The sequence below is a fragment of the Hordeum vulgare genome, chromosome 5H (assembly GCF_904849725.1).
Source record: "Hordeum vulgare subsp. vulgare chromosome 5H, MorexV3_pseudomolecules_assembly, whole genome shotgun sequence".
NCBI lineage: Eukaryota > Viridiplantae > Streptophyta > Magnoliopsida > Poales > Poaceae > Hordeum > Hordeum vulgare.
Genome location: NC_058522.1, coordinates 547,241,254 through 547,302,201, shown reverse-complemented (window position 1 = coordinate 547,302,201; position 60,948 = coordinate 547,241,254). Strand labels below are relative to the sequence as shown.

The 60,948-nt window shown below is 46.4% G+C and overlaps 5 protein-coding genes across 7 annotated transcripts; 3 read left to right on the top strand and 2 right to left on the bottom strand.

The window, feature by feature from the left end:
• Positions 1-22,268: 22,268 nt before the first annotated feature.
• LOC123452699 (sigma intracellular receptor 2-like) lies at positions 22,269-23,610 on the top strand. 2 transcript variants are annotated; one of them, XR_006632645.1, is made up of 3 exons: positions 22,269-22,798; positions 22,956-23,072; positions 23,230-23,320. XR_006632645.1 is itself a non-coding variant. In XM_045129407.1 (2 exons), the coding sequence occupies exons 1-2, from the start codon at positions 22,475-22,477 to the stop codon at positions 23,392-23,394; spliced, it is 489 nt and encodes a 162-aa protein (XP_044985342.1). In that variant the 5' UTR covers positions 22,314-22,474; the 3' UTR covers positions 23,395-23,610. The 2 variants fall into 2 exon arrangements, 1 of the variants encoding a protein (XP_044985342.1); XM_045129407.1 differs by lacking the exon at positions 22,956-23,072 and having other exon boundaries at positions 22,314-22,798; positions 23,230-23,610.
• Positions 23,611-24,726: 1,116 nt separating this feature from the next.
• LOC123452698 (heat stress transcription factor A-2e-like) lies at positions 24,727-28,680 on the bottom strand. 2 transcript variants are annotated; one of them, XM_045129405.1, is made up of 2 exons: positions 27,853-28,680; positions 24,727-25,942 (listed from the first exon to the last, which is right to left on the bottom strand). In XM_045129405.1, the coding sequence occupies exons 1-2, from the start codon at positions 28,663-28,665 to the stop codon at positions 25,190-25,192; spliced, it is 1,566 nt and encodes a 521-aa protein (XP_044985340.1). In that variant the 5' UTR covers positions 28,666-28,680; the 3' UTR covers positions 24,727-25,189. The 2 variants fall into 2 exon arrangements, 1 of the variants encoding a protein (XP_044985340.1); XR_006632644.1 differs by lacking the exon at positions 27,853-28,680 and adding an exon at positions 26,103-27,838 and having other exon boundaries at positions 25,756-25,942.
• Positions 28,681-41,261: 12,581 nt separating this feature from the next.
• On the top strand, positions 41,262-44,759 carry LOC123452697 (protein LIFEGUARD 2-like). Its single transcript, XM_045129404.1, has 4 exons — positions 41,262-41,636; positions 41,722-41,835; positions 43,974-44,131; positions 44,245-44,759. The coding sequence occupies exons 1-4, from the start codon at positions 41,378-41,380 to the stop codon at positions 44,449-44,451; spliced, it is 738 nt and encodes a 245-aa protein (XP_044985339.1). The 5' UTR covers positions 41,262-41,377; the 3' UTR covers positions 44,452-44,759.
• A 795-nt stretch (positions 44,760-45,554) lies between these two features.
• LOC123452694 (protein LIFEGUARD 2-like) lies at positions 45,555-46,919 on the top strand. The gene is made up of 2 exons (XM_045129402.1): positions 45,555-45,919; positions 46,031-46,919. The coding sequence occupies exons 1-2, from the start codon at positions 45,664-45,666 to the stop codon at positions 46,504-46,506; spliced, it is 732 nt and encodes a 243-aa protein (XP_044985337.1). The 5' UTR covers positions 45,555-45,663; the 3' UTR covers positions 46,507-46,919.
• Positions 46,763-50,014, bottom strand: LOC123452696 (PITH domain-containing protein At3g04780). The gene is made up of 7 exons (XM_045129403.1): positions 49,692-50,014; positions 49,361-49,484; positions 47,924-47,972; positions 47,762-47,822; positions 47,584-47,630; positions 47,420-47,497; positions 46,763-47,022 (listed from the first exon to the last, which is right to left on the bottom strand). The coding sequence occupies exons 1-7, from the start codon at positions 49,866-49,868 to the stop codon at positions 46,974-46,976; spliced, it is 585 nt and encodes a 194-aa protein (XP_044985338.1). The 5' UTR covers positions 49,869-50,014; the 3' UTR covers positions 46,763-46,973.
• Between the last annotated feature and the right edge of the window lie 10,934 nt (positions 50,015-60,948).

The window sequence follows — 60,948 nt, the reverse complement described above, 5'->3', positions numbered from 1 at the left end:
GTTTGACAAGATAATAGCATGGAACCATCAAAAATTATAGATACATTGGAGACGTATCAAGCATCCCCAAGCTTAACTCCTTCTTGTTCTCGAGTAGGGAAGTGATAAAGACTGAATTTTTGATGTGGAATGCTGCCTAGCATATTTGTCCTTTGTAAGTTCTTTCACGTGACATGAATGTTCAGATCCGTAGGATTCAAAACAATAGTTTGCTATTGACATGTAAACAATAATACTTAAAGCAAATTAGCAAGGTAATCATGAACTTTTGAAATAACAAGGCCAAAGAAAGTTACCTAGAAAATAATATAGTCTCGCTATGCTTCATCATCCCCACACAACTAATTTAAATCATGCACAACCCCGGTATTGGCCAAGTAATTGTTTTCGCACTCTTACTTTCTCAAAGCTTTTTCAACTCTCACGCAATACATGAGCGTGAGCCATGGATATAGCACTATAGGTGGAATAGAGTGTGGTGGAGGTTGTGAGACAAAAAGGAGGAGATGGTCACATTGACTAGACGTATCAGAGGGCTATGGAGATGCCCATTAATAGATATCAATGTGAAAGAGTAGGGATTACCATGCAATGGATGCACTTAGAGCTATAAGTGTGTGAAAGCTTAAAAGGAGAACTAGTGGGTGTGCATCCAACTTGCTTGCTCACGAAGACCTAGGGCAATTTTGAGGAAGCCCGTCATTGGAATATACAAGCCAGGTTATATAATGAAGATTCCCACTAGCATATGGTGGTGACAAACAAGAGACTCTCAATCATGAAGAACATGGTGCTATTATGAAGCACAAGTGTGGAAAAGATAGTAGCATTGTCCCTTCTCTTTTTTTCTCTTTTTTTTGTTTGGGCTCTTTGGCCTCTTTCCAAATCTCTCTTTTTTTGTGGGCAACTTTGGCCTCTTTTTTTTTATTTCCTCACATGGGACAATGCTCTAATAATGATGATCATCACACTTTTATTTACTCACAACTCAATACTTAGAGCAATGAAGACTCTATAGGAAATGCCTCCGGCAGAGTACCGGGATGTGCAACGATCTAGCTTGGCGCATGACGTTGAAACATCTCTCTAGTTATCTTACGATCATGCACTGGCAATATGAAAGTGACGACACATGTCATGAGACGGAATGGTGGGAGTTGCATGGCAATATATCTCGGAATGGCTATGAAAATGCCATAGTAGGTAGGTATGGTGGCAGTTTTGAGGAAGGCATATGGTGGGTTTGTGCATGGCAAAAGTTACGCGACACTAGAGAGGCTAGAAATGGTGAAATGTGAAAGTGCATCTATACCATGGACTCACATTAGTCATGAAGAACTCACATACTTATTGCGAAAGTTTTTATTAGTAATCGAAACAAAGTGCTAAACGCATACTCCTAGGGAAGGGTTGGTAGGTGTTAACCATCGCGCGATCCCGACCGCAACACAAAGGATGACAATCAATAGATCAATTATGCTCCGACTTCCTAACATAGCAGTTCACCATACGTGCATGTTACGGGAATCACTAACTTCAACACAAGTATTTCTAGATTCACAACACCCTACTAACATAACTCTTAATATTACCAAATCCATGTCTCAAAACTATTTGACAGGAATCAAACTTCTCTTTCTAATCAATGCACATGAAGATGGAAGTTTTATTGTATCCTCTTTGGGTACCTATCACCTTTGGGACTACTTTCATAGCACAATCCAACTACCAAGTTACTCAGAGAGATCACTCTCAAAAAGATATAAGTGAAGATCGTGAGTTCTTGTTTCTCCAAAATATAACACTGTCGTGCTCTAAAAGATCTAAGTGAAGCACTTAGAGCAAAATTATCTAGCTCAAAAGATATAAGTGAAGCACATGTGAGCTAAATTGCCTAACTCAAAAGATATAAGCGAAGATCAAAGAGTATTCTAGCAAATTCACGATGAGTGCATGTCTCTCTCAAAAGGAAAAGACTCCTACGATACAAGACGCTCCAAGCAAAACACATATCATGTGGTGAATAAAAATATAGCTCCAAGTAATGTTACCGATGGAGTGAAGACGAAAGAGGGGATGCCTTCCCGGGGCATCCCCAAGATTAGGCTTTTTGATGTCCTTGAATTTGGCTTGGGATGCCTTGGGCATCCCCAAGCTTGAGCTCTTTCCACTCTTTATTCCCTTGTCCATGAGAACATCACCCAAAATTTGAAAACTTCACAACACAAAACTTAAACAGAAACTCGTGATAACATTAGCATAAGAAAACAAACTACCACCTCTTGAGGTACTGTAGCAAACTTGATTTCTATTTATATTGGTGTTAGATTACTGTATTCTCACTTTTCCATGGCTAATACCCCCGATACTATCCATAGTTTCATCAAAATAAGCAACCAACACAACAAAAACAGAATTTGTCAAAAACAGACCAGTCTGTAGCAATCTGTATACTTCGTATACTTATGGTATCTCAAAAATTCTGAACAATTACGACAGTTTGGGCAATTGGTGTATCAACCAGCAGCAAAACGAATCAACTCAAAAGCTCTTTCTTAATAAAAATGAAAAATAATTTCATGAGCGAAAAGTTTATGTCTTTTTCCAGCAGGATCAAACAACCATCACCAAACTAGTCATAAAGGTTTTACTTGGCTCAAACACAAAAAGAAACACAAAAGACACAATCATAACAGAATTATGATGGTGTGGATGCAACAAAACAGGAAGCAAAAGGCAAATATAGGTTCATTGGGTTGCCTCCCAAAAGGGGCTATTGTTTAACGCCCTTAGCTAGGCATTGATAATTCAATGATGCTCACATAAAAGATAGCAATCAGACACGAAGAGAGCATCATGAAACATTGACAAACATATCTAAGTCTAACATACTTCCTATGCATAGGTATTTTATAGGAAAACAGATTGTCAAGACAACCAATAGTTACCATATGCAAGGAAGAAGAAAGAGACAATATCAATCTCAACAAAACGAGAGGTAATTTGGTAACATGAAAGTTTCTACCACAATATTTTCCTCTCTCGTAGCAATTACATGTGGGATCATATTCAAATTCAACAATATAACTATCACATAGGATATTCTTTTCATGATCCACATGCATGCAAAGTTGACGCTCTTCAAAAATAGTGGGATTATCATAAACTAAATTCATGAATTCTCCAATCCCACTTTCCATATTATTGCAAATATCATAATCATCATGAGACTTAAACAAATTTTCAAGATCATAAGAAAAATTGTCACCCCAATCACGATCATTGCAACAAGTAGTGGACATAGCAAAACTAGCATCCCCAAGCTTAGGGTTTTGCATATTTTTAGCATTATTGCCATTAATAGAATTCATAGTGAAACCATTGCAATCATGCTTTTCTCTCAAGGAGCCCTCGTGAATCACTTCATAAATTTCTTCAACACGATTTTTAGATTCACGCATCTCAAGCAAAACTCCATAGAGAAAGTCAAGTGCACTCAACTCACTAGCAATTGGATCAACATAATTGGATCTCTTAAAGAGATTAGCAAGTGGATGAGGATCCATATCAATAGATTTTCAGCAAGCGAAGATGCAAGCATATTGAAGGCACATAGCACACAAGCAAAGGAAAGGCAAACGAAAAAGGCAAATATTTTTGTAAATTTTTGTTTTTCAGAAGTGGGGGAGAGGAAAACGAGAGACAAAAAAGTAAATGCAAGAGATGAGTTTGTGACACTTACTTGGATAAGCTTCACTTAGAATAATCCCCGGTGCGAGAGATTGACACGTTGACGGGAGACTATTCTTGACTTGATCCTCCCCGGCAACGGCGCCAGAAATTCTTCTTGCTACCTCTTGAGCTTGCGTTGGTTTTTCCCTTTAAGAGGAAAGGGTGATGCACCACAATAGCAGTAAGTATTTCCCTCAGTTTGAGAACCAAGGTATCAATCCAGTAGGAGAATCAAGCCAAGTGTCCAGAGTACCTGCGCAAACACAAACGAGCTTGCACCCAACGCTATAAAGGGGTTGTCAATCCCTTCAAGATTGATTGCAAAGTGAGATCTAAAGGTGAAAATTGCAACGAAGTAAAAGTGTAAGGCTGGAAATATGATGTGAAGTAGACCCTAGGGCCATAGTGTTCACTAGAGGCTTCTCTCAAAATAGAAAATATTACGGTGGGTGAACGAATTACTGTCGAGCAATTGATAGAACCGCGCAAAGTCATGATGATATCTAAGGCAATGATCATACATATAGGCATCACGTCCGAGACAAGTAGACTGATACTGTCTGCATATACTACTATTACTCCACACATCGACCGCTATCCAGCATGCATCTAGTGTATTGAGTTCATGAAGAACAGAGTAACGCCTTAAGCAAGATGACATGATGTAGAGGGATAAATTCATGCAATAGATATAAACCCCATCTTTTTACCCTTGATGGCAACAACACAATGTGTGCCTCGCTGCCCCTTCTGTCACTGGGAGAGGTCACCGCACGGTATGAATCCAAAACCAAGCACTTCTCCCATTGCAGGAATCATAGATCAAGTTGGCCAAACAAAACCCACAACTCGAAGAGAATTACAAGGATATGAAATCATGCATATAAGATATTAGAAGAAACTCAAATAAGATTCATAGATAATCTAATCATAAATCCACAATTCATCAGATCTCGACAAACACACCACGAAAGAAGATTACATCGGATAGATCTCCATGAAGCTAATGGAGAACTTTGTATTGAAGATCCAAGAGAGAGAGAAGAAGCCATCTAGCTACTAGCTATGGACCCGAAGGTCTATGGTGAACTACTCACGCATCATCGGAGAGGCAATGGTGTTGATGAAGAAGCCCTCCGTATCCGAATCCCCCCTCTGGCAGGGCACCAGAACGTTCCCCAGATGGGATCTTGTGGAGACAGAAGCTTGCGGCGGCAGAAAAGTATTTTCATGGATCTCTCGCGTAGTTTTGGATTTTTCGAGAATTTATAGGCGGAAGAGATAGGATAGACGAGCACGGGGGAACCACAAGCCTGCTAGGTGCGGGGCCACTCTGGCCGCACCTAGGGGGCTTGTGGCCTCCCCTGGTGGCCTCTGCCTTGGTTCTCACGCCCCCTGTGTATCATCTGTTCCGAAAAAAATCTTTTCGGAGGTTTTATTCCGTTTGGACTCCATTTAATATTCTCCTCTGAAAAGGGTCAAAAACACACAAAAAACAGGAACATGCACTTGGCACTCAGCTAATTAGTTAGTCCCAAAAAAGATATAAAAGGCATACAAAACATCCAAAGTTTGACAAGATAATAGCATGGAACCATCAAAAATTATAGATACGTTGGAGACGTATCAGTCATTATACTTGTCGCGGTGGTCACTTTTGTCCACATAGTTAGAAACACCCAAAATATGATCATCAAACTTGTTCGGGGTTCCCATACGATCCATTATACGTTTTTATCTACATACACGCTGATTTGGCGGTTGATCGCATCTCCAACCGATCAAACCCCTTCAATATGCGTCTAAACCTAGGGTTTTCCTGCAATAGCCAAAGATAATCAACCCCCCACTCACCTGGTCGGACAAGCGGACTGTGTTTGTGGTCAAGGATGCCACCGCCCACGTGGCTGCCGAGGTGGCCCCGGAGGCGAGCGGGGAGAGCGAAGGGGCGACGAGGGCATCGCCCGCGCCGGTAAGGAGCCAGCGGAGTAGGTGTTGGAGAACGTTGCATGGGAAACAAAAACATTCCTATGCACACGAAGACCTATCATGGTGATGATCATCTACGAGAGGGAGATCAGATCCACATACCCTTGTAGATCGCTAAGCGGAAGCGTTAATAAACGCGGTTGATGTAGTGGTACGTCTTCACGATCCGTCCCACGAACCGTCCCACGATCCGTCCCGCGAACCGTCTCACGATCCGTTCCACGATCCGTCCCGATCAAGTGCCGAACGAACGACACCTCCGCGTTCCACACACGTACAACCCGATGACGATCTCCGCCTTCTTGATCCAGCAAGAGAGACGAGTTCCCTGGCAGCGTGACGGCGCTCTGGTGGTGGTGGTGATCTTATTCGTGCAGGGCTCCGCCCGAGCTCCGCAGAAAACCGATCTAGAGGAAGAACTACGATCTAGAGGAGAGGGCAGCACGTGGCAAAGTTGTGTCTCAAAAAGCTCTAAACCTCTAGTATATATAGGAGGAGGGAGGAGGCAACCTTGGCACCACAAGGGAATCTCCCTTGGGTCGGCCGAAGTGGAGGAGGGAGGAGTCCTCCTCCAATCCCACTTGGATTAGGACTCCTTCCTCAATTTCCCACCTCTTTTGGATTTTCCACTTTTTCCTCATGGGCTTTCCTTGGATGACTTTGTTAGCCCATTATGCCTTATTGCGCATCCAATAAACCCATGTGGACCCCTTGGGGCGTGGTTGGCCCACCCAGTGGGCCCCCGGAACCCATTCGTCACTGCCGGTACAGTGCCGGCAATGCCCAAAAACCTTCCGGAATCCAAATAGCAACTTCCTATATATCAATCTTCGTTTCCGGACCATTCCGGAACCCCACGTGACGTACGAGATCTCATCCGGGACTCTGAACAAAACTTCGGTCACCAACACATATAACTCAACTATACCGAAACGTCACCGAACCTTAAGTGTGCAGACCCTGGGGCTTCGAGAACTATGCAGACCTGACGTGAGACACTCTCCGGTCAATAACCAACAACGGGACCTAGATGTTCATATTGGCTCCTACATATTCTACGAAGATCTCTATCGGTTGAACCTTTATGTCAAGGATTCATATAATCCCGTATACTATTCCCTTTGTCCTTCGGTATGTTACTCGCCCGAGATTCGATCGTCGGTATCCCCATACCTAGTTCAATCTCGTTACCGGTAAGTCTCTTTACTCGTTACGTAATACAAGATCCCGTAACTAACTACTTAGTTATATTGCTTGCAAGGCTTGTTATGATGTTGTATTATCGAGTGGGCCCCGAGATACCTCTTCGTTACACGGAGTGGCAAATCCCAGTCTTGATCCATGCCAACCCAACAGACACCTTTGGAGATACCTGTAGAGCACCTTTATAGTCACCCAGTTACGTTGCGACGTTTGATAACCCACAAGGTATTCCTCCGATGTCCGGGAGTTGCATGATCTCATGGTCATAGGAACATATACATTGGCATGCAGAAAACAGTAGCAATAAACTAACACGATCATACGCTACGTTTATAGTTCGGGTCTTGTCCATCACATCATTCTCCTAATGATGTGATCCCGTCATCAAGTGACAACACTTGTCTATGGTTAGGAAACCTTAACCATCTTTGATCAACGAGCTAGTCAACTAGAGACTTACTAGGGACTGTGTTTTGTCTATGTATCCACACATGTATTTGTTTTTCCAATCAATACAATTATAGCATGGATAATAAACGATTATCACGAACAAAGAAATATAATAATAACTAATTTATTATTGCCTCTAGGGCATATTTCCAACAATAGGGTGCCGGTGCAGACCTCCAGCTTCACCAAGGAGGAAGTGAACGCGATTCTGATCCAGTGCGGTCGACTTAGTCGCAGCCCGTGGGCGCCGGGTAAGGCGACTGCATCGGGCGAGAGCTAAGGGGGGCACCAAAGGTACTTTGGATCTAAGAGGAGCTATGACCTCGATCGGAGCGGAGGGGTGGGGGTGTCGACGACCAGTGCGCCCGGGACAGGCTCAGCGACGCGGCCGCATCGAGGCCCTCGCCGACCGTGATAGGTTCGAGGCCCTCGTCGACCGAGACAGGTTTCTATCTCTGGCGATTTTGCAAAAAAAACTCGGTTTCCACGCGTATTGAAGGGGTCCGACCGAGTAAAAATGACTTGGCAGTCAATACACACGTGAACGGGTCAATCAACCGCCAAATACCGACTTACCGCTATCATTTTGGGGATACGCATTAGAAACTACAGCATTCACTTTAAATAGGGCACCGTCTAAATCCGTTGAGACGACACCGTATGAACTATGGTTTGGCAAGAAACCTAAGCTGTCATTTCTTAAAGTTTGGGGTTGCGATGCTTATGTGAAGAATCTTCAACCAGAGAAGCTCGAACCCAAAGCGGAGAAATGCGTATTCATAGGATACCCTAAGGAAACTATTGGGTATACATTCTATCTTAGATCCGAAGGTAAAACCTTTGTTGCCAAGAACGGATCCTTTCTAGAGAAAGAGTTTCTCTCGAAAGAAGTAAGTGGGAGGAAAGTAGAACTTGACGAGGTAATTACACCCCCTCTCGAACCGGAGAGTAGCGCAGCGCGGGAATTTGTTCCTGTGGTGCCTACGCCAACTGAAGAGGAAGTTAATGATGATGCTCATGAAGCTTCGGATCAAGTTGCTACTAAACCACGAAGGTCCACAAGGGTACGCTCCGCACTAGAGTGGTACGGCAGCCCTGTGATGGAAATCATGTTGTTATACAATGGTGAACCTTCGAACTATGAAGAAGCAATGGCGGGCCCGGATTCCAGCAAATGGCTTGAGGCTATGAAATCCGAGATAGGATCCATGTATGAGAACAAAGTATGGACTTTGGTGGACTTGCCCGATGATCGGCGAGCCATAGAAAATAAATGGATCTTCAAGAAGAAGACCGATGCAAACGGAAATGTGACCGTTAATAAGGCTCGACTTGTCGCAAAGGGTTTTCGACAAATTCAAGGAGTTGACTACGAAGAGACTTTCTCTCCCGTAGCGAAGCTGAAGTCAGTCCGAATCATGTTAGCAATTGCCGCTTTTCATGATTATGAAATTTGGCAAATGGACGTCAAAACAGCATTCCTTAACGGGAATCTTAAGGAAGAGTTGTATATGATGCAACCAGAAGGTTTTGTCGACCCTAAGGGTGCTAACAAAGTGTGCAAGCTCCAGTGCTCCATCTATGGGCTGGTGCAAGCATCTCAGAGTTGGAACATTCGCTTTAATAAGGTGATTAAAGCGTTTGGGTTCATACAGGTCTATGGAGAAGCCTGTCTGTACAAGAAAGTGAGTGGGAGCTCTGTAGCTTTCCTCATACTGTATGTGGATGACATATTATTGATGGGGAATAATATAGAGATGTTGGAGAGCATAAAGGCCTATTTGAACAAGAGTTTTTCGATGAAGGACCTTGGAGAAGCTGCATACATATTAGGCATCAAGATCTATAGAGATAGACCGAGACGCCTCATAGGTCTTTTGCAAAGTACATACCTTGACAAGATATTGAAGAAGTTCAATATGGAAAACTCAAAGAAGGGGTTCTTGCCAGTTTTGCAAGGTATGAGATTGAGTAAGACTCAGTCACCGACCACGACAGCAGATAGAGAGAAGATGAGTATTGTCCCCTACGCTTCAGCCGTAGGCTCTCTAATGTATGCCATGATGTGTACATGTGAAGCGGAGTACATAGCTGCTTCAGAAGCGGCTCATGAAGGAATTTGGATGAAGGAGCTCATCACCGACCTTGGAGTGGTTCCAAGCACGCCGGGTCCAATGACACTCTTCTGTGATAACACTGGGGCCATTGCCATAGCCAAGGAGCCCAGGTTTCACCGGAAGACCAAGCACATCAAACACCGCTACAACTCCATCCAGGACCATGTCCAGAGTGGAGTAATAGATATTTGTAAAGTACACACGGATCTGAATGTTGCAGAACCGTTGACTAAACCTCTTCCTCGAGCAGAACATGATCAACACCATAATGCTATGGGTGTTCGATACATCACAATGTAACTAGATTATTGACTCTAGTGCAAGTGGGAGACTGTTGGAAATATGCCCTAGAGGCAATAATAAAATGGTTATTATCATATTTCCTTGTTCATGATAATTGTCTATTGTTCATGCTATAATTGTATTAAAAGGAAACAGTAATACATGTGTGAATAAATAGATCACAATGTGTCCCTAGCAAGCCTCTAGTTGGCTAGCTCGTTAATCAATAGATGATCATGGTTTCCTGATCATGGGCATTAGATGTCATTGATAACGGGATCACATCATTGGGAGAATGATGTGATGGACAAGACCCAATCCTAAGCATATCATTAGATCGTATTGTTCGTATGCTAAAGCTTTTCTAATGTCAAGTGTCTTTTCCTTCGACCGTGAGATTGTGCAACTCCCGGATACCGTAGGAGTGCTTTGGGTGTATCAAATGTCACAACATAACTGGGTGACTATAAAGGTGCACTACGGGTACCTCTGAAGGTGTCTGTTGGGTTGGAACTAATCGAGATCGGGATTTGTCACTTCATGTGACGGAGAGGTATCACTGGGCCCACTTGGTAGAACATCATCATGAGCTCAATGTGATTAAGAAGTTAGTCACAGGATGACGTGCTACGGAACGAGTAAAGAGACTTACCGGTAACGAGATTGAACAAGGTATAGGTATACCGACGATCGAATCTCGGGCAAGTTTTATACCGATAGACAAAGGGAATTGTATACGGGATTGATTGAATCCTTGACATCGTGGTTCATCCGATGAGATAATTGTGTAACATGTGGGAGCCACCATGGGTATCCAGATCCCGCTGATGGTTATTGGCCGGAGAGCGTCTCGGTCATGTCTGCATGTTTCCCCAACCCGTAGGGTCTACACACTTAAGGTTCGATGACGCTAGGGTTATAGGGAAATGTTATACGAGGTTACCGAAAGTTGTTTGTAGTCCCGTATGAGATCCTGGACGTCACGAGGAGCTCCGGAATGGTCCGAAGGTAAAGATTGATATATAGGATGGATGGTTTTGGACGCTGGAAATGTTTCTGGCGTCACCGATAGCATACCGGGACCCTCGGAACCACCAGAAATGGTCCCGGGGGTCCACCGGGAGGGGCCACCAGCCCCAAGAGGTAGCATGGGCCAAAAGGTGGAGGGCAACCAGCCCAAAGTGGGCTGGTGCGCCTCCCACAAAGGGCCCCAAGGAGCAAGAGGTGGAGAGGGGGGGCACCCTAGGCGCTGGTGGGCCTAAGGCTCACCTAGGGGTGCGCCACCCCTCCCCCTGCCATGGCCGCCGCACCTCCCATCTGGGGGGGGGGGCTGCCGCACCACCTAGGGTGGGAACCCTAGGGGTGGCACCCCCTTACCCTCCTCCTATATATACCTAGAGGTTTGGGGCTGTTTTGCACACCGTTTCTTCTCTCCCTCGGCGCAGCCCTGCTCCTCTCCTTTCTCCTCCTCCCACGGTGCTTGGCGAAGCCCTGCCGGGAGACCTCGTCTCTCCATCGACACCACGCCGTCGTGCTGCCGAAGATATTCCCCAACCTCTCCCTCCTCCTTGCTGGATCAAGGTGCGGGAGACGTCACCGGGTTGCACGTGTGTTGAACGCGGAGGTGCCGTGGTTCGGCACTAGATGGGAATCACACCGTGATCTGGATCGCCGTGAGTACGACTCCATCAACCGCGTTCTAGCAACGCTTCCGCTTAGCGATCTTCGAAGGTATGAAGATGCACTCACCCCTCTCTCGTTGCTGGTCTCTCCATAGGAAGATCTGAATATGGCGTAGGAAAATTTTGAATTTATGCTACGTTACCCAACATGGAGATACCTGTAGAGCACCTTTATAGTCACCCAGTTACGTTGCGACGTTTGATAACCCACAAGGTATTCCTCCAGTGTTCGGGAGTTGCATGATCTCATGGTCATAGGAACAGATACATTGACATGCAGAAAAGTGTTGGGGAACGTCGCATGGGAAACAAAAATTTTCCTACGCGCACGAAGACCTATCATGGTGATGTCCATCTACGAGAGGGGATGAGTGATCTACGTACCCTTGTAGATCGTACAGCAGAAGCGTTAGAGAACGCGGTTGATGTAGTGGAACGTCCTCACGTCCCTCGATCCGCCCCGCGAACAATCCCGCGATCAGTCCCACGATCTAGTACCGAACGGACGGCACCTCCGCGTTCAGCACACGTACAGCTCGACGATGATCTCGGCCTTCTTGATCCAGCAAGAGAGACGGAGAGGTAGAAGAGTTCTCCGGCAGCGTGACGGCGCTCCGGAGGTTGGTGATGATCTTGTCTCAGCAGGGCTCCGCCCGAGCTCCGCAGAAACGCGATCTAGAGGAAAAACTATGGAGGTATGTGGTCGGGCAGCTGTGAGAAAGTCGTCTCAAATCAGCCCTAAAACCTCCGTATATATAGGTGGGAGGGAGGGGAGGAGGCAGCCTCAAAACCTAAAGGTTTGGCCGAAATTGGAGGTGGAGGAGTCCTACTCCAATCCTACTTGGAGTAGGATTCCACCTTCCCACTTGGAAACTCTTTCCACCTTGTGTTTTTTCCTTCTCAAACCTTATGGGCCTTAGTGGGAACTTATTCCAGCCCACTAGGGGCTGGTTTATCTCTTCCCATAGCCCATGAGACCCCTTGGGGCGTGACACCCCTCCCGATGGTCCCCGGCACCCCTCCCGGCACTCCCGGTACACTACCGATGAGCCCGAAACTTTTCCGGTAATGCACGAAAACCTTCCGGTAACCAAATGAGGTCATCCTATATATCAATCTTCGTTTCCGGACCATTCCGGAAACCCTCGTGACGTCCGTGATCTCATCCGGGACTCCGAACAACATTCGGTAACCAACCATATAACTCAAATACGCATAAAACAACGTCGAACCTTAAGTGTGCAGACCCTGCGGGTTCGAGAACTATGTAGACATGACCCGAGAGACTCCTCGGTCAATATCCAATAGCGGGACCTGGATGCCCATATTGGATCCTACACATTCTACGAAGATCTTATCGTTTGAACCTCAGTGTCAAGGATTCGTGTAATCCCGTATGTCATTCCCTTTGTCCTTCGGTATGTTACTTGCCCGAGATTCGATCGTCAGTATCCGCATACCTATTTCAATCTCGTTCACCGGCAAGTCTCTTTACTCGTTCCGTAATACAAGATCCCGCAACTTACACTAAGTTACATTGCTTGCAAGGCTTGTGTGTGATGTTGTATTACCGAGTGGGCCCCGAGATACCTCCCCGTCACACGGAGTGACAAATCCCAGTCTCGATCTATACTAACTCAACGAACACCTTCGGAGATACCTGTAGAGCATCTTTATAGTCACCCAGTTACGTTGCGACGTTTGATACACACAAAGCATTCCTCCGGTGTCCGTGAGTTATATGATCTCATGGTCATAGGAACAAATACTTGACACGCAGAAAACAGTAGCAACAAAATGACACGATCAACATGCTACGTCTATTAGTTTGGGTCTAGTCCATCACATGATTCTCCTAATGATGTGATCCCGTTATCAAGTGACAACACTTGCCTATGGCCAGGAAACCTTGACCATCTTTGATCAACGAGCTAGTCAACTAGAGGCTTACTAGGGACAGTGTTTTGTCTATGTATCCACACAAGTATTGTGTTTCCAATCAATACAATTATAGCATGGATAATAAACGATTATCATGAACTAAGAAATATAATAATAACTAATTTATTATTGCCTCTAGGGCATATTTCCAACAGTCTCCCACTTGCACTAGAGTCAATAATCTAGTTCACATCACCATGTGATTCCAACGAATCCAACACCCATATAGTTATGGGGTCTGATCACGTCTTGCTTGTGAGAGAGGTTTTAGTCGACGGTTCTGAAACTTTCAGATTCGTGCGTTCTTTACAAATCTTTATGTCATCTTGTAGATGCTGCTACTACGTGCTATTCGGAAATGCTCCAAATATCTACTCTACTATACGAATCCGTTTCACTACTCATAGTTATCCGGATTAGTGTCAAAGCTTGCATTGACGTAACCCTTTACGACAAACTCTTTAACCACCTCCATAATCGAGAAAAATTCCTTAGTCCATTTGTTACTAAGGATAAATTTTTGACCGCTGCTAGCGATTCAATCATGGATCACTCTCTGTACCTCTCAACAGACTTTGAGTCAAGGCACACATCAGGTGCGGTACACAGCATGGCATACTTTAGATTCTACGGCTAAGGCATAGAAGACGATCTTCGTCTATTCTCTTTATTCTGCCGTGGTCGGGTTTTGAGTCTTACTCAAATTCACACCTCACAACGCAACCAAGAACTCCTTCTTTGCTGGTCTATTTTGAACTCTTTCAAAAACTTGTCAAGGCATGCATCTTGTTGAAAACTTCTATTAAGCGCTTTCGATCTATCTCCATAGATCTTTGATGCTCAACCTTCAAGTAGCATAATCCAGGTACTCCTTTGAAAACTTATTTCAAACAACCTTGTATGCTCTACAGAAATTCTACATTACTTCTGATCCACAATATGTCAACCACATATACCTATCAGAAATTCTATAGTGCTCCCACTCACTTCTTTGGAAATACAAGTTTCTCATAAACCTTGTACACACCCAAAATCTTTGATCATCTCATCAAAGTGCTTATTCCAACTCCGAGATGCTTGCACCAGTCCATTGAAGGATCACTGGAGCTTGCATACTTGCTAGTATCTTTAGGATCGACAAAACCTTCTGGTTGTATCACATACAATGTTTGCTCAAGGAAACCGTCGAGGAAACAATGTTTTGACATCCTACGTGCAATATTTCATAAATAATGCATCAACAACTAACATAATTCTAACAGACTTTTAGCATCGCTACGAGTGAGAAAGTCTCATCATAGTCAACTGTTTGATCTTATCGAAAACATCTTTGCGACAAGTCGAGCTTTTCTTAATAGTGACTTATCACCATCATCGTCTGTCTTCTTTTAAAGATCCATTTTTACTCAATAGTCCTATGACCATCAAGTAGTTCTACCAAAGTCTACACTTTGTTTTCACACATGGATCCTCTCTCGGATTTCATGGCTTCCAGCCATTTGTCGGAATCTGGGCCCACCATCGCTTTCTCCATAACTCGTAGGTTCACTGTTGCTCAACAACATGACCTCCAAGACAGGATTACCGTACTACTCTGCAGCAGTACGCGACCTTGTCGACCTACGAGGTTTGTAGTAACTTGATTCGAAGCTCAATGATCATCATCATCAGCTTCCACTTCAATTGGTGTAGGCGCCACATGAACAACTTCCTGCGCCCTGCTACACACTGGTTGAAGTGATGGTTCAATAACCTCATGAAGTTCTACTACCCTCCCACTCAATTCTTTCGAGAGAAACCTTTCCTCGAGAAAGGATCCGTTTCTAGAAACAAACACTTTGCTTTCGGATCTGAGATAGGAGATGTACCCAACTGTTTTGGATATCCTATGAAGATGCATTTATCCGCTTTGGGTTCGAGCTTATCAGACTGAAACTTTTTCACATAAGTGTCGAAACCCCAAACTTTCAAGAAACGACAGTTTAGATTTCTCTAAACCTCAGTCTATACTGTGTCATCTCAACGGAAATACGCGGTGCCCTATTTAAAGTGAGTGCGGTTGTCTCTAATGCATAACCCATAAACGATAGTGGTAATTCGATAAGAGACATCATAGTATGCACCATACCAAATAGTGCGTGGCTATGACGTTCAGACACATCATCACACTATGATGTTCCAGGTGGCATGAACTGCGAAACAATTTCCACATTGTCTTAACTGCGTACCAAAACTCGTAACTCAGATATTCATTTCCATGATCATATCGTAGACAGTTTATCCTCTTGTTACGACGAACTTCACTCTGAAACGGAATTGAACTTTTCAACATTTCAGACTTGTGATTCATTAAGTAAATACTCCTGTATCTACTCAAATCGTCAGTGAAGTAAGAACATAATGATATCCACTGCGTGCCTCAGCACCCATTGGACTGCATACATCAAAATGCATCACTTCCAACAAGTTACTATCTTATTTCATCTCAATGAAAACAAGGCCTTGCTCATGTGGTATGATTTGCATGTCACTAGTGATTCGAAATCAGGTGAGTACAAAGATCCATCAGCATGGAGCCTCTTCATGCAATTTATACTAACATGACTCAAGCGGCAGTGCCACAAGTAAGTGGTACTATCATCATCAACTCGTATCTTTTGGCACCAATATCATGAACATGTGTAACACTACGATCGAGATTCAATAAACCATTGAAGGTGATTATTCAAGAAAATAGAGTAACCATTATTCTCTTTAAATGAATAATCGTATTGCAATAAACACGATCCAATCATGTTCATGCTTAACGCAAGCACCAAATAACAATTATTTAGGTTTAACACCAATCCCGATGGCAGAGGGAGCGTGCGACGTTTGATCATATCAATCTTGGAAACACTTCCAACACGTATCGTCACCTCGCCTTTAGCTAGTCTCCGTTTATGCCGTAGCTTTCATTTCGCGTCACTAATCACTTAGCAACCGAACCGGTATCCAATACCCTCGTGCTACTAGGAGTACTAGTAAAGTACACATCAACATCATGTATATCAAATACACTTCTTTCGACTTTTGCCAGCCTTCTTATCTACCAAGTATCTTGAGTTGCTCCGCCTCAGTGATTGTTCCCCTCATTACAGAAGCACTTAGTCTCGGGTTTGGGTTTAATCTTGGGTCTCTTCATTAGTGCAGCAACTGTTTTGCCGTTTCACGAAGTATCCCTTCTAGCCCTTGCCTTTCTTGAAACTTAGTGGTTTTACAAACCATCAACTATTGATGCTCTTTCTTGATTTCTACTTTCGCAGTGTCAAACATCGCGAATCGCTCAAGGATCATTGTATGTATCCTTGATATGTTATAGTTCATCACGAAGCTCTCACAGCTTGGTGGCAGTGACTTTGGAGAACTATCACTATCTCATCTGGAAGATTAACTCCCACTTGATTCAAGCGATTGTCGTACTCAGACAATCTGAGCACATGCTCAACGATTGAGCCTTTTCTCCTTTACTTTGTGGTCAAAGAATTTTGTTGGAGGTCTCGTACCTCTTAACAAGGGCACAAGCATGAAATCACAATTTCATCTCTTTAGAACATCACTTATGTTCCGTGACGTTTAAAACGTTTTCGGTGCCTTGCTTCTAAGCCATTAAGTACTTTGCACTGAACTATCGTGTAGTCATCAGAAACGTGTATGTCGGATGTTCACAGCATCCACAGACGACGCTCGAGGTGCAGCACACCGAGTGGTGCATTAAGGACATAAGCCTTCTGCGCAGCAACGAGGACAATCCTCGGTTTTACAGACTCAGTCTGCAAAGTTTGCTACTATCAATTTTCAACTAAATTTTCTCTAGGAACATAAAAAAAAGTAGAGCTATAGCGCAAGCTACATCGTAATTCGCAAAGACCATTAGACTATGTTCATGACAATTAGTTCAATTAATCATATTACTTAAGAACTCCCACTCAAAAAGTACATCTCTCTAGTCATTTGAGTGGTACATGATCCAAATCCACTATCTCAAGTCCGATCATCACGTGAGTCGAGAATAGTTTCAGTGGTAAGCATCCCTATGCTAATCATATCAACTATACGATTCATGCTCGACCTTTCGGTCTCATGTGTTCCGAGGCCATGTCTGCACATGCTAGGCTCGTCAAGCTTAACCCGAGTGTTCCGCGTGTGCAACTGTTTTGCACCCGTTGTATGTGAACGTTGAGTCTATCACACCCGATCATCACGTGGTGTCTCGAAACGAAGAACTGTCGCAACGGTGCACAGTCGGGGAGAACACAACTTCGTCTTGATATTTTAGTGAGAGATCACCTCATAATGCTACCGTCGTTCTAAGCAAAATAAGGTGCATAAAAGGATTAACATCACATGCAATTCATAAGTGACATGATATGGCCATCATCACGTGCTTCTTGATCTCCATCACCAAAGCACCGGCACGATCTTCTTGTCACCGGCGCCACACCATGATCATCCATCAACGTGTTGCCATCGTGGTTGTCGTGCTACTTATGCTATCACTACTAAAGCTACAGCCTAGCAAAATAGTAAACGCATCTGCAAGCACATATGTTAGTATAAAGACAACCCTATGGCTCCTGCCGGTTGCCGTACCATCGACGTGCAAGTCGATATTTCTATTACAACATGATCATCTCATACATCCAATATATCACATCACATCGTTGGCCACATCATATCACAATCATAGCCTGCAAAAACAAGTTAGACGTCCTCTAATTTTGTTGTTGCATGTTTTACGTGGTGACCAAGGGTATCTAGTAGGATCGCATCTTACTTACGCAAACACCACAACGGAGATATATGAGTTGCTATTTAACCTCATCCAAGGACCTCCTCGGTCAAATCCGATTCAACTAAAGTTGGAGAAATCGACACTTGCCAGTCATCTTTGAGCAAAGGGGGTTACTCGTAACGATGAAACCAGTCTCTCGTAAGCGTACGAGTAATGTCGGTCCAAGCCGCTTCAATCCAACAATACCGCGGAATCAAGAAAAGACTAAGGAGGGCAGCAAAACGCACATCACCGCCCACAAAACCTTTTGTGTTCTACTCGAGAAGACATCTACGCATGAACCTAGCTCATGATGCCGCTGTTGGGGAACGTCGCATGGGAAACAAAAATTTTCCTACGCGCACGAAGACCTATCATGGTGATGTCCATCTACGAGAGGGGATGAGTGATCTACGTACCCTTGTAGATCGTACAGCAGAAGCGTTAGAGAACGCGGTTGATGTAGTGGAACGTCCTCACGTCCCTCGATCCGCCCCGCGAACAATCCCGCGATCAGTCCCACGATCTAGTACCGAACGGACGGCACCTCCGCGTTCAGCACACGTACAGCTCGACGATGATCTCGGCCTTCTTGATCCAGCAAGAGAGACGGAGAGGTAGAAGAGTTCTCCGGCAGCGTGACGGCGCTCCGGAGGTTGGTGATGATCTTGTCTCAGCAGGGCTCCGCCCGAGCTCCGCAGAAACGCGATCTAGAGGAAAAACTATGGAGGTATGTGGTCGGGCAGCCGTGAGAAAGTCGTCTCAAATCAGCCCTAAAACCTCCGTATATATAGGTGGGAGGGAGGGGAGGAGGCAGCCTCAAAACCTAAAGGTTTGGCCGAAATTGGAGGTGGAGGAGTCCTACTCCAATCCTACTTGGAGTAGGATTCCACCTTCCCACTTGGAAACTCTTTCCACCTTGTGTTTTTTCCTTCTCAAACCTTATGGGCCTTAGTGGGAACTTATTCCAGCCCACTAGGGGCTGGTTTATCTCTTCCCATAGCCCATGAGACCCCTTGGGGCGTGACACCCCTCCCGATGGTCCCCGGCACCCCTCCCGGCACTCCCGGTACACTACCGATGAGCCCGAAACTTTTCCGGTAATGCACGAAAACCTTCCGGTAACCAAATGAGGTCATCCTATATATCAATCTTCGTTTCCGGACCATTCCGGAAACCCTCGTGACGTCCGTGATCTCATCCGGGACTCCGAACAACATTCGGTAACCAACCATATAACTCAAATACGCATAAAACAACGTCGAACCTTAAGTGTGCAGACCCTGCGGGTTCGAGAACTATGTAGACATGACCCGAGAGACTCCTCGGTCAATATCCAATAGCGGGACCTGGATGCCCATATTGGATCCTACACATTCTACGAAGATCTTATCGTTTGAACCTCAGTGTCAAGGATTCGTGTAATCCCGTATGTCATTCCCTTTGTCCTTCGGTATGTTACTTGCCCGAGATTCGATCGTCAGTATCCGCATACCTATTTCAATCTCGTTCACCGGCAAGTCTCTTTACTCGTTCCGTAATACAAGATCCCGCAACTTACACTAAGTTACATTGCTTGCAAGGCTTGTGTGTGATGTTGTATTACCGAGTGGGCCCCGAGATACCTCCCCGTCACACGGAGTGACAAATCCCAGTCTCGATCTATACTAACTCAACGAACACCTTCGGAGATACCTGTAGAGCATCTTTATAGTCACCCAGTTACGTTGCGACGTTTGATACACACAAAGCATTCCTCCGGTGTCCGTGAGTTATATGATCTCATGGTCATAGGAACAAATACTTGACACGCAGAAAACAGTAGCAACAAAATGACACGATCAACATGCTACGTCTATTAGTTTGGGTCTAGTCCATCACATGATTCTCCTAATGATGTGATCCCGTTATCAAGTGACAACACTTGCCTATGGCCAGGAAACCTTGACCATCTTTGATCAACGAGCTAGTCAACTAGAGGCTTACTAGGGACAGTGTTTTGTCTATGTATCCACACAAGTATTGTGTTTCCAATCAATACAATTATAGCATGGATAATAAACGATTATCATGAACTAAGAAATATAATAATAACTAATTTATTATTGCCTCTAGGGCATATTTCCAACAAAAAGAGTAGCAATAAACTAACACGATCATACGCTACATTTATAGTTTGGGTCTTGTCCATCACATCATTCTCCTAATGATGTGATCCTGTCATCAAGTAACAACACTTGTCTATGGTTAGAAAACCTTAACCATCTTTGATCAACAAGCTAGTCAACTAGAGACTTACTAAGGACTGTGTTTTGTCTATGTATCCACACATGTATTTGTGTTTCCAATCAATACAATTATAGCATGGATAATAAACGATTATCACGAACAAAGAAATATAATAATAACTAATTTATTATTGCCTCTAGGGCATATTTCCAACAATAGGGTGCCGATGCAGACCTCCAGCTTCACCAAGGAGGAAGTGAACGCGATTCTGATCCAATGCGGTCGACTTAGCCGCAGCTCGTGGGCGCCGGGTAAGGCGACTGCATCGGACGAGAGCTAAGTGGGGGGCACCAAAGATACTCTGGATCTAAGAGGAGCTATGACCTCGATCGGAGAGGAGGGGTGGGGGTGTCGACGACCAGTGCGCCCGGGACAGGCTCAGCGGCGCGGCCGCATCGAGGCCCTCGCCGACCGGGATAGGTTCGAGGCCCTCGCCAACCGAGACAGGTTTCTATCTCTGACGATTTTGCAAAAAAAATACTCGGTTTCCACGCGTATTGAAGGGGTCCGACCGAGTAAAAATGACTTGGCAGTCAATACACACGTGAACGGGTCAATCAACCGTCAAATCAGCGTGTATGTAGATAAAACTGTATAATGAACCGTATATGAATCTTTAAGACAAGTTTGATGACCGTATTTCGGTTATTTCTAACTATGTGAACGATAAAAAAATCAAAGAAAAACACTCTCTCACTTCCGCATATGCTCTTCTTCACCCGTAGTTAAAAATACCCTTTTCTCAAAAAAAAGTTAGAAATACCCGAAAAATGATCATCAAACTTGTTCGGGGTTCCCATACAATCCATTATACGTTTTTATCTACATACACGCTGATTTGGCGGTTGACCGCATCTCGAGCCGATCAAACCCCTTCAATACGCGTCTAAACCGAGGGTTTTTCTGCAAAATTGCCAAAGATAATCAACTCCCCACTCACCTAGTCGGACAAGCGGACGATGTTCGTGGTCAAGGCTGCCACCGCCGGCGTGGCTGCCGAGTTGGCCCTGAAGGCGAGCGAGGAGAGCAAAGGGGCGAAGAGGGCGTCGTCGGCGCCGGCAGAGGAGCCAGCGGTTGTTAGCAGGGTGCCGGTGCAGACCTTTAGCTTCACCTAGGAGGAAGTGAACGTGATTCTTATCCAGTGCGGTTGACTTAGCCGCAACTCGTCGGCGCCGGGGAAGGCGACTGCATCGGGCGAGAGCTAGGGGGCACCAAAGGTACTGTGGATCCAAGAGGAGCTATTACTTCGATCGGGAGAGGAGGGGTGGGGGCGTCGACAACTAGTGTGCCCGGGGCAGACTCAACGGCGCCACCGCGTCAAGGCCCTCGCCGACCGATACAAGTTTCTATCTCTGGTGATTTTGCAAAAAAAAGAACTCGGTTTCCACACGTATTGAAGGGGTCCGACCGAGTAAAAATGACTTGGCAATCAATACACACGTGAACAGGTCAATCAACCGTCAAATGTAGATCTTTCCGAAAAAAAATCCTCGTCAAATGTAGATAAAATTGTACTCCCTCTGTCACAGTTTATAAAGTATGCACGTGTACCTAGGTCGTCAATTTAACTTATATAAAATATATTATTTAACATAAAAATTATATCATTAGAAAATAGAACATCTAAAGTTTCTAATAATATATTTTTTGTAATATATGTTTTTCATTAAGTTGATCAAATTGACGACCTAGATACACGTGCCGAACTTATAAACTGAAACGGAGGAAGTATAATAAACCATATATGAACTTTAAGACAAATTTGATGACCGTATTTCGATTATTTCTAACTATGTGAACGATATAAAAAAAATCAAAGAAAAACACTCTCTCGCTTCCGCATATGCTCTTCTTCATGCTCGTGCTGGCGAAATAACCCTTGTACGCCAAAATACAGAAGAAGGCATCTCATCAGATCCCAGCCAAGAGCATTACATCACGCACCCACGACCAGGCACGCACGCACGGCAGGAGCGATGGGCGTCGTCTCGGCGGTGACGGACGCGGTGGTCGTCCTCTTCTCCCTCACCATCGCGGTGGCGGTCCCGCTCATCGACGCGCAGGCCGTCCTCCCGCCCGACCTCTACCCGGCGCCGCTGCGGGACCTCAAGCGCTGGTACGCCGCCGAGTTCGGCGACTACCTCATGGCCCAACCGCCGGCCTTCCTCCACGGCCTCTTCTGCCTCGAGCTCGCCTTCCTCTGGCCGCTCTCCGTCGCCACCATCTACGGCGTCCTCGCCGGCCGCCGATGGGCCGCCACCACCTCCCTCATGGCCGGCGTCACCACCCTCACCTCCATGGTAACCCCCATCTCTCGCGCCCTCCCCGCTACTATTCTCTGTCCATGATTTGTTGAGAGCATGTTGGTCATCTGTGATTAAATGTGCCGCCTCTTCATCGGATCTGTAAAATCAGAGGTCAACTCCACGGTAACTCAATCACTTCACGTCTCAACAGAGAAATCTCTAGATGTTCATCATGAGTTGGGGACAACAATGTGGATCTGCCTATTTTTTCTCTATGCTCCAATCCAATCCGATGCAACGATCTACGATTCATTTCGATCAGAAATAAGTAAGGAACCAGTTTGAACTGGGAAGATTTAATTTCCACTTACGTTGGCCGGATAGGGTTTCTTACTTCGCAATTGAATAGAGAGCATATCATGAGTCCATGACTATCCTGATCCTGATTTCGTTCCTAATAACTAGTGATTTTGCAACTGTTCCAGTCTGCAATACTTGGTGAGATGCTGGGCTCAGGAAAGGCAACGCCCAAGCTACTTCAGATGTATGTTCCATACGCCGTGTTTGCTGTCATTGCCATTCTGCGCGGTCTCTGCTCATGCTCGGCGCCTCCGTCGCCTGCATCTTCTGCTCGGAAGAAGAGGGTCTAGATTGCATTTTCATCTCTGACATTTTTCATCGATAAAACATTTTCACTAGCTGTAAGATGCTTTCTTTTGAGAATTTTGTTCAACGGCTGTACCTTTTAACCCATCATTCAACACCCAATGGAATGGAATGTCCATACTGCCAAAATTAAATTAGTTCACAATTTGAAAAAGGATTGTACTGCATCTGTTCTATGATAGACCACGTTCAAGAGAGCATCTGGTTTGCCATAATTGTTTATTTAATACTCCCTCCGTCCCAAAATAACTGTCTCAAACTTAGTACAATTTTATACTAGAACTTGTACAAAGTTGAGACACTTATTTTGAGACGGAGGGAGTATATAGCTTTATATACCTGGCGACTGGCTGTGGGATTTCAGGCGTTATTTAGTTTGGCTATATATATGAGAAGATAAACGACAGCGAGCACATATATGAATTGTCAAATTTGATCAAATTCTTTGTTGTAAAACTGAGCAAATAAATTTGAACTTACACGAGTAAATCTGTAACATCGTAGTTACCCCCTCCGTCACAGTTTAGAAGACATGCACGTATACCTAGATCGTCAATTTAATTTACATAAAATATATGATTTAACATAAAAATTATATCATTAAAAAATAGAACATCTAAAGTTTCTAATGATATATTGTTTGATATATATGCCTCTCATTAAGTTGGTCAAATTAACGATCTAGATATATGTGCCGGACTTATAAACTGAGACTGGAGGGAGTATGAACTTATACAACTAATGCAATGCATCACGGATTACAAGTCAGGAATTAATGCTGTTTACTGATGCAAGAATATTACTAGATATACTCCTACCAATTAATTCTTAGTATGGAATACAGGATGCACTACAAAACAACAAGTACGTTGCCTTAAAAGAAGAGGGTAGCAAGTACATTATACAGACACACATCCAGATACAATCACTGCACATATGCGTGCTATATACTGGACACTATATAAAGCTGTATATAACTGGGGACTGGCTGTGGAATTTCAGGCAATATTTAGTTTGGCTATATGAGAAGATAAACGACAGCGAGCACATATATGAACCCTTTACTATCATACAAATTGTTAGATTAATTAAGTTTTTTGATGTAAAACCAAGCAAATAAATTTAAATTTACGTGAGTAAATTTGTGACATTGCTGTTACTATGAACTTACACAACTAATGCACTGCATCAGGGTTTACAAGTCAGGAATTAATGCTGTTTACTGATGATGAATGCAAGGAATATTAGACACTCATATCAATTAATTCTTAGCGCAGAATACCGGATACGCTACAAAGCAACAAGTACAAGTTGCCTAAAAGAAGATGGTAGCAAGTACATTATACATGGACACAGCAGGATACTGTACATCGATATCATCCAAATACAATCACTGCACATATATGTGCTATATACTGGACACTATCATATTTATTCTCATACGGGTAATTCGCAAGCATCCCAGCTAGAATCCTCCCAAAAGCTGAACTAAACAGTAAACACGGCATTGACGAAAATAAAACGACACCAAGATAATATGGTAACCCTCCCAGAAGCTGAACTAAACAGTAAATACGGCATTGATGGAAAAAAACGACACCAAGATAATATGGTACCAATACCATCATCACTGGAGGCAGCAGCGAGCTACTCGACTGACTGATCATGGCCGACACAAGACATATATGTACACATATATAACAACAGGCTTTCTGGTGAGGATTCTCAGGGCTGCTCGGCGATGCATTACTGTCCACATTTCGTGTTCTTCGAGTCGAGCTAGTGCATCTCCTGAGCCAACAAGTTCATGTCATCTGGAACCACAAGGTTGCTGGCCTCCTCGCCGAGGCCCCCTTCATGCAGCAGGTCCTCCCAGAAATCATCATTCAGCTCTCCACTGGGCCTGCCTCTAAGTTGCTCCGAACGGCTGGAAGCGACACTCTGCTGCACCTCAGCTCCCTTTGTATCGACGGACGAGCTTTCAAGATCGGATATGACACCGTTCACAAACGAATCCACTGGCTCCTGCTGCTCAAACATTACATGTGACCCTTGCTCCAGGGTAGAGCCAGTGCCCATGCTATCGACAGCTTCAGGTCCCTGGTCGATGCGGCGCCGTCTTTTATTCGAGATGGCATCTTCGAGCTCCTTCCTCATCTCACTCTGGGAGATCAGCTGGCGTATGAACAAGGGATTCTGCATGACTCGCGCCAAGAATGACATCATCTGCTGTTGCTTCTGCTCAGTTCCTTGCAGCCTCTTTTCCATGGCTTGCAGATCTGACCTTGTGTTCTGTTGCTCCTGCCTGAGCTTCACCACTTCAGCCATCAAGAGCTGCTTGTCCCTTTTCAACTGATCTATCTCCACGTCATGTCCAAAGTTCCCCACCTCAAGGTAGGAGCCAAGAGATTGCTGATTCTGAGACCCGTGTGTAGGTTTCCGGCGCTTAATATTTCTGAGAAGGTGTCTCTGCCCTCGCAAGAATCCCTCATTTGCAAATTCCCACCTGTCAGGATCCACCTTTCTGAAGCCCTGCCAAAGGCGATAACAACCATGTCGGAAATCGGATAATTAAATAAGGTAAAAAAAAAAAGTTTATCCAACAGAAAATTAACCATTCAGAAATTTAGATAGACAACAGTGACAAAGAGAGGGTGTGGAGAAGATGAGCCTGTAAGAATATCTAATTTACCTCTTTTATGACAAGTTTCAGTTCACATGATACATTTCTCAGTTTGCTGATTTCAGTTCTTCACTTTATTTGTCAACTTTCCTCTTCATCTTCATCCTTTAATATTGTATGAACTGGAAGCTTACTCACGGCAACATGAAGTATCAATTGGAAGATTTTACTCACTTGACACATTTTTCAGTTTGCTGATTTTAGTTCTTCACTTTATTTGTCAACTTTCCTCTTCATCTTCATCCTTTAATATTGTATGAACTGGAAGCTTACTCAAGACATAATGAAGTATCAATTGGAAGACTATAATTGTCAACTTTCCTCTTCATCTTCATCCTTTAATATTACACCTACTCGGAGCTAACACCATCATGAAAGCATTCGCTTGGTGACTGCACACATGCTCTCAAAGACTTGTAAGATCAATAAAACTACTACCCAGAGATTTAACTCATAGCCCAGATCTCCCCAAAAGAAAAATCTGAAGGTTCTCCTGGAAATGCAACAATCATCCTGTAAAATCTGGTCTTCCAACATCCGCAAGTTTCTAGGATAAGAGAATAACGATAAAAGAATAACCCACAATCCCACACTATCAGCAATGCTTCTACACACAACACAGACACTAGTATAACAAACTTCCTCTTTTACTCTTTCTGATTTCTTGGCCAAAATACGATTGCTACTATAGGCAACATGGACACTGGTATAACAAACTTCCCCTTTTGCTCTTTCTGATCTTTTGACGAAATATAAGGCTTTCAATTTTGTCCATCTTCAATTCTCAGAACACAACTATTTTAGGCTTTTCGCCTTTTTTTGGTTGCGATTTTACCATGTGCTGGTAAATCTAAATTGCACTCAACTAATTCTGTAGGCTTGGGATTTGACTCAAGCACTTTCTGCTTTGCTTAATTTGAGAATTTTTGTGAACCGCTGCCTAAAAATAAAAACAGCATAGAAGCTACCAGCTGGCTTTACAAGTTGATATCAGCTGACTCTGTAGGTTTGAATTTATTTGGGTGGAGGCCTGCCAGCAAGAGATCTCAGCCTCACGCCTCGAAATCGGATGCCTGAGATCCCTTCCTGAGTCAGGCTGCTTTTTGTGGAAGCGAACTAAACAGGCCCTACTCACGACTTAAAATTTTGGTTGCCATAATTCGAGGGTTTTTACTAAGTGTTGCATAAAATGAAAACATCGCATGAGCTACCAAGTATCCACTATCATCCTATTGGTCATTCCTTCTTACGTACCTAGGTGAACATCTATGTAATATCTTGCAGGATGACTTTAGTGAAATTAAAGCAGCATCCATAAAATGGAGGTATCTATTCTAGGGAGTATATGTCTCTATGAGTACTTTGATGTTAGTGGTAGCTGGAATTTGAACTATTAGGCTACATTGGACTTCCTCTTGGCCCCAAAGTCCCCAAGGCGCAATGCCACTGTGACCTCCCAAACCACTACTGCTGTCAATCACCCCCTAACTAACTTGATCTATTCATATGCGGATGTTCCCCTGCCATACTTTCTGAACTACAGCTAACAGCCTGCGGCATTGGAGCCATCAGGAGTGTGAACATGAGGCAAAATTGGGTATACCGCAGGGTGAGAAAATACTCCAGTACTTTTAGTAATCCCAAGCCCCACTCATTCATAACCCTTCTGGTTTACTAGCAGCTGACGTCAATCAATCGATTCAGGTATGAAGGGCCAAAGCAAAGCAGCAAGGAGAAGGGGAGTGGTCTATGGACTTACATAGGTGTTGAGCTGTCGGACGAAGCTGGAGAAGTTGTTGTGCTTGAAGTACCTCGGCAGCAGCACGGTGCCGAAGAGGTGCGGGTCCCAGACGACGAAGCTGTTGTTGGTGGCGCTCCATGAGACGACGGCGTCGGTGGTGGGGTCGTCGACCATGTCGTAGGTCTTGGCAAGGAACGGCGTGGGGCCCGCGTCCGCCAGCCCGTCCATCGGCCTCGGCGCCCCTCCGCCGCCGCCGGCGGCCGCCGTCGGGGAGGGGGAGGGGGAGGGGCGGCCCTCCACCTTCACCGGGTTCATCATCCGGTGGCTCATGGCAGCGGCAGAGCCCATCGCCGAGGGCCGCGCCTTCCGGCACCAGAGACGAGACGGGGGTTCTCTTCTCGCCCGTGCAAGCCTTGATGTGGCGCGGATGGGCACGGTATGCGCGTGACCGAAGGGCGGAGGAATGGGCCCGTGACGAGGCACAGACACAAACACCTGGCGGGCGTGATCACCGCGGGGAGATCTCCGCGCGCCAGGAACGGGGATCGGATCGCGGAGGGAGACGGGGTGCGCCGCGCAGGAAGGCGGCGGCGGAGGAGGAGGACGGGGAGGGGAGGGGAGGGTGGTAGGTAGGTGGTGGGGATTGGGCAGTAGCCGTAGCAGCGGCCGCTTGGGTTGGGGATGGAGTGGAAGGTTCTGGAAGCGGTGCGCGTGCGAATATGCGACCCCGCGGAAGCGGTTGTGGGGCGGACGTGTGGGAGCGGGGATTATCCTCCCGATCAGACAAGACAGCGACGCGACGCGTGCGTCACAGAGAGAGATGGGCCGCATTAGGCCCAAGCGGAACAGGGCCCGTTTATCTCATCTCAGCCCACGGACAACTGGGCCGGGCCAGAGCCGGTCTTGGTTCAAGCCAGTGGCCACTTCAAGAATGGCACTTTTAAATATCTTAGAGATCGTGTGTGGGAGAAGATCAACGGGTGGATGAAGAAGTTACTGTCTACTGGGAAGGAAATCTCGATAAAATTTGTAGCACAAGCTATTCCAGTGTTTTTCATGTCTTGCTTTCGATTACCAAAGGGGTTATGTGAAAGCATCACTTCGGTCATTCGTCAGTTTTGGTAGGGGCTCAAAGCAAGGGAAAAGGAAACCTTGCTCGGTGGCTTGGGATATCATGACTCAGCCGAAGTACTTGGGTGGTTTGGGCTTTCAGGATCTCGAGATTTTTTAACCTGGACCTTCTTGCTAGACGAGCCTGGTGTGTTTTGACCAATGATGTCTCTTTAAGCGAAAAGATTCTGAAATCGGTATATTTTCCTAACTCCCACTTGTTAGAGGCAGAGTTGGGAGGCCATCCCTCTCAGATTTGGCGAGCAATTCTGGAGGGACGTGACATTCTTTCACAGGGAGTTATTCGAAGGATTGGGGACAGGGCGAGTACGGGCATCTGGACACATAATTGGATTCTGCGAGATAGTTTCAAACGTCCGATCACTTCTGTGGTGCCTAACCCCCCAACCTTGGTTGCACAACTCATTGAGACTACTACTGCAATGAGAACCTAATCAGGAAGCTGTTTACTCATTTTGATGCGGAGGAGATCCTCAAAATTCCACTATGTACGCAAGTTGTTTCAGATTTCTGGGCTTGGCATGAAGATAGCAAAAGATATTTCTCTATTCGATCAGCATACCAGATGATCATGCGTACAAACTTTAGTAGAGAGGGCTAGATTGATGAGCAATCGGATACGTCGGTGAATGAATCTGAGAACAACCAATGGACGTCTATTTGGCATATCAAAGTCCCTTCTAAGCTTCGGGTTTTTGTTTGGAGACTGGCAAGACAATCAATTCCATGTGGTGTGCTGCTACAACACAGGCATATGACAACATCAGATACATGTGCTCTTTGTGGTGCCCGGAACACTTGGAGACACTAGTAAGCTTGCACGTGCAATGCACGTCTCATTCGATTTCAAATTTTGAATATGCAGAGCTTTAAATTCTAATGAAAATACATCTACTTGGAATTCTCTCTGCAATGATGTTTGCACAAGAAAACAGTCACTGGTCATCCCTGAAGCTTTGCCCTGCCCCACCCCTCCTCCCTCGCGTCGCCTCCCCTGAGGCGACTCGGGGGCGAACCCTAGGTCAATGTCGCACTTCCACCCTCCCACTCCCCCCTCGCCGTCACCGGAGGTGCTCGCCAGCTCGAGCGTGCGGCATCTAGGGCGCTGGCTGCGGGGATCGAGCACCTTCGTATTCGTGGAGGGCCTCGGCGTCCGGCGCGGCAGCTCCGATGGGCGGTGCTTGGTGTGGCCTATGCAGCGGGTACTATTGGGCTACTTTCCTAGTCGTGCGTGCGTTGGGGGTGGCATTCGCTGGCGCTGCGACGGCCCCGCCTGGGTGTGCTTGTGCATCATGGAGGAGCTTCATCCCCGACCCCGATCTACTACGTTATGTTCATGATCGGGCTCCTCGTGGCTTCGGTTGTCGTCTTCGGAGCATCTACATGTAGTTACCAAAGGGAGGGATTCCAGTGAAAATCCTTGGCAAGCGCGGCAGCCATACCAAAGGCGACGTGTCCCTTCCTGGAGGCTTTGGCGTAGTTTCTCCCCCTTCCACCCTCCCTCGTGTTGGGTAACGTAGCATAAATTCAAAATTTTCCTACGCATATTCAGATCTTCCTATGGAGAGACCAGCAACGAGAGAGGGGTAAGAGAATCTTCATACCTTTGAAGATCGCTAAGCGGAAGCGTTGCTAGAACGCGGTTGATGGAGTCGTACTCGCAGCGATTCCGATCTAGTGCCGAACTACGGCACCTCCGCGTTCAACACACGTGCAGCCCGGTGACGTCTCCCGCACCTTGAACCAGCAAGGAGGAGGGAGAGGTTGGGGAAGAACTCCAGCAACACGACGGTGTGGTGTCGATGGAGAGACGAGGTCTCCCGGCAGGGCTTCGCCAAGCACCGGCAGAGAGGAAGAGAAAGAAGAGCAGGGCTGCGCCGAGGCAGAGGGAAAAATCTGATCTCCAATGGCCAAAAGTGCCCACTAAATATAGGGGAAGGGGAGAGGGGGTGCCACCCCTAGGGTTACCACCCTAGGGGGTGCGGCAGCCCTCCCAGATGGGAGGTGCGGCGGCCAGAAGGGGGAGGAGGGGGTGGCGCACCAACTGGTGGGCCTTAGGCCCACCTGGCTTAGGGTTTGCCCCCCCTTTTCTCTCCCTTGCGCAATGGGCTGAGTGGGGAGGCGCACCAGCCCACCTAGGGGCTGGTTCCCATCCCCACTTGGCCCACCTTACCTCCCGGGGTCGTTGCCCCCCTTCGGTGGTCCCCCGGGGCCACCTCCAGTGCTCCCGGTGGTCCCGGTACGTTACCGGTGATGCCCGAAACAATTCCGGTATCTGAAACCATCCGTCCTATATATCAATCTTTACCTCCGGACCATTCCGGAGCTCCTCGTGACGTCTAGGATCTCATCCGGGACTCCGAACAACTTTCGATAACCTCGTATAACAATTCCCTATAACCCTAGCGTCATCGAACCTTAAGTGTGTAGACCCTACGGGTTCGGGAGACAGGCAGACATGACCGAGACACCTCTCTGGCCAATAACCATCAGCGGGGTCTGGATACCCATGGTGGCTCCCACTTGCTCCACGATGATCTTATCGGATGAACCACGATGTCAAGGATTCAATCAATCCCGTATACGATTCCCTTTGTCTGTCGGTATAGAACTTGCCCGAGATTCGATCGTCGGTATACCTATACCTTGTTCAATATCGTTACCGGTAAGTCTCTTTACTCGTTCCGTAGCACGTCATCGTGTGACTAACTCCTTAGTCACATTGAGCTCATGATGATGTTCTACCGAGTGGGCCCAGAGATACCTCTCCGTCACACGGAGTGACAAATCCCGATCTCGATTCGTACCAACTCAACAGACACTCTCGGAGGTACCCGTAGTGCACCTTTATAGTCACCCAGTTACGTTGTGACGTTTGATACACCCAAAGCACTCCTACGATATCCGGGAGTTGCACAATCTCACGGTCGAAGGAAAAGATACTTGACATTAGAAAAGCTTTAGCATACGAACAATACGATCTAGTGCTATGCTTAGGATTGGGTCTTGTCCATCACATCATTCTCCCAAGATAGACAAGACCCAATCCTAAGCATAGCACTAGATCGTATTGTTCGTATGCTAAAGCTTTTCTAATGTCAAGTATCTTTTCCTTCGACCGTGAGATTGTGCAACTCCCGGATACCGTAGGAGTGCTTTGGGTGTATCAAACGTCACAACGTAACTGGGTGACTATAAAGGTGCACTACGGGTACCTCCGAGAGGTTTCTCTGGGCCCACTTGGTAGAACATCATCATGAGCTCAATGTGACTAAGGAGTTAGTCACACGATGACGTGCTACGGAACGAGTAAAGAGACTTACCGGTAACGAGATCGAACAAGGTATAGGTATACCGACGATCGAATCTCGGGCAAGTTCTATACCGACAGACAAAGGGAATCGTATACGGGATTGATTGAATCCTTGACGTCATGGTTCATCCGATAAGATCATCGTGGAGCAAGTGGGAGCCACCATGGGTATCCAGACCCCGCTGATGGTTATTGGCCAGAGAGGTGTCTCGGTCATGTCTGCGTGTCTCCCGAACCCGTAGGATCTACACACTTAAGGTTCGATGATGCTAGGGTTATAGGGAATTGTTATACGAGGTTACCGAAAGTTGTTCGGAGTCCCGGATGAGATCCCGGACGTCACAAGGAGCTCCGGAATGGTCCGGAGGTAAAGATTGATATATAGGACGGATGGTTTCGGATACCGGAAGTGTTTCGGGCATCACGGGTAACGTACCGGGACCACCGGAGGTGGCCCCGGGGTACCACCGAAGGGGGGCAACGACCCTAGGAGGTAAGGTGAGCCAAGTGGGGGTGGGAACCAGCCCCTAGGTGGGCTGGTGCGCCTCCCCACTCAGCCCATTGTGCAAGGGAGAGAAAAGGGGGGCAAACCCTAAGCCAGGTGGGCCTAAGGCCCACCAGTTGGTGCGCCACCCCCTCCTCCCCCTCTGGCCGCCGCACCTCCCATCTGGGGGGGCTGCCACACCCCCTAGGGTGGGAACCCTAGGGGTGGCACCCCCTCTCCCCTTCCCCTATATATAGTGGGCACTTTTGGCCATTGGAGATGAGATTTTTCCCTCTCTCTCGGCGCAGCCCTGCCCCTCTCCTCCTCTGTGCCGGTGCTTGGCGAAGCCCTGCCGGGAGACCTCGTCTCTTCATCGACACCACGCGCGTCGTGTTGCTGGAGTTCTTCCCCAACCTCTCCCTCCTCCTTTCTGGATCAAGGTGCGGGAGACGTCACCGGGCTGCACGTGTGTTGAACGCGGAGGTGCCGTAGTTCGGCACTAGATCGGAATCGCTCCGAGTACGACTCCATCAACCGCGTTCTAGCAACGCTTCCGCTTAGCGATCTTCAAAGGTATGAAGATGCTCTTACCCCTCTCTCGTTGCTGGTCTCTTCATAGGAAGATCTGAATATGCGTAGGAAATTTTTGAATTTATGCGACGTTACCCAACAGTTATCAATGACATCTAATGCCCATGATCAGGAAACCATGATCATCCATTGACTAACGAGCTAGCCAACTAGAGGCTTGCTACCAAACTTATGGCAAGGTTTATATCAGGTCTGGTACACAGCATGGCATACATTAGAGAGCCCACAGCTGAAGCGTAGGGGACAGAACTCATCTTCTCTCTATCTGCTGCCGTGGTCGGCAACTGAGTCTTACTCAATCTCATACCTTGCAAAACTGGCAAGAACCCTTTCTTTGAGTTTTCCATATTGAACTTCTTCAATATCTTGTCAAGGTATGTACTTTGCGAAAGACCTATGAGGCGTCTCGATCTATCTCTATAGATCTTGATGCCTAATATGTATGCAGCTTCTCCAAGGTCCTTCATTGAAAAACTCTTGTTCAAATAGGCCTTTATGCTCTCCAACATCTCTATATTATTCCCCATCAATAATATGTCATCCACATACAGTATGATGAAAGCTACAGAGCTCCACTCACTTTCTTGTACAGACAGGCTTCTCCGTAAACCTGTATGAACCCAAACGCTTTAATCACCTCATTAAAGCGAATGTTCCAACTCCGAGATGCTTGCACCAACCCATAGATGGAGCGCTGGAGCTTGCACACTTTGTTAGCACCCTTAGGGTCGACAAAACCTTCTCGTTGCATCATATACAACTCTTCCTTAAGGTTCCCGTTAAGGAACGTTGTTTTGACGTCCATTTGCCAAATTTCATAATCATAAAAGGCGGCAATTGCTAACATGATTCGGACTGATTTCAGCTTCGCTACAAGAGAGAAAGTCTCTTCGCAGTCAACTCCTTGAATTTGTCGAAAACCATTTGCGACAAGTCGAGCTTTGTAAACAGTTACATTACCGTTTGCATCAGTCTTCTTCTTGAAGATCCATTTATTTTCTATGGCTCGCCGGTCATCAGGCAAATCCACCAAAGTCCATACTTTGTTCTCATACATGGATCCTATCTCGGATTTCATAGCCTCAAGCCATTTGTTGGAATCCGGGCCCGCCATTGCTTCTTCATAGTTCGAAGGTTCACCGTTGTCTAACAACATGATTTCCATCACAGGGTTGCCGTACCACTCTGGTGCGGAGCGTGCCCTTGTGGACCTTCGCGGTTCAGTAGTAACTTGATCCGAAGCTTCATGATCATCATCATTAACTTCCTCTTCAGTCGATGTAGGCGCCACACGAACAACTTCCCGCGTTGCGCTACTTTCCTGTTCGAGAGGGGGTGTAATTACATCATCAAGTTCTACCTTCCTCCCACTTACTTCTTTCGAGAGAAACTCTTTCTCTAGAAAGGATCCGTTCTTGGCAACAAAGGTTTTACCTTTGGATCTAAGATAGAAGGTATACCCAATAGTTTCCTTAGGGTATCCTATGAATACGCATTTCTCCGCTTTGGGTTCGAGCTTTTCTGGTTGAAGTTTCTTCACATAAGCATCGCAGCCCCAAACTTTAAGAAACGACAACTTAGGTTTCTTTCCAAACCATAGTTCATACGGTGTCGTCTCAACGGATTTAGACGGTGCCCTATTTAAAGTGAATGCTGCAGTTTCTAATGCGTATCCCCAAAATGATAGCGGTAACTCGGTGAGAGACATCATAGATCGTACCATATCTAATAAAGTGCGATTACGACGTTCAGACACTCCGTTGCGCTGCGGTGTGCCAGGCGGCGTCAGTTGTGAAACGATTTCACACTTCCTTAGGTGTGTGCCAAACTCGTGACTCAAATATTCTCCTCCACGATCAGATCGTAGACATTTAATTTTTCTGTCACGTTGATTCTCAACCTCACTCTGAAATTCCTTGAACTTTTCAAACGTCTCAGATTTGTGCTTCATCAAGTAGATATACCCATACCTACTCAAATCATCGGTGAGAGTGAGAACATAACGATAACCACCGCGAGCTTCAACGTTCATTGGACCACACACATCAGTATGTATTATTTCCAATAAGTCGGTTGCTCTCTCCATTATTCCTGAGAATGGAGTCTTAATCATCTCGCCCATGAGGCACGGTTCACATGTGTCAAATGATTCAAAGTCAAGAGACTCTAATAGTCCATCAGTATGGAGCTTCTTCATGCGCTTAACGCCGATATGACCAAGGCGGCAGTGCCACAAGTATGTGGGACTATCATTATCAACTTTGCATCTTTTGGTACTCACACTATGAATATGTGTAACATCACGATCGAGATTCATCAAGAATAAACCATTCACCAGCGGAGCATGACCATAAAACATATCACTCATATAAATAGAACAACCATTATTCTCTGACTTAAATGAGTAGCCGTCTCGCATTAAGCAAGACCCTGATACAATGTTCATGCTTAAAGCTGGTACTAAATAACAATTATTAAGGTTTAAAACTAATCCCGACGGTAGATGTAGAGGTAGCGTGCCGACGGCGATCACATCGACCTTTGAACCATTCCCGACGCGCATCGTCACCTCGTCCTTGGCCAGTCTTCGCTTATTCCGCAGTTCCTGCTTTGAGTTGCAAATGTGAGCAACAGCACCGGTATCAAATACCCAGGAGCTACTACGAGCGCTGGTAAGGTACACATCAATTACATGTATATCACATATACCTTTAACGTTGCCGGCCTTCTTGTCCGCTAAGTATTTGGGGCAGTTCCGCTTCCAGTGACCCTTTCCCTTGCAATAGAAGCACTCAGTCTCAGGCTTGGGTCCGTTCTTTTTCTTCTTCCCGGCATCTGGCTTACCGGGCGCGGCAACAGCTTTGCCGTCTTTCTTGAAGTTCTTCTTACCCTTGCCTTTCTTGAAACTAGTGGTCTTGTTGACCATCAACACTTGATGCTCTTTCTTGATTTCTACTTCTGCAGACTTGAGCATCGAGTACAACTCGGGAATGGTCTTCTCCATCCCTTGCATGTTGTAGTTAAGCACAAAGCCTTTGTAGCTTGGTGGGAGAGACTGGAGGATTCTGTCAATTATAGCATCATTCGGAAGTTCGACTCCAAGTGAAGTCAGACGACCGTGTAACCCAGACATTTTGAGTATGTGCTCACTGACAGAACTGCTCTCCTCCATCTTACAGCTAAAGAACTTGTTGGAGACTTCATATCTCTCGACACGGGCATGAGCTTGAAAAACTAGCTTCAGCTCCTGGAACATCTCATATGCCCCGTGTTGCTCAAAACGCCTTTGGAGCCCCGTTTCTAAACTGTATAACATGCCACATCTAACCAGAGAGTAGTCATCACTCCGCGTTTGCCAGACGTTCAGAATGTCCTGGGCTACTGCGGGAGCGGGAGGGTCACCTAGCGGCGCATCAAGGACGTAAGCCTTTTTAGCTGCTTCAAGGATGAGCTTCAAGTTGCGAACCCAGTCCGCATAGTTGCTACCATCATCTTTCAGCTTGTTTTTCTCTAGGAATGCGTTGAAATTGAGGTTGACGTTGGACATCTACAATATTTATAAAGACAACTTTTAGACCAAGTTCATGACAATCAAGTTCATTTAATCAAATTAAGTATAAACTCCCACTTAAATCGACATCCCTCTAGTCATCTAAGTGATACATGATCCATGTTGACTAACCCGTGTCCGATCATCACGTGAGACGGACTAGTCACCATGGTGAGCAACTTCATGCTGATCGTATTCAACCATACGACTCATGTTCGACCTTTCGGTCTCTTGTATTCGAGGTCATGTCTGTACATGCTAAGCTCGTCGAGTCAACCTAGGTGTTTCGCGTGTGTAAATCTGGCTTACACCCGTTGTATGCGAGCGTTAGAATCTATCACACCCGATCATCACGTGGTGCTTCGAGACAACGAACCTCTGCAACGGTGCACACTTAGGGGAATACGTTCTCGAAATTTTAAGAGGGATCATCTTATTATGCTACCGTCGTTCTAAGCAATAAGATGTAAAACATGATAAACATCACAATGCAATCATATAGTGACATGATATGGCCATTATCATCTTTGCTCTTTCGATCTCCATCTTCGGGCATCGCATGATCATCATCGTCACCGACATGACACCATGATCTCCATCATCGTGTCTCCGTGAAGTCGTCACGCCAACTACTACTATCACTACTACTATAGCTAACCGTTAGCAATGAAGTAAAAGTAGTAAGCACATGGCGTCGCATCTCATACAATAAATTAAGACAACTCCTATGGCTCCTGTCGGTTGTCATACTCATCGACATGCAAGTCGTGAAACCTATTACAATAACATGATCATCTCATACATGATACATGCAACATCACAACTTTGGCCATATCACATCACATGTCAAACCCTACAAAAACAAGTTAGACGTCCTCTAATTGTTGTTGCAAGTTTTACGTGGCTGATTTGGGTTTCTAGCAAGAACGCCTTCTTACCTACGTGACAACCACAACGATGATATGCCAAAGCTATTTACCCTTCATAAGGACCCTTTTCATCAAATCCAATCCGACTAGAGTAGGAGAGACAGACACCCGCTAGCCACCTTTATGCACGGTGTGCATGTCTGTCGGTGGAACCAGTCTCACGTAAGCGTACGTGTAAAGTCGGTCCGGGCCGCTTCATCCCACAATACCGTCGGAAAAGAATAAGACTAGTAGCGGCAAGCAAATTGACAAATCATTGCCCACAACTTTTGTGTTCTACTCGTGCATAGAATCTATGCATAGAAAACCTGGCTCGGATGCCACCGTTGGGTAACGTAGCATAAATTCAAAATTTTCCTACGCATATTCAGATCTTCCTATGGAGAGACCACCAACGAGAGAGGGGTAAGAGCATCTTCATACCTTTGAAGATTGCTAAGCGGAAGCGTTGCTAGAACGCGGTTGATGGAGTCGTACTCGCAGCGATTCCGATCTAGTGCCGAACTACGGCACCTCCGCGTTCAACACACGTGCAGCCTGGTGACGTCTCCCGCACCTTGAACCAGCAAGGAGGAGGGAGAGGTTGGGGAAGAACTCCAACAGCATGACGGCGTGGTGTCGACGGAGAGACGAGGTCTCCCGGCAGGGCTTCGCCAAGCACCGACACAGAGGAGGAGAAAGAAGAGCAGGGCTGCGTCGAGGGAGAGGGAAAAATCTGATCTCCAATGGCCAAAAGTGCCCACTATAAATAGGGGAAGGGGAGAGGGGGTGCCACCCCTAGGGTTCCCACCCTAGGGGGTGCGGCAGCCCTCCCAGATGGGAGGTGCGCGCGGCCAGAAGGGGGAGGAGGGGGTGGCGCACCAACTGGTGGGCGTTAGGCCTACCTGGCTTAGGGTTTGCCCCCCTTTTCTCTCCCTTGCGCAATGGGCTGAGTGGGGAGGCGCACCAACCCACCTAGGGGCTGGTTCCCATCCCCACATGGCCCACCTTACCTCCCGAGGTCGTTGCCCCCCTTCGGTGGTCCCCCGGGGCCACCTCTGGTGGTCCCGGTGGTCCCGGTACGTTACCGGTGATGCCCGAAACACTTCCGGTATCCGAAACCATCCGTCCTATATATCAATCTTTACCTCCGGACCATTCCAGAGCTCCTCATGACGTCCGGGATCTCATCCGGGACTCCAAACAACTTTCGGTAACCTCGTATAACAATTCCCTATAACCCTAGCGTCATCGTACCTTAAGTGTGTAGACCCTACGGGTTCGGGAGACAGGCAGACATGACCGAGACACCTCTCTGGCCAATAACCATCAGCGGGGTCTGGATACCCATGGTGGCTCCCACTTGCTCCACGATGATCTTATCGGATGAACCACGACGTCAAGGATTCAATCAATCCCGTATACGATTCCCTTTGTCTGTCGGTATAGAACTTGCCCGAGATTCGATCGTCGGTATACCTATACCTTGTTCGATCTCGTTACCGGTAAGTCTCTTTACTCGTTCCGTAGCACGTCATCGTGTGACTAACTCCTTAGTCACATTGAGCTCATGATGATGTTCTACCGAGTGGGCCCAGAGATACCTCTCCGTCACACGGAGTGACAAATCCCGATCTCGATTCGTACCAACTCAACAGACACTCTCGGAGGTACCCGTAGTGCACCTTTATAGTCACCCAGTTACGTTATGACATTTGATACACCCAAAGCACTCCTACGGTATCCGGGAGTTGCACAATCTCACGGTCGAAGGAAAAGATACTTGACATTAGAAAAGCTTTAGCATACGAACAATACGATCTAGTGCTATGCTTAGGATTGGGTCTTGTCCATCACATCATTCTCCCAATGATGTGATCCCGTTATCAATGACATCTAATGCCCATGATCAGGAAACCATGATCATCTATTGACTAACGAGCTAGCCAACTAGAGGCTTGCTAGGGACACATTGTGATCTATTTATTCACACATGTATTACTGTTTCCTGTTAATACAATTATAGCATGAACAGTAGACGATTATCATGAACAAGGAAATACGATAATAACCATTTTATTATTGCCTCTAGGGCATATTTCCAACACCTCGAGCACAAGTGAAACCCTACATCCCCTTGCTTGGACGACGTCGGTACTCGATGCCGTGCTCCTTCTTGAAGGCGCCTTTTGAGGATTGCTCGTGTGGGGTGGAGTTGGTGGTGGGTCGATGTCGATGTGTGGCGGCCTGATCTTCTCAACGCCAGCCATCCTGTGTTGTCCATGTTGAACAGGGTCCCTGCCACCCATGTGGATGGACGAGGGGACCGGTGTTCCTTTTTCCAGCGCCGGCGATACACTTTCTAGTGGGAGCCTTGGGCTCTGGCGATTCCAATCCTCAACCAATGTTTGGTATTGCCCCTCTTCGGCCTCCTCCATGTATCTTCGGCTCCGATCAATGACTCGCGACCCTCACCTAGTAGGAAGCGTGTGTGTGCTAGCACCCAAACAGACATTGCAGGTGATGAGCAGCCATTCGGATGACAGTGCAAGGATTGGATATTTGCATTACATAAAGTATTGGCGGAAGATGACTTTGTACGCCTCGTGGTCACTCTTTGGGCAATCTCGGGAGCGAGCAGGAAAGCAATTCATGAGGACATTTTTCAGTCACCGGTAGCAATTCATAGCTTCATCAGTTCATATCCCGGGGAGTTGAATGCGATCAAGCATACACCTGTTCCTACTAGGGCCAACAATGCTCCACCACAAATACCACAATGGATTCCTACAACACTGGGTTTGGCGAAGTTCAATGCAGATGGGGCAGTTTCTAGGCATGGTCTTTGGTCGGTTGGGGTGATTGCGGGAGATCACGAGGGAAATTTCCTGAGAGCTTCAACGTTTGTCTTCAGATTTATATCGGATCCACCAACCTTGGAAGCTTTGGCAATCAAAGAAGCACTGGCGTTCGCGAAGGATTTATACATTCAAAACGTCCAGGTCTCTTCAGATTGCCAGGTAGTAGCGAATGATATTCTGAATCGTACCTCGGGAATCTACGGGGCGATAGTTCAAGAAATATTAGACATTTCAGTTTCTTTTAATTCTTGTAAGTTCATTTATGAATGCAGGACCTCCAACTTTAAATCTCATAATTTAACGAAGCATGCTTTTATCCTGCGAGATGGTCGTCATGTCTGGTTAGGTCATCCGAAAAATCTTTCATTCGTTTATGTAAATATAGTGACGAATTAATAAAGCTTTGCAGAATTGTCTTAAAAAAAAGTCGGTCGTTCCTGGAGTCTTAAAAAAAAAAAGAAGTCGCGTGGGTTCCCACCCCACCCGGACCACCAGCCTTCGAGGCCAAGGCACGAACCGACCGACCGACCCGACCTGACCCGGAAGTTCGGTCTTCTTCTACTACTCCCCATCCGCCCCACGATAGACCAAGCGTGCCCAACTCCATCCGCTACCTTTTCCTCCCCCTCCCTCCCCCCGTCCCCGACGACCTCCGCCCCCCACCGAAACCCTAGCCAGCGAGGGAGCCAGGCCAGGCCAGGCGCGATGTTCGGGTACCAGAAGGCGCCGGACCTCGACCTCGAGGCCGGCGGCACCTCCGCGCCGCTCTACCCGGGGATGACGGAGGACGTGGGGCTGCGCTGGGCCTTCATCCGCAAGATCTACGTCATCCTCTCCGTGCAGCTCGCCATGACGGCCGCCGTCGCGGGCTTCGTCGTCAAGGTCCCCGCCGTCTCCGAGTTCTTCGTCTCCTCCAACGCCGGCTTCGGCCTCTACATCTTCCTCCTCATCCTGCCCCTCATCGGTAATTACCTGCCCCTCACGGGTGCCTCGCTGAGTTCGAATTCGTGCGTTGGCTAACGTAATTGGTTGCTCCGTTCGCGCCGCAGTGCTCTGCCCCCTGCGCTACTACCACCAGAAGCACCCCGTCAACCTCATCCTGCTCGGCATCTTCACCGTCTCCATCAGCTTCGCCGTCGGCATGACGTGCGCCTTCACCAGCGGTAACGAACAATAACATCCTTCGGTCCCCCAATTACTTCTCTATTATTCCTGGTTTATCATCTGTGAATGAAATTGACCACATGGTTTTACCTGATTGAGCATATTAATTCGCGGTGAAGCAGTATTTGTGTGCATTAATTGTCACGGATGGAACCCTTTGCTCTCTTTCATCGCTCACTAAAATCATTGTTCCTTCAGTAAAACCATTGCTGTTATGCGTCTGCTACTTGATTTTTGTAATTTGGCCTAGTGACCATTCGGATCAGTTGTGCCAGGAGGTTATGCAAAAATAGTACTGAAAGGAATCCACTATTGGCATTGGGATTATGATTGAGCACTAATATCACGCAATGGTTTCGTTCGTTCCTTGTATTAGCCTCTGATTCATTGCTCATGTCCTCGAATGATTGCTAGATATGTCTGTGGATGGAGTTTGCATTTGGTGTTGTTTGAGTATCTGCAACAGTTATGCATGATAGTAGATTAGCAGTGAACGCAAACCACTTCTAACATTGAGAATATGTCTTTTTGTTTTCCACACAAGCATTAGCTCATGCTGATGGTGTTTTCATAAGTATAGAACACCTTATTTATATAAATTTTGGATTCCTACTTAGGATGCAAAGCAGAAGTATTGTCTTAGCATGTACCTCTTTGGTACTGCAGGCAACAATTGAATGCAGTGATTCGTTCATCCATCCGTTGAGTGCATGATCCTATTGTTTGTACTGGCAGCAAGTTTGAATTTTCTCTGGGTCCATGGCTTTTACATATATAGGTTTCCGATGTATTACTATGCCAATCTTGTTTGTACTATACTTCAGGTCGGTCAGCAATGTTTTCAAAATGATGTTCTAGTTGTTCCTTCCCATTATATTCTGATAATTCCAAATGTTAGTATGAGTCGATACTTCTTGAATTTTCTTCTTGTTCCCTCATAAGGTTCTCTTGTTTGTTTAGAAGTGGAACCCCTTGCCTTTTTTCTTCCAGTTCATACGTTTATCCCTGTTGCAGTTTTAAGGGCGACTTTGTTAACATTTTCAAAGAGCTAGATAGTTCTCCTGTGTGTTTTCTGCCTTCGTATTTCTTAATGTTCACGTAAAAAAATCCAACCATCGATATTTACTTTCATTATGCAACCACTTCAGATCTATATTATCACATGTACTCTAAATTTCCAGGGAATGGCAACACCTTGTTGAATGTTCTCTCTGGGGGTTCTAACATGCTCCAAATGATGTGTTCCAGAGCCACACAATGCATCAATTCTTATTAGCAAATGCCATTCTTGTTCCTCCCCTTTTGTTGCGATAATTCCATGTCTTATGTGACTTTGTGCTACCCACTAGGGGGGCAAGGTTTTGATGTCAGAAAACCTATAATGCACTTGTTGAAACTTTAAAGGTTGCCTTGTTTGTTTAGTAATCGAACCCTTGTCCTTTTTCTTCCCCTACATTTAACCCTGTTGCAGTTTTAGTTTTTTGAACCAAAGACGCGATTCCATTGACGTTTTGAAGACCTAGAATGTCATCCATTTTGTGTTTTTTGCCTTAATATTTCTTAATGTGCATGTTATAAAGTTCCTACCGTCGATATCGATATCGATATCAACCTTTGATAATGCAACCACTTTAGGTCTATATATCGGGTGTACTCTAAATTTCTGAATGGCACCACCTTATTGAGCGTTTTCTCCAGGGGTCTAGAATTGCTCTGGATGGTGTGTCTCAGAGCTGCACAATACATCAATTCTTATTTAGCTCAGGAATACTATGTTAACTCTCTGGATTTGAGTGTTTCTGTTGAACATTTCCACTAAGCACTTGAGGTAGCACTGCATGTTTGGATGTTGTAAGTTACCTCTTTTGGATTTGATGCTGAGACATCACTGATTTTTGTTCAGGCCGAGGGCTTTGGCATTACTCCTTACTTGTGATCTTTTGTTTTGCTTTTGATTGTTGGGATATCTGAATTACATCGGTGAAAGTTTGAATGCTATCAAACATGATGCATGTTCTTCTGTCTTCACTTCATCTATGTCATCAGTTGTCATACACTCCATAGGAGTTGTGCACATCAACTCAATATAGGGCGAGGCCACTACTGTGTCTTGATTATACTATTGTTGTGTGCACAGGAAAAATCATCTTGGAAGCTGCAATTCTGACAGCAGTGGTGGTGATCAGCTTGACTGCCTACACTTTCTGGGCTGCAAAGAGAGGCCATGACTTCAACTTCCTTGGCCCCTTCCTGTTTGGAGCTCTTATGGTGCTGATGATGTTCTCACTTATCCAGGTTGGGCAGCTGCACCTTATGTCCCTTCTATATTTCTTCAGATGGATATTGCAAAACTACTTTCGATCATGTTGGTTTGTGCATGATATACTAAATAACACTTGTGCTGGCAGATCTTTTTCCCACTGGGCAAGATCTCCGTCATGATCTATGGGGCCGTGGCGTCGATCATCTTCTGTGGCTACATCATCTTCGACACGGACAACATCATCAAGCGCTACACGTATGATGAGTACATCTGGGCTGCCGTGTCCCTCTACCTCGACATTATCAACCTGTTCCTGAATCTGATGCAGATTCTGCGTGCGGCTGATAGCTGAGCGCACCTGAGCCTCGTCCGCTTGATTTAAGTCCTCTAGCTTGTGCATATCAGAAAATTCATGGATGCCTGCAGATACCTGTAGGCATGTACACTCGTTATCAGCAAATTCTGCCGTCCGTAGACTCTACCTGTGTCTTGTTAACTAGTTTCCTGGGGCATGCAATGTGTGACCATTTGTCTGCATGATGAAAATAGGCTCACTGGTGCGTTGTGACTGGAAGACGCTTAAATTTAATTCCTTGCTACGAAGTGTTACATTTTAGGAGGCTTTGGTAATTGGGACGAATGCAAAATCTTGAGTGCTTTTATCTTCTGTTGTGATATCCTCTACTTTAGTGTTGTAGAGAAAGGGAAGGAGAATTACACATCTCCATCGCCCCTCTACTGTGACGAGCTGGTATGGCTCTTCAACATTGTTTCTCCTTGTTTTGAGACACGGCTTGGGAGGTCCTTGTTTGCGTGTCCCTGGTGCTGGCTGCTGTTTTGGATTGTTTATCGGGGCGATATGTATGCCGTTGTGGTTGAGTAAAAGATGATGATTTCTTAAGGTTGTCCGAGTCCTGTCACCCACTTGTGAACTCTTGTAGGCAGTCAAAAATAGGTGGTGCGTTGACAAGGAGAGTTCGTTTAGAGTTGTTGGTTGAGACGCGGCTTTGTTGATCAGTTTAGGGCATTGCCATTATGCGTTGGAGTGGTGAGAGCTGTGAATCTATGGTTGTAATTGTTGTGCCATGGAGAAGAAAAACTCTGCTGCCAGATTCAGTTTTTTTCTGCCCGTAGTGTCATTTGCTTCGGCTTACCAAGTAAATAAAAAATCATTGTCTCCGTGAGTTCTAGCGCACCCGTTCCAAAACAAAAAAAAATATCGTGGTTTTACTTCAAATTTGATCTAAAACCGGGCCATTTGTTTTTGGAACGGGGAGTAGCTGTGTATTCCGTTACTATGCACGTGATGGCAACTTTTTGGATGGTGAAGGAGGCACGGGGGGAACTGTTTGAAGCGACAGAGCGACCGCCAGCCCAAGAATAGACGAAAGCTGGCCTCCAGCCATGGCATCCAAATTAAAGACTTGACGCCCATTGCTGGCGGAGCCTATTGAGACACCATTCCTACGCCGGGACACCATCGTCGACCAACCCGTCGGCCGTCCTCCACCGGACTGCTGGGAAGGAAAGTTGCGCCAGCCGATCCAAGGTGGTAGCCGCGGGCATGGGCAAGCACGATCACCACCACTACGACGTGGAGGCGTGCTACCCGTCGGGGCCCGACGGGTACATGATCGAGAGCCCGGAGCTGCGCTGGGCCTTCATCCGCAAGGTGTACGTGATCGTCTCCCTCCAGATGCTCGTCACCGTGGCCGTCGCCGCCGCCATGAACCTAACCGACTCCGTCCGGACCTTCTTCCTCTCCCGCACCCCCGCCGCCCTCGGCGCCTTCATCGTCATCCTCATCTCCCCCCTGCTCGGTCGGTTGCCCAACCCACCAACAACCTACCTTCGATTTGCTTAATTTCATGGGTGCATTCTCTGTGCATTGCTTACTGATGGATGGATGCCGTTGGTTGGTGCAAGCGCAGTGATGCTGCCGATGGTCTACTTCCGGAAGAAGCACCCGGTGAACCTGGTGTTCCTGGGCATCTTCACCGTGTGCATCAGCCTGTCGATAGGGCTGGGGTGCCTCACCAAGCGCGGGCCCATCATCTTCGAGGCGGCCGGCATGACGCTCGTCGTCGTGGTCTCGCTCACCGCCTACACCTTCTGGGCGGCCAAGCGCGGACACGACTTCGAGTTCCTCGGCCCCTTCCTCTTCGCCGCGTGCGTCATCCTCCTCCTCTACGCCATCGTCATTGTGCTCTTCCCCATGGGCAAGACGACGGTGCTCGTCTATGGCTGCATCGCCGCGCTCATCTTCTCCGCCTTCATCATCTACGACACCGACAACCTCATCAAGCGCTACACCTACGACGAGTATGTCGCCGCCTCCATTACCCTCTACCTCGACATCATCAACCTCTTCAGGGCCATCCTAATCGCCCTCGAGGCCGCCGACTGATCTTGATCCTGGCAACCAGCCAAACCTAACATGATGATTCGTTCGTCTCTGCCTGCCTGGCACATGTATGTATGCTAACCTAGATACCGTATGTAGATTGCCATGTATGGAAACTTATTACGTGCTCTCAACATAAGTCACTGTGATCGGACATCGACAGAAATATAGTATTGCCAATCCAATCAACATTTTCCGCCGCGACGAACATGGAATGATCATCAACAAGCCAAGGCAAGCATCATCAACACCAAAACTCTCAAGGGAAAAGGGATATGGATATGAATTTTCTCACCAAGGAACATCGTTTCGTTTGCCAAACAAGCCCACACACAGAAATTGCAGCCTACAGGAGGCTAACTGGGCTCTTAAATACCTCATGTGTAAAATAGGGGCACAAAGTTGCCAGCATCAACCACAACAGTTAACTGTTTACACCCACTGGAAACACACTATCTTAGCTGATGTGCTTAATGTTCTTCTATCTTCTTCAGGTCCTTCATATTTGTCGTGTCCACGCTGCCAAAAAAAAAAGGAAAAAACATTTTAGGAGTTGTATCACAAGTAATGTGTGTCTGGGAGGAAATATTTTAGTCTGTAATATCTATGAAGTGGTTCTACAATGCTGGAAATCAGAACTTAAACTTCGACGTTGGCTCAATACAATGATGACTCTTGTACATTTTTCCTAAAATAACCACTTTCACTCTCCAATTATCTTTCCAGAATACTCAGCTACTGAAAACATATTACAAATACTCCTAGATTGCTGTGCATCTTCAGGAACTAAAGATGCTGACGGCACAACTTATCACAAATCTCCCACAATCTGAGCAGTACAGCTAAAAGGACTATAATATTGTCCATCCAGACATCCAGTGAAATTTATAAAATACTAAGTGCTAACAGAACTTACGTGGTTCCATAAAGTGCGATCTTCTGAATTTTTGTGATGTCAGCTCCGCTTTGATTGTCTTCAATAAACATAGTCAGGCTGGGATGAGAAAAGAAGGGGTTATAAGAATAGGATAACACTACTAAATGCCAGGTTACAAGTGTGCTAGAGGAAGATGTGCATACCTGCGAACATTCTGGAACTTCACATACTTTAGCGTCACAGGCTTACTCTGTAGAGAAGAATAGCCAATGCTCATCAATTTGAGGTAATGCATAAGCTAAGACAGGAATAACTGATGATGCTACATGGGCATCAAGAAAAAGAATCAAAATAGACTTAGATTTTAGGATAAGAACATACTTCCAGTAAATGGCTGGATGATAGGTCAACACTGTCACTTGGAGGAAAGTCATTGACGTTGCTGCCAATCAATACAGAAATATGTCAGGCTTAAGGGAAAACCCAAAACGTTTTCAGAAGTCAGTATCAATGAGCTTCAGTTAAAACTAAAAGGCAGTATACCTGAAACCCATATGCTCTCTGTTGGAGAAGAGTTTAACTGTCTTTGGGCCTGCATTCACAGAAGATTGCATTAAGGATTTGGGAAAGCATCAACACCCAAGAGAAATATTGAGAGTGGTTAAGAAAGGGGCTACTACTTACAAACTAAATACCTCACTCAAAGGCAGAGAAAAAGAAGCATGAACACAAAAAAGTGGTAAGAGAGAAGCAGCATGCAACCTAGCATGTGAGGTCATTCTTGCCAATATCAAGCTATATATTGTTGTAAAGCATTGAAAGAGAAAAACTCTTGAGTTTTTCAGCATTAAACAAAGCTAAAATATGTAAGGATACATGAGTATTTAATGTTTTCTATATTATTTACCAGTAGTGTAACAATAACTTCAAATACCAGTCATCAATTTACTTATATCCAACGATGGATAAGTGGCAAACCCAAGCTTCATAGGCCATTGGATCAAATGCTAGGTTGAATTAGATTATGACATGTTTTCCCTGAAAAGGAGGGAGCCCTATCCTCTGCATTGACTGATGCACACAGCTTATACTGTCAACGGCACCATAAGTAACTATATCCATTTTATGTATCATGAAACATTAGACGACAGGTGAGATGGTCAACACAGGTCCCACCAAATACATCTGATCATAAATTTACAGAAATAACAGAGCTTGCACCCACTACTAGCATTTGCAGACCTAACAGACTAAATAGCCCACTAGTTCCAAATGCGACAAGTGCCCCTTGACATCAGAAAAGAGTGCCCTAGCTCAGTAGTGTATCAGTAACTACATATATTAGCTGTAAATTGTCAATTTCAATTATAAACAACGGCGGAGGAGTGGCAAATCCAAGCGGCAGAGGCCATTAGATCATGCCATGATTTTTTTCCAAAAAGGAAGGAGCCCCAGGCTCTACATCGGTTAATGCACACACCCATGTTGTACCCCTACGATTTTCTATACTATCCATGGGCATAAATAACAATCTCTTCTATTTAGCATCAAACACTAGACGACAGGGCAGACTAAAGTTCAAAAAAGCGAGCATGGGCGCGAAGCATTTGCCGAACACAGCGCTTTGGCCCTGTGCGCCAAGAAAAGAGCAAGGCAGGAATACACATAGCGCCTTTTCCATTTGGGCGCATACAGAGTGGCAAACTAGGTGCAAGTAGGTCCCTAAACACATAATTAACGCCCAGCAGCCTTTTGAACTTTGGGTCAGAAACACATAAGGGTCCAAACAACTTATCATACATTTACAAAAAGTTAACCCCTGTTCAATTGTGTATTAGCATTCGCAACAGACTAAATCGAGCACCCTAGTTTGAACAGAGACACGTTCCTCCGTGAGCTCAGAAAAGAGGCTAATCTCTAAGCAATCAATATATGCAGCAACCTAGCAATCGTGCAGTTACGTTGAGTTACGAATCTCACCTTCCTCCTCGGGGCCTTTGAAGAGCGCGGAATGCAGCTTGATGACCTGCATGAAGGGGATGTAGATGAGCAGCTGCTCGTCCGAGTCGCTGGCGAGGTGCAGCCCCTCGTCCTCCCTGTAACCCTGATGAAACCCACCAATCGTGAGAAACGCAATCGCCTCCAAACTAAAATCCGCAGAGGGGTTGACACGGCGCACACACGGCTCTGACACGACGCTAATCTACGAAACCCTAGGTAGTGAAGGGAAGTCTCGCCGGCGAAAACCGAACCAGTCGACGCCGGATCGGATCCGGGGATCGCGACTGGCAAAGGGAGCCGCCTGCCTTACCTGCTTGAGCGCGTTGGCGATGCCGTGGGCGGGGTCCTGGTTGAGGCACTCGACGCCGGTCCAGTCGATGAAGTCGACCAGATCCACCTGCCCGCGCGGCACCGACGCGGACGGGACGGCCGCGGCGGCGGGGGCGGGCGCGGGGGCGGCTGCGGTCGGCGCGGGCGCGGCGGCCATGGCTGGCTCCCGGAAGCTTCTGGAAGGTTCCGAGCGGGGACGGACGAGAGAGGGACGGCGGGCTTGTGCTCGAGGGCGGCTTGGACCTCGACTCGTCTCGCCCGATGACGACTTGCGTTGCGTTGCGTCTGCGTGGGAGCTGCGGTCGAGCCGAGCAGCACCCGATGCCTTTCCTTTTTCTCTCCCCCCTTCCCTCTCGGTCTGGACTTTCGCAGTTGGGTCCGGTCGAGTTGAGGCCCATCGGGCCGGTGGAAACGGAAGCCCACAGGGTCAGCACAGGTACGCGCATGAGGGAGCCGGACCTCCTATCGTCGCTCGTTGCAGCGAACGGCCGAGCAGAAGCAAAGGGGGTCGCCCGTCTGGGCAGGCCAGTCCTTTTTGTAGTAAGAAAATGGAGCTGTTACGCGTCCACTGACAGATGTTTAGTAAATATCCGTCATCTGGATGACTGTTTGATCTATACGCGCAGCCGTTCGATCCACGCGCGGGGCTTCGATGGGCATCTAGTAAATCTTGAAACGACACTCGAGTTACGGAAACAATCGCTTTGTTGTAAAAAATAAACTTTGGACCCATTAATTTCTGAAACAAACGCTTTGTTATAGAATTTTTTTCCTTCGTCTTTCTGCAACATAAGTACTGTTGCGAAAGAAATTTTTACAACAAAGGTCATGTTGCAGAAAACTTTTACAACAAAGGTCAGGTTGTAGAAATTTTTGCAACCCCTCGTGGTGCGGCTTGCCGCGTGCGGAGGGCCGGCCAGCGTCGGGACGAAAGCAGCTGGCGGGGCGGGGGTGGGAGGAGGGGAAGACTGGGCGGCATCGGGGGCGGAGGGGTTGCGGCGTGTGTTCGACCGGCCGGCGTTGTGGCCGAGCGGCCGGTGGCACGAGGGGTGGGGGGGGGTAAGGGGAGTGTCGTCCGACATCGCTGCGGATGGGCTACGTTGGGAGCGCCCGCGCAATCGTGGTGGGCGAGCGGCTGGCGACGCGGGGGTGAGGGGTAGGGGAGGGTCGGGCGACGTCGTAGTGGATGGGCGGCGGCGGGAACGGCCGGCGTTGGGGGCGAGCGACCGCGCCGTCGCCCTCCCAGATCCAGTAGCCGCCGCCTCCTTCCACCCGAGCGCGAGCGTGTCGAGCTTCACGACCGTTCCTGAAACAGCGCTGCAGTTTCAGGAAACGGGCGCGCTAAGTCGTTGCTTTGTTGGTGCGCGGGCACGATCTGGTCCGTGAGATGGAGCAAGAACAACGGACGAGGCGGTGGCTGATAGATGACCCAAATCAGCCGGTGGGAGGTAAGAGTTTCCGTAAGAAAATATGATATTTTTGTTTTTTCTTATTTTTCCGTTCCTTTTTCCTTTTCTGTTTATTTACTCTCTTTTTTTGGTTCATTTTTTTATTTTCTTGAATTTGAAGCAAAAACATTTATTAAATTTGAAGAATATTTTTTGAAAATCTAGAACATTTTCTGTATTTATGAACGATGTTTGAAATATGACAATTTTTTAATTTAGAAGATTTTTTAAAAGAACGAACAATTTTCCAAATTTAAGATTTTTTTTGAAATTTATGAACAACTTTTGAACATAAACTTAGTTTAAAAATTGAACAGAACTATTATATTTCGACGGCGCAGGCCTAGATGCAGGCGCGCCCACGGAGAGGCGGGTGGCGGCGGGCTGGAGGAGGGGCCCGCCAGGATCCTCGACGTCATCTGCGCCTTCCTTCTCCTCTCCGTGCTCCTCCTCGCGGCAGACGCCGCCATGCACGCCCAGGGCTGGCACTCCGCTGTGCTCCCCCACCTGTAGGCCGTCGAGGGCCGCCTCTTTGCCGCCAGCTACACGACCTAGATGCGCGCCCGCGCCGCCTACCTCGAACCTGGAGGCCGTCCAGACCATCACCTCTGCCCTCCCGTCCATCTCTGCCCATGCACGCGAGGTGTTTGTTGGAATGCCACCAAGGAGCAGAAGATGGTTTTAAAGAGATGACGATGCTGACGGGTGGGCCCTCTGTTCAACTTAATGGTTAACAAACGGCGTTGAACATTTAGTGCCATGTGGACCTGACCAGTGGGCCTGATATGTCAGAAATTGAATTAATTAGGTCCAAATCGATCATGAGTGTTTATTGAAAAAATTAACAAGAAAATTGGTAGATTTTTGACACGGACAAGGAATGTAGTGGCAATTTTGCTCGACTACTGCAAATGTGGTGGGTTTTTTTAATTCATTCCACCCGATGGTCGCTCTTTATGGCGTTGGTGGTCTATTTCCGAGGTCGTTGTTGCACCTCTACGACCAAGCCACAGCCCTCGCCTCCGTCGCCCGGGAGCTCCAAGCACGTCATCCTCGCTCTATGGTCACCTCCACATCGACATGCCTGCTGCCTGTTCTGGGCGACACACAAAGGTCGTTACCGGTCGGTTTCTGATACATCTCCAACGTATATATTATTTTAAATGTTTAATGTCATTATGTTATCATTTTTATAAGATTTTTCTATTATTTTACATTATTTTCTAGACTAATCTATTAATCTAGTGTCAAGTGCTAAAATGAATCAAGAGAAAATACTAACTCTTTTCCGCGCATGCTTTGCGGTCTTGGGAAATCTAGCCACCTTTTGCGAGAGGATTTCTCATCAGTCGAATCAAAATGTCTGGTGCCGATTGAGAGAGAGCAATGGGGTGGTTGAGTGAGGGAACTCTCAGCCGAGTGTTGCGCGCTTGGTGAAGGCTTGTAGCGGCGTTGGGTGGAGGGGTGAGGGTAGGAACCTACCATATAGCCGGAATTGAACCTTAATCTATGCGAGTGAGCATACGTGTTTCACTTCTTAGGCCTTCTTTGCTTTAGAGGAATTTCACATGAATTCCATAGGATATGGTTTTTATAGGGATTTTTTTCCTTTAGAGCCCTTGGTTCATAGAAATGCATTCCTATTCATACATAGGATTGGTTTCTATTCTCCACATTTCAAAGAAAAAAAAAAGCCTATACTCAATGAAAAATTCCTAAGATGTGAACCAAATAACATCTTTTTTCTTTAGTCTTACTCATAAGATTTGAGATGCATGTCATCTCATTTTTTATAAATTTTCTATTCCTGTAATAATTCTATCCTATGAACAAAGAAGTCCTTAAACTATAGTCTACAAAATTACCCATAATAGACTACTGAGGCGCGACCGCGCGACCTTTTTAGCCCGTGAGCTAGCCCAGGCCGAGCTAACCTTGGCGAGGTACTCCCTCCGGTCCTTTTTACTCCGCATATTAGATTTGGGTCAAGTTAAACTTTATAAAATTTGATCAGATATATATTGAAAAATATCAACATCTACGATACCAAATATACATATCATGAAACTACCTTTCGTAATGAATCTAACAATATTTATTTGACATTGTGAATGTTGATACATGTTTTTATAAATTTGGTCAAAGTAGAGATACTTTGACTTCGGACAAAGCTAATATGCAGATTAAAAAGGACCGGAGGGAGTACAAACGAATCCGAAAAAGGTAGCTCTACGCAGGGGGTGCGTGTCTTGATACGGACCAAGCCACGGTGAGTGTGGTATGTGTTGGGGAACGTCGCATGGGAAACAAAATTTTCCTACGCGCACGAAGACCTATCATGGTGATGTCCATCTACGAGAGGGGATGAGTCATCTAAGTACCCTTGTAGACCGTACAGCAGAAGCGTTAGAGAACGCGGTTGATGTAGTGGAACGTCCTCACGTCCCTCGATCCGCCCCGCGAACAATCCCGCGATCTAGTACCGAACGGACGGCACCTCCGCGTTCAGCACACGTACGGCTCGACGATGATCTCGGCCTTCACGAAGCTCTTACAGCTTGGTGGCAGTGACTTTGGAGAACTATCACTATCTCATCTCGAAGATTAACTCCCACTTGATTCAAGCGATTGTCGTACTCAGACAATTTGAGCACATGCTCAACGATTGAGCCTTTCTCCTTTACTTTGTGGACAAAGAATCTTGTCGGAGGTCTCGTACCTCCTAACAAGGGCACAAGTATGAAATCACAATTTCATCTCTTTAGAACATCACTTATGTTCCGTGACGTTTTACAACGTTTTCGGCGCCTTGCTTCTAAGCCATTAAGTATTTTTGTACTGAACTATCGTGTAGTCATCAGAAATGTGTATGTCGGATGTTCACAGCATCCACAGACGACGCTCGAGGTGCAGCACACCGAGTGGTGCATTAAGGACATAAGCCTTCTGCGCAGCAACGAGGACAATCCTCGGTTTTACAGACTCAGTCTGCAAAGTTTGCTACTATCAACTTTCAACTAAATTTTCTCTAGGAACATATAAAAACAGTAGAGCTATAGCGCAAGCTACATCGTAATTCGCAAAGACCATTAGACTATATTCATGACAATTAGTTCAATTAATCATATTACTTAAGAACTCCCACTCAAAAAGTACATCTCTATAGTCATTTGAGTGGTACATGATCCAAATCCACTATCTCAAGTCCGATCATCACGTGAGTTGAGAATAGTTTCAGTGGTAAGCATCTCTATGCTAATCATATCAACTATACGATTCATGCTCGACCTTTCGGTCTCATGTGTTCCGAGGCCATGTATGCACATGCTAGGCTCGTCAAGCTTAACCCGAGTGTTCCGCGTGCGCAACTGTTTTGCACCCGTTGTATGTGAACGTTGAGTCTATCACACCCGATCATCACGTGGTGTCTCGAAACGACGAACTGTAGCAACGGTGCACAGTCGGGGAGAACACAATTTCGTCTTGAAATTTTAGTGAGAGATCACCTCATAATGCTACCGTCGTTCTAAGCAAAATAAGGTGCATAAAAGGATTAACATCACATGCAATTCATAAGTGACATGATATGGCCATCATCACGTGCTTCTTGATCTCCATCGCCAAAACACCGGCACGATCTTCTTGTCACCGGCGCCACACCATGATCTCCATCAACGTGTTGCCATCGGGGTTGTCGTGCTACTCATGCTATTACTACTAAAGCTACACCCTAGCAAAATAGTAAACGCATCTGCAATCACAAACGTTAGTATAAAGACAACCCTATGGCTCCTGCCGGTTGCCGTACCATCGACGTGCAAGTCGATATTTCTATTACAACATGATCATCTCATACATCCAATATATCACATCACATCGTTGGCCATATCACATCACAAGCATACCCTGCAAAAACAAGTTAGACGTCCTCTAATTTTGTTGTTGCATGTTTTACGTGGTGACCATGGGTATCTAGTAGGATCGCATCTTACTTACGCAAACACCACAACGGAGATATATGAGTTGCTATTTAACCTCATCCAAGGACCTCCTCGGTCAAATCCGATTCAACTAAAGTTGGAGAAACCGACACTTGCCAGTCATCTTTGAGCAACGGAGTTACTCGTAACGATGAAACCAGTCTCTCGTAAGCGTACGAGTAATGTCGGTCCAAGCCGCTTCAATCCAACAATACCGCGGAATCAAGAAAGGACTAAGGAGGGCAGCAAAACACACATCACCGCCCACAAAAACTTTTGTGTTCTACTCGAGAAGACATCTACGCATGAACCTAGCTCTGATACCACTGTTGGGGAACGTCGCATGGGAACGTCACTTGGAGTAGGATTCCACCTTCCCACATGGAAACTCTTTCCACCTTGTGTTTTTTCCTTCTCAAACCTTATGGGCCTTAGTGGGAACTTATTCCAGCCCACTAGGGGCTGGTTTATCTCTTCCCATAGCCCATGAGACCCCTTGGGGCGTGACACCCCTCCCGATGGTCCCCGGCACCCCTCCCGGCACTCCCGGTACACTACCGATGAGCCCGAAACTTTTCCGGTAATGCACGAAAACCTTCCGGTAACCAGATGAGGTCATCCTATATATCAATCTTCGTTTCCGGACCATTCCGGAAACCCTCGTGACGTCCATGATCTCATCCGGGACTCCGAACAACATTCGGTAACCAACCATATAACTCAAATACGCATAAAACAACGTCGAACCTTAAGTGTGCAGACCCTGCGGGTTCGAGAACTATGTAGACATGACCCGAGAGACTCCTCGGTCAATATCCAATAGCGGGACCTGGATGCCCATATTGGATCCTACATATTCTACGAAGATCTTATCGTTTGAACCTCAGTGCCAAGGATTCATATAATCCCGTATGTCATTCCCTTTGTCCTTCGGTATGTTACTTGCCCGAGATTCGATCGTTAGTATCCGCATACCTATTTCAATCTCGTTTACCGGCAAGTCTCTTTACTCGTTCCGTAATACAAGATCCCGCAACTTACATTAAGTTACATTGCTTGCAAGGCTTGTGTGTGATGTTGTATTACCGAGTGGGCCCCGAGATACCTCTCCGTCACACGGAGTGACAAATCCCAGTCTTGATCCATACTAACTCAACTAACACCTTCGGAGATACCTGTAGAGCATCTTTATAGTCACCCAGTTACGTTGCGACGTTTGATACACACAAATCATTCCTCCGGTGTCAGTGAGTTATATGATCTCATGGTCATAGGAACAAATACTTGACACGCAGAAAACAGTAGCAACAAAATGACACGATCAACATGCTACGTCTATTAGTTTGGGTCCAGTCCATCACATGATTCTCCTAATGATGTGATCCCGTTATCAAGTGACAACACTTGCCTATGGCCAGGAAATCTTGACCATCTTTGATCAACGAGCTAGTCAACTAGAGGCTTACTAGGGACAGTGTTTTGTCTATGTATCCACACAAGTATTATGTTTCCAATCAATACAATTGCCTCTAGGGCATATTTCCAACAGTATGAGCTCAAAAGCTCGAGCCTGATGTCCAGATTTATGTTGGATTATGGTAGGGCAATTTATCCCGACGCCTTCTATTCTCAAAACCTGTCACCGTTGCCTCCGATGCATATATAATTAAGCCTACTCCCTCCGTCAGAGTTTATAAGGCGTGCACGTATATCTAGGTCATCAATTTAACTTATATAAAATATATTGCTTAACATAAAAATTATATCATTAGAAAATAGAACATCTAAAGTTTTTAATGATATATTTTTTGTAATATATGCTTATCATTAAGTTGGTTAAATTAACGACCTAGATGTACATACATGCCTTATAAACTGTGATAAAGGGAGTATGTGTGTCATTCCAACATAAGTTGACAGTCACACTCGTCATGGATTGTTCCTTCTTGGGATGTGTTTCTATCAACCGATATGACCGACCTCTATGTCGAAGATATATAGAGCGAGGAAGTGAGTCATAAAGCAAACTGAGTCAATTGCTTAGCATTAACTGGGTGGTACTATATGTACGTAGAATACTACTACCTCCGTCACGGTTTAAAAGACGTGTTTGAAAGTTTTTTGAAACCTAGGTGATTATTGATTGGTTATGAGATGGGTTAAAAAGTAACATTCACACTACACATGCATATAAAAGTAGCACAACAAAGTATTAATTAGCTGCTAGGAGTAAATGCAATGCGTTTTAAATCTTGTCTATTGTGAAAATGCACGTTAATTTAACCGTGCCTTCTAAACCATGACGAAGGAAGTATGTTTTTTTTTCGCGAATACGCAAAGCTTACGTATCATTCCATTGATAAAAGAAGTTAAGAGTGAATACAAAAATGGTACAATGCATGACACAAACGCAAGCGGCGTGAACATGGCTACCGGAACATAGATGCTCAGTCCAAACAAAAAAGAAACACGGCTAATCTCGTCACCCTCGAACGCAACCCAACCAAACCAACAAGACAAACAACATCATCGAAACTACCGGCAAGGACACCATGAGCATACAAGACGACGCCTTCAAGAAGGAGAACGACGTCGGGGCGCCATCACCGTCCGATCCACGGGATCTAGGGTTTCCCCTAATGCTCGAAGAGGGGCGCAGAAAGCGGCCATGGCAGGGCCTCCAAAATGGGAATGACACCCGCAGGTGTCGCCGCTGCCAGCATCGAAAGGTCGAGCAAGGATTTCGCCCTGGCCGAGTCTGAGCAATCCTAAGCTGTCGGAGTAGTGGTCGAGGAGGAGGAAAGTCGGGTCGGAGGCCGGAACCGCCATCACACGAAGGGGAGCAAACGCGTGCCCACGAAGGAGGCATCGGGCGCTGCCGAAAGAATGAGCTAGCGAACATGCTGACGGGCGGAGGGAACGCGGAGGTGGACGGGGTTGGGCAGCCGAGCGGAAGGAGAGAGGGGTGAGATGGTGATCGAAGACCCAAACGAGCCAAGATCCGGAGAGGAGCGCAGATCCGGGCCGTCGGGATCGGAGCTTCAAGGACGTTGGCGAGCCAAAGGAGCTGGAAGGGGGGGGGGGCAGCTCCAGAGGCACACAAGAGTCGAAGCCGCACCGGCGTGGATGTCGACCAACCACGGACGCCTGCATGGGGTGCTTTCGGAGCCCCCGAGACACCGACAAGACGGAAGATTCAGAAGTAGGCGTAGCTTGGTTACGGGGAGCATCAGATCTGGGGCCGCTCAGGCCAACCATGGACACCGGAGGAGGGCGCGGGTCCATGGCCGCTGGAGCCGGAGCCGCACCTGCAGGGTATGGGGGCGGTGAATGGAGCTCACACGCATGCCACATACCCGGGCAGCATGCTGCAGGAGTCAATCGTCGTCGGGCAGCCACCGAGATGAACCGCCGCCCGAAGGCATGGTCGCAGCCAGCCGGGGAGAAGAGCGCCAGCGCGCCGCCCCTAGGACTAGCCAACCCGGCCAAGAAGCCCCCGCCCCACCCTCGCAGGATCCAACGCTGAGAGCAGCAGGGGTGCTTGCGGTCGCCATGGATCTGGCGCAGAAGGGGGGAGTGGGAAGGACGCGCCGACGGAGCCCAGGAGCAGCCGGAGCCCCACATGAAGAGGGCCGGGGGCGGAGGGAGGGACCCGCCAAAGGCACGCTAGCGCCAGAGCGCAGTGAAGGTCGACAGGGAAGGGGAGGCGGCACGGAGCCGAGCGAGCCGCGGCGCCCCGCCGCCACCTTCCTTGGAGCCAGCGCGGCTTCGCCGGCCGCTCCTCCGGTGGCGGCGAGAGGGTGGGGCGGGGTGGGGAGGGGGCCTTGGTGGCGCTACTAGGGTTCCCCCCCCCCCCGCGCCGCCGCGAGGGAAGGCGACGCAGGGTCGCGGGGTCCGCAAGCGTGGTCCTTCCTTTTCAATCTTCTCTATCAACTTGTTTAGTCGTTCCAATGAGGACTAAGAATCAATGCAACTTTTTATTCCACTATAATAGTTTCGTCGGTAAGGTCATTGCTCACGATCGTGATTATATATCGGGCGTCTTTTTTAAGAAATACTTTGCTTTTGCATTCAACATAATGTACTCTCACATTAACCACACTACCGCGTACAATGCAGATGATTTCCATTCATTAAGATGTAATGAATGTACGTCCAAATCAATCGCCATCATACAACTGTCCATTCATTCAAGCAACCCGAGTATATATGGTTCAACTGTTCGACGGTACTGTCTCCGTTTCTTTTTACTCCGCGTATAAGATTTGCTCAAAGTCAAACAACATAAAGTTTAATCAAATTTATATAAAAAAAATAAATATCTACTATATTAAAATTATATAGTATGAAAATACATCTCGCGATGCATCTGATAATATTGATTTAAAGTTGTAAATATTGATATTTTTAAATATAAAATTAGTCAAACTTTACGAAGGTTGACTTTGACTAAAGTTTATATATGGACTAAAAAGAAACGGAGAAAGTATAAAGGTGGAGTAAGTGGATGCATCATGAGTCATCGTCCGGGAACAAAATCCACTAGTCCACTAGTCCGAGCATACATACTGTTCAACTTTTTTTTTTTTGAAGGAACATACTGTTCAACTGTTCGACTGAATCGCGTCTGGCCACGGGAACCGTTGCTTTACGTGCTTTCAGGCGTTTGGTGTCGTGGGTTCGTGATGCCATTCCATTAGATGAAGCCGACCAGCTGATCCACCTATCACATACGGGGCAGGCACGCAGGGCACGGCGGCCACCGCGGCCGAGGATGCTCCTGGAAGTTTAAGGGTGTGTTTGGTTTGTGCGCCAACCTGCCCAACCAAAATTTCGGTATGACCAAAGTGAGGGCATGACCAAAAAATTGGCAAGTGTTTCTTGTTTGGATTATAGCCAACGCATACCTTTCAAAAAGATGTCAAATTCATTTGGTTTGGCAACTTGAATTGATTTGTGTTTGGTTTGATTCTAATTTTGTTATAAGTTGACACAATAAAAAAAAATGTAAACATTATTTTTCTAATATGAACATTTAATTAACTATAACATGCCAAAAAAAAAACTTTCTTCATTCCAAAATAAGTGTCGCTGTTTTAGTATAAAATTTATACTAACTTAATACTAGATTTGCGCCGCTTATTTTGGGACAGAGGGAGTATGAAATTGGCAATCCGCAAAAGGCTGAATTTCCATGTAAAGTATGGATATACTACTGCCTGTTTTTATTAGAAAAGAACACGTAAAGCTCTTGGGCGATTTTTTTTTAAATATTGCTTTTTTCAAATCTTTTTGAAAAATAATGTGTCTATTTGAAATTTTTCAAAAATATTATAACGTCGGCCTCCCAGTGGCCGACTGCCACTTGTCGGCTTGCCACTGGCCGAAAGGTGGCAGTCGGCCACCAGTTAGCCGACAGGAGTTGAGTCGGTCACGCGTCGGCCGAGTAGTGGCCAGAACACGTCGATGGAGCCCTGTCGGCTTGCGCCAGCCAGTCGGCCTCCTGGTGGCCGACAGGAGGCCAGTCGGCCACCTCTTGGCCGAGAGGGGCAACAGCTCTCTCCTTCCCTTCCTTCTTTCTTCTTTCTTCTTTCTTCTTCTTCTTTCTTCTCTATCTTCTTCTTCCTCCCTTTCTTCTCCTTGCTCTCATTTCTCTCTTTCTCCCCCAGACGAAAAATCTTCCGATAAAACTACGTTTTGAACCGTGGTTTAGTTGCGTAAGTTTGAGGGAAGCCTAATCATCCTTCTCATTCGCGTTGCGGTGGTTCTTTGAAGCTATTTTTGGTGGTGGTGGTGGAGGCTGTGGAGG

What these genes read in the sequence shown, in the direction of transcription:
- LOC123452699 (XM_045129407.1), top strand. Translation starts at nt 22,475, where the DNA reads ATGGGCGTCGTCTCGGCGGTGACGGACGCGGTGGTCGTCCTCTTCTCC. An exon ending in TCACCACCCTCACCTCCATG is followed by an intron (nt 22,799 to 23,229) that starts GTAACCCCCATC and finishes CAACTGTTCCAG; the next exon opens with TCTGCAATACTTGGTGAGAT.
- LOC123452698 (XM_045129405.1), bottom strand. Translation starts at nt 28,665, where the DNA reads ATGCGGCCCATCTCTCTCTGTGACGCACGCGTCGCGTCGCTGTCTTGT. An exon ending in TCCGACAGCTCAACACCTAT is followed by an intron (nt 25,943 to 27,852) that starts GTAAGTCCATAG and finishes CGCCTTTGGCAG; the next exon opens with GGCTTCAGAAAGGTGGATCC.
- LOC123452697 (XM_045129404.1), top strand. Translation starts at nt 41,378, where the DNA reads ATGTTCGGGTACCAGAAGGCGCCGGACCTCGACCTCGAGGCCGGCGGC. An exon ending in CCTCATCCTGCCCCTCATCG is followed by an intron (nt 41,637 to 41,721) that starts GTAATTACCTGC and finishes TTCGCGCCGCAG; the next exon opens with TGCTCTGCCCCCTGCGCTAC. An exon ending in GACGTGCGCCTTCACCAGCG is followed by an intron (nt 41,836 to 43,973) that starts GTAACGAACAAT and finishes TTGTGTGCACAG; the next exon opens with GAAAAATCATCTTGGAAGCT.
- LOC123452694 (XM_045129402.1), top strand. Translation starts at nt 45,664, where the DNA reads ATGGGCAAGCACGATCACCACCACTACGACGTGGAGGCGTGCTACCCG. An exon ending in CCTCATCTCCCCCCTGCTCG is followed by an intron (nt 45,920 to 46,030) that starts GTCGGTTGCCCA and finishes GTGCAAGCGCAG; the next exon opens with TGATGCTGCCGATGGTCTAC.
- LOC123452696 (XM_045129403.1), bottom strand. Translation starts at nt 49,868, where the DNA reads ATGGCCGCCGCGCCCGCGCCGACCGCAGCCGCCCCCGCGCCCGCCCCC. An exon ending in CAAAGGCCCCGAGGAGGAAG is followed by an intron (nt 47,973 to 49,360) that starts GTGAGATTCGTA and finishes CTGTGAATGCAG; the next exon opens with GCCCAAAGACAGTTAAACTC. An exon ending in AAGTTCCAGAATGTTCGCAG is followed by an intron (nt 47,498 to 47,583) that starts GTATGCACATCT and finishes TTCTCATCCCAG; the next exon opens with CCTGACTATGTTTATTGAAG.